General features: G+C 46.4%; 1 protein-coding gene across 3 annotated transcripts; it reads right to left on the bottom strand.

Annotated features, from left to right (window-relative positions):
• Positions 1-23,096: 23,096 nt before the first annotated feature.
• Positions 23,097-43,874, bottom strand: max (myc associated factor X). 3 transcript variants are annotated; one of them, XM_072485467.1, is made up of 5 exons: positions 43,648-43,874; positions 40,013-40,132; positions 27,927-28,050; positions 24,162-24,340; positions 23,097-23,595 (listed from the first exon to the last, which is right to left on the bottom strand). In XM_072485467.1, the coding sequence occupies exons 1-5, from the start codon at positions 43,681-43,683 to the stop codon at positions 23,590-23,592; spliced, it is 465 nt and encodes a 154-aa protein (XP_072341568.1). In that variant the 5' UTR covers positions 43,684-43,874; the 3' UTR covers positions 23,097-23,589. The 3 variants fall into 3 exon arrangements, with proteins under 3 accessions (XP_072341568.1, XP_072341567.1, XP_072341573.1); XM_072485466.1 differs by having other exon boundaries at positions 23,097-24,340; positions 43,648-43,870; XM_072485472.1 differs by having other exon boundaries at positions 23,097-24,340; positions 40,025-40,132; positions 43,648-43,868.
• Between the last annotated feature and the right edge of the window lie 28,215 nt (positions 43,875-72,089).

The raw sequence follows: 72,089 nt of genomic DNA, 5'->3' as shown, positions 1-72,089 counted from the left end.
GGCAACCGTTCCTCGACTACCTAGCGGAACGTTAGAGGGAAGATAGATGGTCAGCAGCAGCAACCCAGGGGCGGGGGTGGTAAATTGTTTGTGTTTTTGGAGGGGGAGAGGGGGTGGGGGGGGGGGGGGGGGGAGCATTACTTAGTGTTATTTGGTTAGTTTATTATTTTAGTTAAACAGTGTTATGTAGCAGTTATCATGTTACCATTTTTTGTTGATTTGTAAGGGAAAAAAATTGTGTTTGAAAACTTTAATAAAATATATATTTTTTTAAAGTCCTCACTAGCAACGGGCCCAGCAGGTCCACGTATTTCCTGTAAAATTCAACCAGGAACCCATCCGGCCCCGGGGCCTTCCCTGCCTGTATGCTCCCCAATCCTTTAACCAGCTCCTCCAGCCCAATCGGCGCCCCCAAACCAGCCACCTCCTCCTCCTCCACCCTCGGGAACCTCAGCTGATCCAGGAATCGTCGCATCCCCTCCTCCCCCGCTGGGGGCTCAGACCTGTACAGATCCCCATAGAAGTCCCTAAATACCTAGTTTATTCTCACCGCACTCCGCACCGTATTCCCCCCTCTATCCTTGACTCCACCAATCTCCCTCGCTGCCTCCCTCTTACGAAGCTGATGTGCCAGCATCCGACTCGCCTTCTCCCCATATTCAAACGTCGCCCCTAGCGCTTTCCTCCACTGTGCCCCTGCTTTCCCCGTGGTCGACAGGTCGAATTCTGTCTGGAGGTTCCGTCGCTCCCTCAGTAACCCCTCTCTGTCTACCCTTAAAATCTCCCCCACCAACCTCTCCCTCCCCTCGCTCTTCTCCCTGTGGGCCCTAATGGAGATTAGCTCTCCCCTGACCATCACCTTCAACTCCTCCCAGACTACCCCCACCTGCACCTCCCCATTGTCGTTGGCCTCCAAGTATCTTTCAATACACCCCCGCACCCGTCCGCACACCCCCTCATCCACCAACAGTCCAACATCGAGGCGCCACAGTGGCCGCTGGTCCCTCTCCTCTCCCAACTCCAGCTTTATCCAAGTTATCAGCCGGATCGGGGGGCTACTCTTCTTCCCTTCCCGCCCCTGCCGCTGACTAGCCATCTCCTTTCCGGGGCCAGTCACATGCCCGCACCTCCCGCACCCTCCAGTCCCCCAGGCGGCGGACCCCCGCCCCGACCACCTCTCCTATTTCCAGCTCCCCTTTGGCCAATGCAGCAGCAACCCACTCCTCCCCCCCCCCAGGACCTCATCTAGCCATTTTGCTCCCCCATGACACTTCCGTAAGTCAGCTGACTCCTGCTGACCCCGGCCTCTCCCGCCATTCCACTGATCCCCCAGTGTGAGAATCCCCCCTCCACTTGGCAGTCAGTGTGCGCTCCTCTCCACCCTTGGTTTTAAGCAAGCTTGACCTTCAGTGCGCGTGGTTCTTTTTCTGGATCGGTGTTCCTTATGTTTCTTTCTTTATATCTGAATTTGTACCAACTACGTTTTGCAATAAACTCAATCTAAACCTACCACCGGACTTCGATTCCTATTAGAAAATAAGAGATTCTACAACTTGGTGCTGCAAGCAGGTTTGCTGGAGGAGTAAAGAACCAAAGATCTAGACATCGGACCTGAATCTCCTGGAGGAAAGGACACCTTTTTTTCTAAAAAGTCCTCAGCTGTTGCTTAGACTTAGTAGCCCTCTTACATGACCATGAACCTCTCCGTTCTGGTCGTGGGCTCAAGCCCAAACAGACGTCTGAAATTCAGCGGTATAAAATCTATACCGACCTGGCTAAAAATGCCTCACGGCTTGAGACCCCCAATAAGAATCAGTATTATGGTAGAGTAATGAACAAACAGTTGCCCACCACAGTCAAAGATAGGCAGACCCTGCCGGAGGTCTCAGAAGACGGGATCCTTCACCAATTGAAAGAATATATAGAGCAGCAATTTGACTTCTCCAAAACCTGTACCAAGATTGAGCAAAAATATGGTGCTTCCATGAGACAATGGTCCTTGGAAGATATTAAAAGGGTCTGGGGAAAACCGACCTGTATGAAAGAACAGGAACAAACCAACTGGTCTCTAGTCGGCATGGGCCAGATCCGACAGCGAAACAAAATTATGAGTCACTCCAAACATGACCGCGTCCTGATCAATGCGAAGGACCAACTGAAAGTACTGCGCGAACATATCCAGACAAGGACATTGAGGCCATACATGGAGAGATAAGCAACAGCTTTGAGATCTTTTGATAAGATCACAAAAGGTTAAAGAATGTGTGGTATGACATTCGGGATACTACGTAAGTGTTCAGATGAGTGACGTGTGAAGTAACTAATAGGCAGGAAAGCAGTTCAAAATAGACCCTTTCAAGGGTTTGAAACTCCTTGCCAGGATGCATTGAAGAGCAGGTCCCAAGCATGTAACACTACTTGTCAAACTGCATGGCAGGAAATGGTCAATGGGACCAATAGAGTGGAACATCACCATTAAGAGATTTAAGCACTGACAAATATTCCATAGAGAAACTGACTTGAAGGTATTCCCGGTGAATGAGCTGGGACAGTGGGCTAATTTAGGGGGGATGCCATTTACCGTAGCGAGGGATAGGTTTAGGTATTTGGGGATTCAGGTAGCGAGGAACGGATGGGGCTCCATAAGTGGAACTTAACAAAGCTAGTGGAGGAGGTCAGGGGCGATCTTAGGAGGTGGGATACTCTGCACTTAACGTTGGCGGGGAGGGTCCAAGTGGTGAAAAATTATATTCTGCCGAGATAAACATCTTTCAGGCTCTCCCGATCTTTATACCAAAGGCCTTTTTTCAGAAAGTGGGCACGATCATCTCTGACTTTGTATGGGCGGGGAAGGTGCCGAGGTTGGGGAGAACCCGGTTACAGAGGCAGAGGCAGCGGGGGGGGGTTGGCGTTGCCGAAATTGCTTCATTATTATTGGGCAGCGAATGTGGACAATGTGCAGCGCTGGTGGGAAGGAGAAGGGGTAGAGTGGGTTAGGATGGAGGAGGAATCCTGTAAGGAGTCTAGTTTGAGGGCTATGGTGATGGCAGCGTTGTCAATGACTCCAAGTAGGTATTCAGGGAGCCCAGTGGTGCAGTCCACGGTGAAGATATTAAATCAGCTGAGGAGGCATTTTAGGATGGAAGGGATGCCGGTGCTAACGCCGCTGTGCGAGTATCATGGGTTTAAGCCGGGGCATAACTCCTCAACCCATATCATCAAAGATTGACTAGCTCCCGTATCCCTTAAAATGGTGACTTCTTTACCTACTCCTTCTGGTACACATGAGTAAACTTTACCCACACAAGTAAATTCTTTAAAGAGATCTGGCACCTTCTTATCAATCACCACTTGATCAGGCTGTACAATCTTTTGCACCTCCTTCGCTTCACTTGGGCTTTCCTTTACTATTTTAACAAACTCCACTGACTTAAGCGGTTTTATCACATCAGCCTTCCCAGTGCTTTTCTTCAACCACCAACATTGTGACCTTACATGGCCTAGTTTATTACAGTGAAAACATTTGAAACTTTTCATGTCTCTTCCACCCTCCAGGATTTCTTTTTTAATCTGAGGTACACTTTCCTTATTATCTCCCATCAGATCTCCTTTACCTCTACCACTTGAGTATTTATCTTTTCCCCAGTTTCTATCCCCCACAGGCTGAAACTGATGTTGTAAACCAAGCTTTGATTTATGAATTTTCAAACTCCTCCAAAAGTATAATTTCTTTGAGAGCTTCATAGGTTTGGTCTATTTTCAAAGCCCTTATCCACCTATCAAAATTACTCTGTTTGATGCTTTCAAACTCCATGTATGTTTGACCAGGTTCTTTCTTTAAATTTCTAAACCTTTGTCTGTAGGCTTCGGGCACTAGTTCATTTGCACCTAAGATGGATTTTTTCACCTCCTCATATGTCCCAGATACCTCCTCTGATAGTGATGCAAACAATTCCCTCACCGTACCTACCAGCTTTGTTTGAATCAGTAATACCCACATGTCCTATGGCCATTTCATTTGTTCAGCCACCTTCTCAAATGAAATGAAAAAGGCTTCTACCTCCTTCTCATCAAGCCTTGGCAATGCTTGGACATGTTTAAATAGATCCCCACCAAGCCTTCAACCATAACCCTCTTTCTCTTTATCCTCATCCCTATCCTCAAACTGGACGTTTCCCTTTACATCAGTCAATTTTAACTGACTGTCATGTTTCATGGCCATTTTCTGAAGTTCAAACTTGCTCTCTTTTTCCCTTTCCACTTTCGGTTTCTTTTTCCCTCATTTCGTATTCAAGCTGCTTTAATTAATTTTCATGTTCAAATTGTTTAATCTGTAACTGACTTTTTGCCAGTTCTAATGAGTCAGGCTATATCTCAGGCAATTTTAAATGTTCAGCTATCGCCGTGAGTACCTCTACTTTTTGTCTGCTGTCAGGTGACGCTAACTGCAATATTTTTTCCAAATCTAAAAGCCTTTTTTTAGTCTCTGGTCGTAAGGTATTGCTTGTGACCTTCTCCACCCCCAAAAACCTCCGAGCCACTGAAAGAGCCATTGTCCACAACACACTCCCTACTTAAACTGGAATACCACACCTGAAAAGCAAACACAAATATGCTCACCCCTCACTGTCTTTAAGTTCACTAAGCCAACCCAATCACGAAAGATAGACTTTTACCACACGAGCCCTCAATTCATTATGGGCCAGGGTTTAGAGAACACCAAAGTATATCATGGAGTTCACCTGACCCACAACTTTTAATAGATTTAGGTTATGGGGAGCACAAGGGCCCATTTTACAGGTGTGATGCAGAGAACTAAAAGTATTTTTAACCAAAAACAATGTTTATTCTATGAATCCAGTTAGCATTTTATAAACACACAGTAAACATCTTACCGACTACCAACACTGATAACCCCCCAAAAAGATATCATACTCTATTGGTAACTCTTAGTAACTTTCCAAACAACATCCATAAGTCAAAAAACCCTTTTTAACAAAGACAGGTTTGCATTCCTTACAGAAACAGGTATTACTTTGAAATCATCAAGTGACACTCTTTAGATTGCAGAGAGATCAATTCACATTTGCTTGGTTTGAATGTAGCTCTCCAACTGAAAGCGAAACTAAACAGAGCCAAAAAGAGCTTCTAGCTCAAAACAAAAGTAAACAGCAGAATCACATTCCAGCTCCACCCAAACAATGACATGACTGCAGCCATTTGATAAAAAACATTTCTTAAGGGGACATTCACATGACAAAAGGAATCTTCAAAGGCAACTACGAATGTGTTCCTCTGCTATTTTCCACTCACTTGATTGATTTGATTTATTGTCACATGTACCGGAGTGCAGTTAAAAGTATTTTTCTGCGGCCGAGGGAACTGTAGCCATCTGGGATGGCTACCTCCAGAATACAAAATGGACATTTGCAAAGATTACAGGGAAATATGAACAATGCTAAGAAAGCAGGCAGGCACAGAGCCGGTCTGCATATTGAAGAAACAACTCCCAGACGAGACCGAAACTGTAGGCCCATTAGCATATGGATGGCCCATCTCCGAGAACAAAGGGAGATACTTAAGTAACCGATCTGGCCCCAGATCTCGCGGCTCCAGTTCCCCAAGCCGAAAGCAGAAATCAAAGCAGGCCAACGGCCACCTTGGACACGCACAGCCATCAGGGCACCCACCCCTTTATTGGTCAGGATCAATGCGAATGATCAAGAAATGGCCCAATTGATTGGAGCCAAGTTCAAGGCCCGCCCAAAAGTGCGCGAAGCCCCTTCGGGTATAAGAAGAAGGCCCCAAGAGAGAATCGCTCTCTTGGACTTGGCTCTCACAGCGGAGAGACCAGCTACACCAGAAGCAAGTAAGTCCAAGGTCAACACTCGCTACCAGACGGACGGCGTTAGCTGTTCCCCTCTTGACCCCAGCAGCCTCAGAACCGAACAACGGCCATTATTCCTCTGACTGAGTGGGGGCCCGAAGCTAAGTATAGGCTTTAGCAGTAGTAATAGTTTAGTCTGTAGTATATCGTGCATGAGTAGATATTGCTGTGTGTGTAAATAAATAATATTGACTTTGAACTAACTTACTGGTGTACTGACTCTTTGATCAGTATTCGGGTTTGAACCTTGTGGCGGTATCGAAAGATACCTGGCGACTCTAGAGCAAACGTAATTAGAATTAAGGACAGCGACCATATTGACCGCCATATTCAGAGCCAACCAAAGAGAGCAACATTTACTGCCGACTCCGCCGGGACTCGACCTAGAAGTGGCCTCGTCACTCTGAGAGAAACCAATTTGAATTGGAATCCAATTGGAAACAGAAAAACCACAAGTGTAAGAACGATACTGATCAAACCTCCAAGATTCGGAAGTGTGTTAATGCATGCGTACTAACAGGGATATAAGGTAAACCTGAGAGATTTTGCTGCGTAAAACTGTCAGGAGTTTTGTAGGCTGGAAATTAGCATAAGCCTTACCCGTGTTTACATCACCACTTTATCACCCCCTGTTCCAAATTCGGTAGAAACCCCATAGATAGAGAAAAATGGCAATGAAGGCAACGGAACACCTTATGAACCCCCAAGAATTAGAGGTCGCAGCGACCAGTAGAGTAGGACAGTGTCCCATTTGGGACGAGATCAGAAAATATCTCAAAGGGAAAGGATGGCCCCTTTGGAGTGAATTCGCGCCAATGATGAAACAGGTCCCGGGAGTATAGGGTATACTTGGTGGGAGAACCTGACAGAGATCCATAATAAGTGCTTAGGGAAAGCTCGCAAGCCGATGGCAATCGTGTCCTGCTTGGCACAATTGTGAGGCACAGAGGAGGTCGTGAGGACGCTCCGAAGAGAGATTGAGGAGAGAGACAAGAGTAGTGAAGGAGATGTGAGTGGATATGAGGGAGAGAACAAGGAACGGAGAGAGCAGTTAGCGGCGAGGGACAAAGAGGTGGAGGATGCCAAGCGGGCACACCAGTCTTGTCTCGCCCATTTGAGCAGCTTTCAGTCCCAATGACAAAGCCTACCAGGACACGCAACGTGCGGTGTTGCTAAGACAGGAAACCAAACAGGTCGAGCAGTTGCAGAAACAGTGCAACGACTTAAAAGCAGCCCTACGAGCACTCCACACTTCCACTTCCACAACGGAACAAAGGCAGAGCTCGGTAGATCACGCAAAGTGCCGGAAGCAAATTGCAGAATTGCAATCTCTGCTTTCTGTTCAGAATGGGTTTCAGAGTACGTTTGGATCCCAGTTAGACCAGGAAAACGGCCCCGATTGGCAGGAGTTAAATGAGACTGGCCATAGATATGTACATGGGACATGTACACAGGAAAACCCCCAGAAACGAAAAGCATCCCAACCCCCGACTGCACAAGCAGAACACATCCCTATGAACCCTGTAACCACACATCGCAGGGCCGCAGCAGAAGGAAACTCAGATTTCCTATACACTACCCCGTTAACCATCACCCAATTAAGAGACGCGTGTGATAAAATTACACCGTTCCTACCCACATCGGACCCCCACCAGTTCTTTGCTAGAGTAAAACAGCAGGTGACCATGTACAGCCTGGATGAAAAGGAGCAAGTGAAGCTCACAGTTTTAAGCCTCGACCCTTCAGTCGTGGCAGCCCTTCCCGACCCACAGAATGTAGGAGGAGGCACACTCCAAGAAATGCACACAGCGATCCTAGATGCGATCGGCTGTAACAAAGGAGACCCCGTAGAAGGCCTAAACAAGTGTAGGCAAAAGAAGACAAGAGCACCCCACACCGTTTGCTGGACGCTTGTGGATACATTTTACTGCAGTGTTCAGAGAATTAGCCCGCGCCCATTTGTCCCTAGATAATATGGCCTAATATATCCTAGTTTCTCATGAAACAGAGGCAGGACAGAGAGCTTGCGCAAATTAGACGAGGCCCACAATGAGAAATGGGTTTTGAAGATTGTCCCGCACTTGGGAACAATACATCCAAGGCAAAACCGCATTTGTTAAAGCTGAGGAAGAACAGGCAGACATGCATCCAGTTAGGATGCACCAGAACCCCGCATGGGTAAATGAGGGCAGGAATAGCCCACAGCAACCCAAATCCCAGGAGTGTTACAATTGTGGACAATTAGGACACTGTGCACGAGAGTGCAATGCGCCCCAGAAGCAGCAAAGAAACCAACAGACAGGAACCCTAAATAAGAATAGGGCAAAGGCAATCCAGTGTTAGCGCCCGTTCTGAGAACGCAGATATGAACGGCACCGACGTGTTCGGGCTCCCCAACTTGGGTCTGCGACACCCTTTGGGAGAAGTCCGGTAGACCGGTAGTGGCAGGCACAGTCCGGGGACACCCCGTAGAATTCCTCTGGGACACAGGAGGGTCCCGCACCATGCTCAATTCCTCCACGATGTTTCAGCGACACACGTGGCCCACGACAGACACCACACTCAGTGGCTTTACAGGTCATTTACAGCAGGGACACATCACAGCCCCTGTAGCAATCCAGATAGGGAACATTAAAACTAAACACCCCGTAGTTCTGGTCGATCTACCCCAGACAGCCAAACACATCTTAGGAATTGACTTTATGAGCTCCCACAACCTCTCATTTGATCTGGTAAATAAATGTTTATGGAGAATGACAAAGGCAGCACGAGCCCCCGCCCGCTCACAGTTGGAGTATGAAAATAGGATCTGCGTAGTAGGAGACTTCTGGTTCGACCCTCGAGCCATTAGTCAGGACAAACATGTTAGGGAAGTCCTGCAGCAACACAAAGCAGCATTTGCACAGCACAAGCACAACTGTGGCAAGATCGCTGGCTTGGTGAATATTACAGGTCCCGACCCCAGACCCCAAAAGCAATACGGTTTTCCCCAAGAAGCAGAGGGAGAAATCTCAAAAGTTATACAGAGTTTGCTTGATCAAGGCATTCTCCGATCAGTAGCCGCCATGAATAACGCACCAATTTGGCCCGTCAGGAAACCCGATAGATCATGGCGACTGACCATTGATTACCGGGAACTGAACAAAGTAACCCCAGTAGCAGCCCCCACCGTAGCCACGAGTCCCGAGACCATGCTCAAACAGGGACTACAGTCAAAAGTTTTTTCGGTTTTGGGCATTAACAACGGCTTTTGGTCCATTCCATTGGATAAAGCGTGCCAATCTAAATTCGCATTCACATTCCAGGGACAGCAATATACGTGGACATGCCTTCCACAATACTTCCACAACTCCCCCTCCATTTTCCACAGATAGCTGGCAAATGGATTAGCAAAGTTTTCCCGACCCAATTGTCTGGTCCAATATGTGGATGATCTGCGACTACAGACGGACACAAAGGGGGAGCACATTTCGCTTCTCGCCAAATTATTAGGACTCCTACAACAAATTGGCTGTAAAGTAAACCCCAAGGCAGCCCAGATTTTATAGGAAAAGGTGATTTACTTAGGTACAGTAATCACACATGGCAAACGCGAGATCGAGCAGAAAAGAATTGACTTGATCGTCAAATTACCCCTGCCCCATAATGTCTCAGCCCTCCGGTCATTTCTAGGACTGGTTGGCTACTGAAGAAACCATATCGACAGTTTCGCCACAAAAGCAGCGCCCCTATCTGAACTTCTCAAGAAACAAGCACCTTGGGAATGGCTTCCACAGCACACGGATGCCGTGGATGCTTTAAAAAAAGAGCCCTCAGCACAGCATTACAGGTCCCAGATCCACTTTCCCCGTACGCAATTGAGGTTGCAACTACCGACTGAACCCTTTCGGCTGTGCTCCTCCAAGAACGACATGATCGATTAGACCCTGAGGCATCTGCCTCACGTGTATTAGATCCAGTCGAGCAAGGATTTTCTGCCTGCGAAAGGCACCTGCTCGCAGTTTTTTGGGCAGTACAATACTTCGCCTACATTACAGGACTCGACCCCATCACCATTCTCAGTGAACACACCCCAACACAGCTACCACTAGATGGTCGACTTAAGGATGGCACAGTCAGCCAAATCCGTGCAGCCCCATTGGACCCTTATTTTACAGGGACGGGACATAACAGTTAAGAGAACCAAGACCCACACTTTCCTAGCCGATAATTTACATTATGCAGATACCCCAAGAGTGTGAAATCATCACCACTAAACATAATACAGGACCCTTTATACCTAAGTCAGCTCCCAGGAAAGCAGGTACTACGACCCAGAGACCCCAGCCCACAGACACATGCGCACCCCTTAGAATCTATGTGGATGGCTCCTCCACAGTTTTAAATGGGAAAATAATCACCGGTTGTGGCATTTATGTAGAGGACGTGCAGGGACATGCCCTAGAAGAGATTTTGTTAAAATTGCCAGGACATCTAGGCTCGCAGGCAGCAGAACTGGCATCCATAGCTTACATTGTAGATCACCCCGACTCGTCTCCGACCCCAGCCGACATATATTCGGACAGTTTATATGTCTGCAACAGTTTAACAGAATTCCAACCCCTGTGGGAAACTAGAGGATTTGTTTCCGCAGATGGAAAGACCCTACCCTCAGCCCCATTACTCCAACATATTCTGAAAACGGCCAAAGATAGGAAATATGGAATCATCAAAGTTCGCAGTCATCATCGTTCTTCCCCCCTCCCCCTGCTAACGTTAAGGCAGACGCCCTAGCAAAGGCAGGTTCCAGACATGGTCACTTTTGGAACCCCTCCAAAAGCACCCCAGTACACCCGGTTCAGGTCTCACAGACCAACATTCAAGATTTGGCAAAGGCTCAAAAGGAAGATGAGAAGCTCAGGGAAGTTTTAAAAGGCAACTTCCCAGCCCCTTATGATAAGTTTAAAAACGCGATAACTACACCATGACGGTGTGATTCTAAAAGACGGCATTTATGTAGTCCCCAGCCAGGACAGGAATCAAATTATTTGTCAGTTCCATGACAATCATGGACACTAGGGCATTGAACCCACCCTAGCCCACCTCAGACCCCTCTGCTGGTGGCCTGATTTAAAAGCCAATGTTACACATTACATTGAGAATTGCTTAATCTGTGCCCAGAACAATCCGGACAGATATGCAAGAAAGGCCCAGCTTAGTCACACCCGCCCCGTTAATGGCCCCTGGACGAATTTGCAAATAGTCTATATAGGACCCGTACACCCCTGCAGAAATGGAATTTTAAGTATGTGTTGGTGGTCATCGACACCTTCACAAAATGGGTGGAAGCTTTTCCATCCAGAACAAACACTGCCAAAACGACAGCTAAAATCATAACACAGCATATCTTTGAAAGATGGGGCCTCCCACGCAGTATAGAGTCCGATCAATGCTCCAATTTTACAGGACGAGTGATGAAAAACGTCCTCACAATTTTTGGAATAAAGCAAAAGTTTCATATTGCATACCACCCCCAATCAAGCGGCATTGTAGAAAGGATGAACAGAACTCTAAAAGCCACCCTCAGGAAAATGGTGCAACAGCACAACAGCACCTGGGACACAGTTCTCCCATTTGCATTAATGTTCATTCGAAACACAGTATCCACGTCCACAGGATACACCCCCCACACCCTCGTGACCAGACGCCCCATGAAAGGCACAGAATATGTATTAGAACTGGATTTGGCCAGCCCCACAGTCACCGCCCTCGCTCTTGAGAAAGCAATACAACAGGTTATTGAGAACGTGAAGGCCACCCAGCTTGCAGCAGCCGTCAGGCTTGGCACACGGAAGAAACAAAGCAAAGCTTGCTTTGATAAAATGGTACACACCACCGAGTTTGCAGTAGGGCAGCAAGTGATGCTATCCCTATACAACCCCAGTTCATTCCTTTCCCCCAAATTTTCCGGACCCTACTCCAGCTCAAATAAAGTCAGCCCCTCTGTGTATAAGATCACCTATCCGAATGGCAAGTCTGCGTGGTTTTACAGAAACCAGCTTAAGGCTTATAGCTCACAGAACAACAATGCACACCACATCTCGCTTGCAGTAGCAGATGAGCACGCCCCGCCCATGAACGACGTATTCCTACCCTCCCCCAAACTGGCCAGCCCAGACACAACTTTGACTCCACCCCCAGAGGCACAACTCCACTTCTCCCTTCCTTCAACCAGCAGCGACAGCCCCAGCACACCTCGCTACGATTACACCCCAGCACCAGGCCCGACTCCCAGCGACTCCGAACATGATTCCAGCGACCCCTTCGACATAATGTACATTAAAGCCCCTGACCCAGACCGACCACCGGACGATTACTGATTAAACCCGAGCAGCTCCAACCTCGACACAAGATTCTGGCACCGAGACAATTCGTTCAGGTTCATCCGGAATGATGAGATGGACCCCAATTCGCCCCAAGCAGCTTTAGCGCACCTACTCCAGTCAAGAGTATGGCAGCCGGGAGAAGATGATGACATAGAGTCTGACTCCCACCAAACAAATCCCTTTGCGACTCTGTTCGCTTTAGATCAATGAGGTGTCCAGATGATGGTAAAAAGGAACCAATAGAGTTACAGTGTCCTTTCTGATGGAACCTGCACCATGTTTATTATGTTTGTTCAGTATTGTGAATGTTAAATGTTGTTTGTTCATTTAAAGTTTTTCATGGCCCCATGCCACATCTTGATGTAGCCAGAACTACCCTTCTTACACCCAATGGCTGTTAGAGGCACTAGTTTGTCGGCAGACATGTGATCGTAACTGCTCTTCTGCTTTGAGGGGAGAAGTTAACAAATGCTAACGACGACCACAAATTCTTACCGTTCTTGCCAGGCGCTCAGCAGTGGAGAAACGGCACTAATCCCCGCCCTGCCCGAGGACCCCCCTCTGGTCAGCTACGTTCGGGTAGAGCACATACGGCACTGGTCACCGTCCTACCCGGGGATTCCACCCATTCTTACCTGCCGCGGCCCAAATGCACCCCATTTGGCACCTTTAGTTCAAAACTCTTTTGTTTGTTTATGGCAACCCTTAGGTTGTTTCCAGGTGCTATTTACATCCTCAAACACTAGGATGGTGGATCACACAGGCTGCGAGACGGCTTGCTCTGTGTCAGTATTTTTCTTGTCCCCAAATATTTGGTTTAAAAAAAAAAATGAGGGAGTCACAGATGGTGACCAATTATAATGGGTGATTGGCAATAAAGGACCGACAGACGAGATCTTAAACAAGATAAAAACAGAAATTATGCCCGTGTCCATAGAACTCGGGAACCTCAGAAGAAAAGACGACCGAAAGAAGGAAAGGTGAAGACAACCATCATGCTCTACAATTGGATCTTAGCGGGATCCCTCCAATTGCACGCGAACGCGACCCCACTGACCCCTACCACACAGGCGGTGAATGTTTCCTACTTCTGCCATACACTAAACCCCGAGATAGTTACCGATACACCGACCTGGTGTGACAAGTTCATCACCTGGTATTCCCTGTCCTACGTTGTGGAAGCACTGTTACTACTGGCGATACTCTGCAGTGTCGTTCAGACCCTTGGACTCAGGAAATGGCGGAGGAAAGCCTCCCGCACCCCGGTATACACACTCAGGTCCCCTATTTTCGGACTTCAACAAACCCCCCAACCCCTTTAAGTGAATTAAAGTACATCCGTTTTTTTTGTGTGTTTGTTTCGTTTTAATAAAGAAATGTAAAACTCGGTGCTTGACCGCCAAGCCAGAGAGACCAGTGTTGCTGCTATTGTACAGTTTAAAATGTTGTAAATTATTTTGATTGATTGAGGTTAGTTTAGTTAAGGACAGTTAGAGGTTCCAATTTTTTTATTTTGTAATGCAAGCCTGAATGTCATAGCGCCCCTTAGAATTTTATACTGATGTTTGTACATAAAATAATTTAGGTAAAAGTTGCAATTCACAGGACAGAGCAGTGTAGAGCCTGTCAAGTGCTTATGGGTTCCCGACTTGGGAGGAGAACGAAGACAATGCGGTAATGTGATCCTTCATGCTTCGCGTTAGGGATCACAAGGAGGGTGTGTAGTATCTGGGATGGCCACCTCCAGAATACAAAATGGACATTTGCAAAGATTACATGGAAATATAGACAATGGTAAGAAAGCAGGCAGGCACAGAGCCTGTCTGTATATTGGAGAAACAGCTCCCAGACGAGACCGAAACTGTAGGCCAATTAGCATATGGATGGCCCTTGTCAAAGAACAAAGGAAGATACTTAAATAACTGATCTGGCCCCAGACCTCGCGGCGCCAGTTCCCTAAGCCGAAAGCAGAAAAAAAAGCAGGCCAACGGCCACCTCGGACACGCCCAGCCATCAGGGCACCCACCCCTTTATTGGTCAGGATCAATGTGAATGATCAAGAAATGGCCCAATTGATTGGGGCCAAGTTCAAGGCCCGCCCAAAAGCGCGCGAAGCCCCTTCGGGTATAAGATGACCCCAAGAAAGAATAGCTCTCTTGGACTTGGCTCTCACAGCGGAGAGACCCGTCCACCAGCTACACCAGAAGCAAGTAAGTCCAAGGTCAACGCTCGCTACCAGACAATACACAATACGTACAAAGTAGACGAAGAGAATAATCAACAGAGAACATTGACAATGGTACATCGACAAACAAGGATTGGTTACAGTGCGGAACAAGGGGCAAAACAAAGCAAATACATGAACAAGAGCAGCACAGGGCGTCATAGTGGTTCATTCTCTTTTAACGTTCAGAAGAATTAAAGGGGCTGGGGGGGGGGGGGGTAGATTATGGGAAAATATTGAATCTTCAGGGTGACACGTCAGCTTTTTAAAAGCCAAATCACTAATGTGACAATGTAACAATGTAAGTGCAGCCACCAGTAAGTAAGATGCAAGTGGCATAAAATGTTGACATAAAATGCTGGTATAAAATGCAGAGATGGCGCGCCAATCAGGAGTCACAACTCAGGATTACTAAGCCAAGGGGGACAAAGGGGGAAGATTGACCAAAAACATGCAGGTTTTAAGAAAGCTTGACATTCAGTGCATGTGGTTCTTTATTCTGGTTCTGTGTTCCTTTTGTATTTCTAAATTTGTACCAACTACGCTTTGCAATAAACTCAATCTAAACCGACCACTGGACTGCGACTCTTATTAGAAAATAAGAGATCCTACACATACCTTCAGTCCCTTCATCCATATCATTTATGTAATTGGAAAAGGCCCAGCACTGATACCTGTGGCACTAATCACATCCTGCCAACCAGAGAGACCCATTTATGCCAAATGTTTGCTGTTAGCCAGTCAATCTTTAATCAATGCTAATACGTTACCCCCTACACCATGAGCTTTTATTTTCCACAGTAACCTTTGATGTGGCACCTTATGGAAATCTAATCTACAGTACATCCACCGGTTCCCCTTAATCCACATCATGAGACTCTTTCAAAGAACTCCAATAGTTTAAACAATTTCCTATTTCACAAAACAAGTTGACCCTGCCCGATTGTCTTCCAAATGCCCAGCTATAACATCTTTAATAATGGCTTTTAACATTTCCCCCATGATGTTAGGCTAGCTGGCCTATAGTTTTCTGCATTCCGTTGCCCCACCTCCCAACACTTCTTTCAAGACTTTAGAGTGAAGTCCATCCAGACCAGGGGATTTGTCAGTTCAGACCTAACAATTGGCTCAATACCACGTCCCTGGTGATTATATATTTTCCAGAGTTCCTCCCTCCGTTCTATTTCCTGATTTACAGCTATTTCGGAGATGTTACTTGTGTCCTCTATAGTAACCGATGCAAAATACCTGTTTAATTCATCTGCCATAGCCCTGCTTTCCTTTATGAAGTCCTCTGATGCACTTTCTTGAGGATTAATGCTCACTTTGTTAACTCTTTTCTTAAATATCTAGAAACATTCTGTCCATCTTTACATTGCAAGCTAGCTTACTCTCGTACTCTGGTTTTTCCCTCCTCAATCTTTTGAATAAAATGAAATGAAATGAAAATCGCTTATTGTCACAAGTAGGCTTCAATGAAGTTACTGTGAAAAGCCCCGAGTCGGCACATTCCGCCACCTGTTCGGGAAGGCTGGTACGGGAATTGAACCGTGTTGCTGGCCTGCCTTGGTCGTCTTTAAAAGCCAGCGATTTAGCCCAGTGTGCTAAACCAGCCCCAGATTTGTCATACTTCAATGTCCTTTTTATGCTTTCCAATCTTCTGACCTGCCACTTGTCTGTGCAAATATATGCTTTTTCTTTAAGTTTGACACTGGCTTTATCTTTTTTAATTAACCATGGATGATGGGCCCTCTCCTTGGAATTTCTCTTTCCCATTGGATTGTCTGTTCTGTGTATTCTGAAAAACTCTTTAAATGTGTCACTGGACCTTTAATGAACTATCCTGTAAGCATTTACCAGTTCACTTTCGTTTGCTCCCCTTTCACATCTCATGATTTCCCTTAAAGTTTAAAATATTCTTGGACACACATCTCTCCCTCAAACTGAATGCAAAATTCAAGCAAATTATGATCGCTGCTATCTAGGGGTGCCTTCACTATGAGGTCATCAATCCTGTATCACTGCACAATCTAGGTCTAGAGAAGCCTGCCCTCTGGTTGGTTCCAGAACATGTAGTTCTAAGAAACTACCTTGATAACATTCTATGAACCCCTCTACGCTACCTTTGCACATTGGATTTTTAGTCTATATGTAAATTAAAATGCCCCTGATTAATGCCGTACTTCCTGACAAGCTCCAATTATCTCGTTTATACACTGACCTACTGTGCAGTTCGAACTGCTGCTCCATCCTGGTTCTTGGACTTTGGACTTGGGTTATTTCTCTCAAATATGCTAATACCAGTATTAATGAACAGTCACTCCTCATCCTTTTCTTAATTCCTTGTCCTTCCTAAATGTCACATACCCATCAATATTCAGGCCCCAATCTAGGTCATCCTGCAGCCATTCTCTACCAGCTATCAGATCGTACTTGCCAATATTGATTTGGCACTATAGTTCATCTGTTTTGTTTTGAATGCTACGTGCATTTAGATAGAGCCTTTTGTTTTGTCCTTTGATATTTGTAGCATCTAGCCTTACCTGCTGATTTACTCTTTGTGCCTTCCGGTCACAGCCTGTTTATCATTTTCCATATCAGTACTTTTCTCTTGCCTTGGTCGTACCCCTTGGTATGCCACATCATCCCAAATTTGATCCCTTGCCCACTCTATTTGATTTAAAACTCAACTTCCCTAGTTATGTGGCTTGCTCGATCAACCCAACAAAGTTCAGCTGCAGAATGTCCCAACAGTACAGATCCCATTTTAGCAGCACCCCATGAACCAGAACCCATGCCAGTCTTTGAGCCACACATTCATTTCTCGGATCATTTTTGCCCTATTCCAATTTGCACATGGCTCAGGTAATAATCTCTAATTATTACCTTTGAGGTTCCCCTTAATTTGGTGTCTATCTCCACATACTGTCTAAGCAGAACCCCCTTCCTCATCTTGTGTAGGTCATTTGTACCTACATGGACCACAACTACTGGACCCTCTCCCTCCCAGTGGAAGTTCCTCTCCAACTCTGGCACCAGGCAGGCACCACAGCTGTCTGGGTTCTTGCCCCTTGCTACAGAGAACAATGTCAATCCCACTCACTATACTGTTCCCTAGCACCACTACATTCTCATGTGCTTCCCCAACTGGAATGGTTTCCTGCACCACAGTGCCATGGTCAGTCAGTCATCCACCTTGCAGACCCCAATCTCATCCAAACAAGTTCAAACCTGTTGGATAATTGCAGACAATTAGTGCTGCCCTCTGGGTCCCCTATCTGCCTCAGCTGCAGTCACACCTCTCATCCCTGACCACTTTCCAAACCAAAAGATCCTATCCGCAAGGGTGTGACCACCTCCTGAAACAAACCGTCCAGATAACTTTCTTCCTCACTGATATGTCGCAGCGTATGCAGCTCAGCCTTAAGCTCAATGGTTCTGACCCAAAGTTCCTCAAACCGCAAACACCTACTGCAGACGTGCTTGCCTTGGATCACAAATGTATCCAGGAGTTCCCACATGCTGCAGCCTTGACACATCGCCCATCTTAAATTATTTACTTGTTTATGATGCTTTTCATATATTTTATTGACTTTACGACCAAGTTGTGTACTCTTTGAGACCTTAGGGATGGGGTAGAACTTACCCACTTACCAGGTTCTCACCAACTATCTCCTTTCCCTGCAGTAGAGCAAGAACCAATCCTAAAGGTGAAAAAGATAGAAAAAGCAAAGGGAGACAAACACCCACTTTCCCCCCTCCCCACTTACCAAACTTCAAGCTTGCACTCAGTTCCTTGCTGTACTCGGTTTGCTCATTTGATAGTGGTGTTCAACTTTCACAGCCAACTTTCCTGTACTGGCTGAGGTCATTCATTAAGGCCTGCTTTCTCAATCTTGCCCCTCGCCTGAGGTGTGGTGATCCTTAGGTTAAATCACCACCAGTCAGCTCTTCCCCCTCAAAGGGGAAAGCAGCCTTTGGTCTTCTGGGACTCTGGCGACTTTACACTATGTTCAACTTTCACAGCAGGAGACTTGAACATAAATGACCTCCACCCAGCACTTTTAAACCATAAAATAGGGAGTCAAATACAGAGAGAAATAATTCTTCTTTGCAGTAGTGCGGTCATCTAAAGTGTAATAAACATGTCAGAAGTATCACTTAACAAAAGTCTTTAAAAATTACAACAGGTGGCTTTGTCAAAGGTAGACAGCTTACTTTGAACATTAGGTGCCTGCTGAACGTGATAATGACCCCATCCGGGGAGAGAACACCAGAGGTGATCGTCTCCCGAGATGCATAAAAGGCCTTCGACAAGAGTCGAATGGAAATACCAGAGGTACTTGAGCGGCTTGGGCTTGGAACAGGATTCACCTCCTGGGTAAAACTCCTATACAGCGCTCCCATGGCGGGCGTACGGACTGATTTAGCACAGTGGGCTGAACAGCTGGCTTGTAATGCAGAACAAGGTCAGCATTGAACGCGGGTTCAATTCCTGTACCAGCCTCCCCTAACAGGCGCTGGAATGTGGCGACTCGGGGCTGTAGCCGGTTAAAATGGCTAACTCCCGATTAGAATAGCCAAACCCAGATTTAAAATGGCGAACGGAAGAGGCTGATGGGAAAATCAGCCAACAGGACTCACAGGCAAAACTGTGTATTCGCCTCTGGAGAGGCCAGACAGAATCGATACCTGCAGCCATCAACACAACAACACCACCAACCATCTGAATACTAATTAGCAATCCCCAGGAACAATATGCTACAAATTAGACACACAAAGCCAACCCAGGCTTTTCGGCGCCAGCAGGAGCCTACACAAAAGAGAGGTGAACGACCACCCCAAGACCGCCCATCGATCAGGGAATCGCTCCAGGGGGAGGAGAGAATGCTTCCCAAAGAAGGTCTTACAAAAAACAAAATCTAGGGGGGGGGGGGGGGGCTAGCCCCCCCAAATCTACAATTCTACCACTGGGCGGCGACGGCCGAGCGTGTATGGGGACGGATCAAGGAGCCAGAAGCCGAATGGATGCACGTGGAGGAGGCCTCCTGCAGGGGAACCTCTCTCCAGGCCCTCGCCACGGTGGCACTCCCATCCCCACCCAAAAAACACTACAGCAGCCCGGTGGTAATAGCCATCCTTCAGTCCTGGAACCAACTACGGCAGCAATTTGGCCTGACCAAAATGTCGGGTAAAGCTCCCATCTGCAACAACCATAGGTTCACACCAGCGCTGACTAACGCCACCTTCAAAAGGTGGGGACAGGACCGAGGGACACTGACAGTCAGAGACCTATACACGGACGGCAGGATCGCAACACTGGGCGAACTGACGAGAAATTCCAGCTATCCAGGAGGAACGAGCCATGGTACCTGCAACTAAAAAACTTCCTACGAAAGGAGACAAGGACATACCCACAACCACCACGTCAGACACTACTGGAAGAGTTACTGGACGCAAGCATACTAGATAAAGGAAACTGTAGCGACATGTATGACTGACTGGTAGAAGGGGCCAACACCGTACTGGACGCAACAAGAATGAAGTGAGAGGACGACCTTGGGATCAAAATAGGGTGGGGACTCTGGAGCGAAGCACTGCATAGGGTCAACTCCACCTCCATCTGTGCAAGGCTCAGCCTGACGCAATTAAAAGGGTACATAGAGCCCACTTAACAAGAACTCGTATGAGTAGGTTCTTCCCTGAGGTGGAGGATAGATGTGAACGGTGCCAAGGAGGCCCGGCCAACCACACCCACATGTTCTGGTCTTGCCCCAGACTTGTGGAGTACTGGACAGCCTTCATCGAGGCATTGTCCAAAGGTGGTGGGGGTGAGGGTGGAGCCATGCCCGAAAGTGGCGGTCTTGGGGTTTCAGACCAACCAGATCTATTCCTGGGGAGGAGGGCTGACGGCCTTGCCTTTGCCTCCCTGATCGCCCGCCGTAGAATCCTGTTTGGCTGGCGGTCAGCAGCACCACCCAAAGCTGCAGACTGGCTGTCCGACCTCTCGGAATCTCTCCAAATGAAGAAAATCAAATTCGCCATCCGAGCGTCAGACGACGGCTTCCACAGAACGTGGGAGCCATTCACCCAATTGTTCCGGGGCCCGTTTGTGGCAAACAAACAAGCAGAAGAATAGCCAGGTAGCCAAGAATCAGGGGAAAGTAGCCAAAGCATGAGCGGGAGAGATAGACCAGGAGAGGGGGGTGGTGGGGGGAGACAGCTAAATCTAAGAGGAAGGGTGAACCACGGGGGAGGGGGGGCTTGAGGGAAGAGACAGGTAACAATAGAGGAGAGCCAGGAAGGTGGAGGGGGAGACAGGGAAACGTTAACAAACTTGGCATCCACAGGAACAGAGAAAATGGGGAAGACGGAAGTGAGCACGAGGCGACAACGGCAGCGAAATCCGTCCGGGAGAAGGGACAACACCACAACAGATGCCTACTTGTGTGTGTAAATAATTTTGCCACGTGTACAGAGTTGCTGCTGTTGTGCGAGTGCATAATACCGTTTGTCGACTTTCTCGGGGAAAATTAAAATGTCAGCAGCAGCAATAATCCATGAGTGTTCCGTTGGGAGGGTGTGGGAAGAATGAGGCGTGTGGGGGAACGTCTAGTTAATTGCTATTGTATATTCTCTTTCTGCACTATGTTAATATTCGCTATTTTGCTGTGTCAGTATTATTATTGTTTATGAAAAATTTAGCAAAACTTTAATGAAAATATATATATATTTTAAAAATTACAAGGTCTAGATAAGATAGATATTGCAAGATTTTCCACTTATGCGGAGAACTAAACGGTCGAACTAAGGCTCATAATGTAGGATGATGGTCATTCTTCCATTTGCAAAGGCTAGTGAGAATGCAGCCTCCAAACCTTTGTGAGGTCAGATGACATTATCTGCAGTACTTCTTTTGATGGCTGAACAAGCAGATTCTGGAATGCTGTCAGAAGTATCACACATGACGTTGTCCCTTGCGGATGATCTCTACTGATGTAATTTTCAGATCTTGCGTCTGCTTTGGAGCCTCTGAAACCACATGTCGCAGTGGTGGTGAATTCCTGCCCACAGCTGGTGCCGTCATTTACAGATCATCAACTAGAGTTTCCTACTCGTCATGTCTCATTTGATAGCACTCTTGAATCAGAGCTTTGGGAGCCTTGCCCTCACCTGGCATGGGCTACCTCTGAATATAGCATATACCTGGGAATGTAGCCATCTTTCATTCTGTGCACATGCCCAGGTCAAAGCCTATGTTTGATAAGCAAAGACATATCTGGCACGCTTGTTCTAGAAAGGACTACTGCATTGGTAATGTTACTTTTTCCATGTGATACCAAATTTACATTGTAGACACTGGAGATGAAAGTTATTGAGCTTTGTTTCTTGGTATTAGTGAGTTGTCCAGACTTCACTGTCATACAGCGACATGCTGAGGGTACAGGTCTGGTAGATAAGCAACTTGAAGTCACTATTCTCTTGTACAGTTGAAATTTGTATAATTTAAGAGGGTAAAACTGAGTGAGGAATGTCAGCTTTGTAACATCTCGTCAGTACATCAGGTACAATGGGAAAAATTAAAGCTCTGACTGTACGTCAGTGTATATTCCTTCCACAAACCAAGAAGAAACTTCACATCAGTCTAACACAATTTGTTTTACTCTCCAAACTAATTTTGTGTACGATTTGTACAACCAGTGGAGAAGTGGAGAAGAGTTGAATTGCACCAGTGGGTTGTATTCATACTGAAATTAAGATCAACCCTCAAACAAGGACTACGTTAATTCCTCTATGAAGGGGGCGGCACAGTGGCAAGCACTGCTGCCTCATGGTGCTCAGGACTCTGGTTTGATACCGGCCCCAGGTCACTGTCCGTGTAGAGCTTGACATTCTCCCCATGTCTGTGTGGGTCTCACCCCCACAATCCAAAGATATGCAGGGTAGGTGGATTGGCCATGCTAAATTGCTCCTTAATTTGACAAAAAAAAAAATTCCTCCATGTAGAATCTTCCTATTTAGGTGGATTTAGGGTGCAAAGTCATCCTCTGCATAAGAAACTCTGTTCCAATTAAACAGATATCCTACTTTGTGTCAACCTGGGCTGCACTGGACTAAATCCACAAGTAGAATTAGATATATTCTAAGCCGTAGTTACAAGGACCAATCAAAATTAAATTACAATAGCACCATACACAATTAATTCTGATGGAGTAATCCATTGCTCAACATATTTCCATCAAATATATTGCATTTCTGTGGTCCTTTTGTTTAATCAGAGATACAAACAAAAATTGCGGAAGGACCCTCCTGTGACGCTGTTGTTTCAAAAAACTTAATTGACTAGGGTACCTCAGGATGAGCAGTGGCCAAGAAAGGTACTACATAAATTTAAGTTCTTATTCTTTTTAAAAATGTAACGCCACACTGTTCACCTCAAGGGCTGTGCTGCTGTTCTCAAAAGGCAAGTGATGCACTTCACATTTTAATTTAGATATTTTGAGATTCTCTCTCCTCACAGTAACGATACAGTAAGAAAATTTATTTGAATGCAAGTATGCTGAATTAAGCTACTAATGCCAGTATTTAAAAAAAAATAAAGACCATTAATTACCACAAATAACAAGGATAAAATAGTTTTTATTTATAGTCTCATAGTAAAGGTCAGCCTCAACTTGCAAGACAATTCTTGGCAGTATGTACAACATACCTGTAATTTCCATGGAATGGAATCAAATAACAACAAGAGACAAATCTACATAATGCTACAAGCTAGTTTAAGCTTAGACCAATAATTGAAAAGGCAAAGACAGACAAATGTACACACACCCCCGACACAGCCTGAATGGTGCTTGGCAGCCAGTTGATTGTTCAAACATCAATAATTAGCAGTAATGGAAATCAATTTAATTTTGTACATTGTATTATGCAGACCGAGGCTTAAATACAATTATTTTGGTTCCTGCTAAAACACAAACTTAACATACCCATTTTGGATGTATTGACAGATGTTATTTCAGTGCCGCTAAGCATAGCTTTAGGGCACTTAAGCTGTTCCATCATTTCGTAGGGTTACATAAAAGCAATTCAAGGCACAGAATATTTGATTCTTTTTAAATCTGTAAAACATTGAAGAAATATGAAAAGTAAAACTGGTCTGAAGTAAATAGTTTTGAAGTCCGTGACTTTTTAAATATCAAGTGACACCGAACTTCTGTTTCATAATTGAAATGAATAAAATAAGATCAACAGGGTCTCAAAATTAAAAATTGGTTGTACATGACCAACCATTTGTAATACACACCCATACAGATTAACAGTGCATCAAATAACTTGTGCCTTGCTTCTTTATTCTTTTAATAACATACATTTTCAAATCTAGACTTTCGATCCCCTGACCCCCCACTGGGTGCCACAGCTAGTAAATAAGTCTTAAGAACTGCTGCAAAGTTCCTGTTGCAGCAGACGGAGTCCTTAATAGTTTGACAGCTGCCATTTTATAATTTCACGAGGAAGAGCAGGGAGTCCTTCTACTGATGAAATGAGATGCTATCCTGCTAATAGCATCTATCGTTATAATCCTTAGAGCACAAAGGGGTCTGACAGAAGACATACTGAAAAGTAAAGCTATACACAAGAATCCCTAGTAAAAGCCAGCCAGTTTGTTGGAAGGGGTTCAGCTTGCCTCCATTCGCAGTTTCTTTCTGGTCTGGGGTTCTTCAGTTTCTGACTCTGAAGTTGAGTCAGAGCCTCCATCAAAGGCAGAAACCGCACTGCCCTTGGGATTGGTGTATAAGCTGCTGTCAGAGGATGAAAAGTTGGCCTGTAGCTGGGCGGCTGCCCGTGCCTTTTCCAGTGCACGTACTGTAAGAGAAAGGCAGTTCACTGATAAAACCAAAGCAACAAATCCATTTACTACACACTGTCACAGTGCAATCCTTTGCTCCAGCTGACTTCCACCTGCACTGATATAAAACTTATTTCAGTTCGCCATACTATTTGCTACTTTATAAAATTGGAGGTCAAACAAGTTAATTGTAGCTGGACACAACAGGAATGTTTTCTGTTCAGCAGACACCAAACTTGCAATCTCCTAACTAATGTGAACCATTAAAACCACCTCCCCTTGCTCTAATTTCAGCAACCTCAATCACTTGCATCTCACCCTCTTCCCACATTATGTACGGTTTAGCTTGCAGCTACAGTTTTATTGTGTTGATCCGCATCCATCTGGTAGCAAATATCTTTGTGCTCTATATCCAGTGTACCACGGACAGCCCAAGCTGAAAGTCAACCTCCGGTCTTGCAAGCTTGATCCCAATACATGAGAAAAAAAACACAACCTTGGGCAGAACCAAATTGAGAAGTCTGTCATCAAGTGATATTGATATTTGTGGAGAACAGAGTAAAGTGCCTTCCCAACAAGCGACTGCGATGCAAATCCAATGCCTCCATTCATCCTTCCAAAACTGACTACATATGCAGCATTTGCAATCAGTTATGCAAATAAAGTTTTGGCCAAACAATGTGCATGAAATGACAATCTAGATTGTAAACTGGTCTTTTTTCTTCTTTTCTCTTGTTGAACACTCATCTGTCGAAGCGACAGGAGAATGCATCTGTCACCATTTATATTCAGTATAGGCTCAGGGTGATCACACACGTTTATGTTTGACATTGCTCCAGTTTTGATAAACTCTTCAAGTAAACCACTACAGGTTTTTTTTCAGTACATTAAAACTGAGTTAATTTAATTGCTTAACTGTGTATGAACCATTTCCACTGTTCTATTGCTACCACCATGTGGTAAAGCAGTGACGTTATGCAGGATCCGTCTACAAGACAGCCATGCCTCCGACATAAGGGAAACTTAATGGAAGCTGAACCCAAATATTGGGGGGAAAAAAAAAAATCAATCTTTTCCAATGTCAATAACAGGAGAATTCAACAAACAAGATGGGACTAACCACAACCCATGTCTATGCAGCTACAGGGAATGGGCTGCAAGGAGAGAAAAAGGATGGACTGGGGAAAACACAACATAAGGGACTCAACTGTACATGGAATATATTTGATTCAAATAGTTTTCTGGTGTTGTAACATTGTTGTTTTAATGCCCCACCACCACCACCCCAGTACAGCAGCATGCCTTTGTGAGAGAACTGAGACACTGACTGATGGGAACATTTTAGTTTCAGGTGAAACTCTGATCCAATTGGTAAAATTTCAAGGTGTGAAAGTAAACATGCAAATCCAAAGCCTACAACACAAAATAAATGTCTAGATTTCAATAATTATTCATGGGAATGCAGCAATCAAGACAGCTGCTTAATTCACAACTTTCTTTCAGTTGTATTTTAAACAGTGCCAGGAAGAAATGCCAGGATTGGGAGACAGCCCAAAACATACCATTTCAATACTAGCTATTCAACTGATGATTGGAAGCGGTTGCTTGTACAAATTCAGCTTCTGATTTGCACACCAGATTTTAACAAAAAGTATAACTAAGTTTTAAGAAAGAGTTGCATTTCTATAGAACCTTTCACAAGCAGTATATTCCAAAGCACTTTATAGCCAATTAAGTACTTTTTAAGTGTAATCACTTTTGTAATGTAGGAAATGCAGCAATCAATTTGCAATCAGCAAACTCCCACAAACAACAATGTGATGACAACCAGATCATCTGTTCTGATGATGTTGATTGAGGGATACATATTAGTCAGGCCACCATGCATAATTCTCCATCTCTTCTTCAAAGTAGTACCATGTGAATTTTTACATCCACTTGAGATGGTAGAGGGGCCTTGGTTTAAGGTCTCATCTGAAAGATAGTATCACTGGCAGTGCTACACTGGAGTACCAGCTTGTATTTCAAGTCGTGGAGTGTGATTTCAACCTTACCTTTTAACTGAGAGGCAAGAGTCATCACAACTGAGCTACAGATGGCAATGACAGCGTAGAATATCCCACAAGGGAATGGACAACTGTGCCGATAATTTTGATACAACTCATAGATTCTGTTCATTCATTAACAGCAGATTGGATGTGCCACATTGTGTTTCTACAAATGTCAGATTCTGAGGGGCAGTGTGCAGTGGAAGCTTGAACCATTCATAGTTTTGAAGGTGGCAGACAAGGCAAAATGTTCAAAGTCTAACCTCAGATTTCAATTTTTAGAACCTCTCCCAGCATGAAACACAAGGCCAAAGCCAGAATTGGCAAAAAGAATGGCCCGATGGTCTGACTAGTTAGTTTTAATTACTGCTTTCTGGCATTTCTGCTGAGTTTCCAGCTGAAGCAGAAATCACATGACGCTAAGTACTGCTCCAGGGAATGCGTTTAAGGCAACTTATTTACTTGCTGCTTTGAAAATACTCTTCTACAGTCAACTATTAAACCAGACATAATACTTTAGGACAAACTAACACAAAGGAAAAAAGGTAGGTCAACAAAAGTATTAAGCAAAAAAAATCAGCCATGATCTCATTGAAAGGCAGACTGCATGCTCCTGATCTTATGTTTTATGTACCTCAAACGTCAATTCAGTGACGGCATCATAAAAATTAAAAAGTTATGGTAGGAGTGTTTTATATGGTACCAAAAGAGGCACGATTCTATTAGCTCAATAGGAAGTATCTGAATAACATACAAAATTACTGTAATTTCCTAATTTATCAACATATTTTCTCATTAAATATACACTATATCTACATCTCATTATAAACATTAGTCAGTCAACCTCTGCCAATCTAAAAGAAAATAGGAATTAAAATTAAATTAGGTCATCTTTTCCTTTTCAGCATTATTAAAAATGTGCAGTATTAAAAATGGAGTAAGTTTGAAACCTGCTCTTTCAAACAGTTTTTAAAAACACAATTATTTCATGCCAAACTCCAAGTTAGACTGCCACATGACAAGCATCAGCACAAATTTCAAATTTAGAACATGTTCAAAATAGCTGCAAGTGATTTTCTTTTCTATTACTGGGCTTTTCTAAGGATTCTCAAGACTATTGTATTCAAATGTTCATCAAATCCCAAATGCAGATTCACACATCCAAGCTCCCTAGAATATAGAAATCACAACTGATGCCATTGAACAGCACAGAGAAGGATTAATAAAAACCTTCATGCCCATGAAAAAAGCTGCTCTTATTATCATGCTCTGAAGTCTTTTGTTTTAATCTGATCAATTAAATTGTAACAATTTTATGTCGGGAATAGCATTTGATACGAAGATGAGTATCAACTGTACCATCTTAGCAAGTCAAAGTCTGTAGAACACTTCCTGCATTAAACAGATAATATGTTACTGGATAAACTGAACAGGTACATAGTACAAAGTGTTGTTAGAAATCTACACCCATGAGAATTTCCAGGCTGGAAATCAAAACATAGCAAATGGCTTTAAACAACCCATTTCAAAAAGGTGCAATGTAATAGAATCTTACCTTGCTGCTCAAGCAGAGTATTCTGTCGCTTTAGGTCATCAATGTCCTGCTGATGTGTGTGATTTTTCCGCCGCATGTACTGAATATACTCTGTGGCTTTATCTAAGATTTGGGCACGGGATGCCTATTGAAACAAGTTTCAGTAAAGATCAAGTTAAAGTTATTGAACTGCTCTGTGTGGCCAAATCTTCATTCTATCAAGGAAGCAAAATGTCAGAGAAGTTACTAGCTAACAAAACAAGGAACCCCACAAAATGTAGACTTTAAACCAATTTGAGCTTAAAAACTGTGAAATAAGTGGGCTTCCAATATCCAAGAGTTCATCTAGTGAGTAACTGGAGCAGAGACAATGAAGGGTGTATGTTCAATCAAAAACAGAAAATGCTGGACAGATCAGGCAGTATCTGAGGAGAGAACACAAAGTGAACACCGAGTCTGCATGACTATCAAAGCTAGAGAGAATCGGAAACAGGAGATTTATACTGTTGTGTGTGGGGACAAAAAGACAAGGGAGTGTAAACGGTGGTGATGAGGACTAAGAAAGGTGCTGATTCTGGCACATTAAAGGATCAGAATGTGTAAATTGCAGAACAGGAGCAAGCAGTTTGTCAAAGGAACCTTGGAACAGGGGACAAATGGCCCTGTTTTTTTTTTGGGGGGGGGGGGGGGGGGGGGAGGGAGCAGAAATAATAGTGAGGGAAAAACAGATTGATGGAAAGAAGGAAAACAAATTGATAATAAATAAAAACAGGGTGAAGGTGGAGGAGAGGTCACAGTCTGAATTCGATTAACTCAATGTTAAGTCTGAAGGCTGTAACCTGCCTAATCAGAAGAGGAGCTGTTCCTCCAGTTTGCATTGGGCGTCATTGGAACATTGCAGAAGGCCAACGACAGACATGTGAACATGAGTAGGACAGCGAGTTGAAATGGCTAGCAATAGGAAGGTCTGGGTCCTGTTTGCGAACAGCATTCTTGCAAAGCAGTCATCAATCTGTGTTTTTCTCCAATGTATGGACCACATTGGGAGCATCAAATGCAATACACCAGATTTAAGAATGTGCATGCACTGCCTCATCTGAAAAGTGTGTTTAGGCCCTTGGATGGGAAAGGAGAAGCATTGCACTTGCAACGATTGTATCGAAAGGTATCGAAAGGTGGTGTGGTGAGAAGCAAGGTGTTGGGGTGTTGGAGGTATCCCGGAGGGAACAGTCCCTGCAGAATGCTGTCCTTGGACACACTGCTTACCCCTATTCTGCTATTAACACATTCTGATCCCTTAATGTGCCACTATCAGTACCCTTCTTGGTCATTATCACCGCTATTTACTTCACCTTTGTCATTTTGTCCACACATCTTTGTCAATCTCCACCTATTGCTGGCCCTCTATCCAGCCCACTGTTGCAACCCCCCCCCTCCCAACAGTATAAATATCATTCTATTTCCAGTTCTCTCTAACTTTTACAATGTCACCAAGACTCAAAACGTTAGCTCCGTTCTCTCTACAGATACGGTCAGACCTGCTGAGATTGTCCAGCATTTTCTGATTTTCTTTCAGATTCCAGCCTCTGCAGTAATTTGCTTTGATCTTATTATTGATCTTTGATTACTATTACTATTAAATCTGGTATGGAGTGGGACTAAAGTTGGCAGCCAATACAGTTGGCATAATTGAGTTAAGAGAAAGATAGATTCAGATCGCTCAGTCCAGGCCCAACTGATGATAGAAGGCTTACACGATGAATACTTATTGAGGTACTGCAAAGTAGCTGGCATATAGACCTTTATCTCAAAGAGATTTTGACATCTCCTAAAGAAATACCTGAAGTACCTTAAATGAGACCGCATGCTGGTTTTATTCAGCTAAATGCATGTCATGCACCATAGATACATATTGGAATGTAGCCAAAAATTATCCGAAATGTTTTTTTTAAGAAAGGAGCTGGGAAATAATTTGTCATGCAGAAATCTAGCGATGCACACGATCTTGTCCCTATAAATAGTGGCCTAAAAGTCTTGCATAACTGTTAACAGAATAATAGAGCAGAAGAGGCCCTTCGGCCCATCAAGTCTGCACCGACGCATGAAAAACACCTGGCCACCTACTCCCATTTGCCAGCACTATTCTTATGCTAATCTGGAATAAGAAATCCGGATATATTCTTCCTCAAGGAAGGTTGCTTATTATAACATATCCATGTCCTGTACAACTAACTACACTGCTGGTAGCAAATTACTGTGGTTGTCTGGGTTACCAAGACAAGAGTGTATTATATCGCTGTCCTTCAGCGTTGCTCTGGTGGTATGGAAATTACTTTTAATGAATACAATACTGAAGATCATAGTTAGGAACATCAAAAAAATGACTAAATAGAGGGAGAGGTTTTCACAAACATCCATATTTAAACTTTTATCTACTCCACAAGTACTTAAAAAATTTCTTAATTTCTTAAAAAATCATATGCTGTCAAATTCCTGTAGCAGCAAATTATATTTGCTCTCCCCTATCAAATGTAGGATAACATTGTATTAATACGCCAACAAAATGGATAGCAGTCAAGCAAGCATCACAAAATAAATGCACTAATCAATCAAAACAGGTCGCCAACAAGATGGTCTGTATTCAAAAGTAACTTGGAAAACAAAGAATCATGCTTGTTACTGTTCAACGGTGTTTTTTTGTTACAAAAAGGCAAAATAAAATCAAGTTTACCAACAAGGCAAACATATTGTAATAATCTGCACTTCCCCAAACTTGGGTATCCGACTTTCAACCCTCACCACAAGTTGAAAAATGCATTTCCACGGTTGGCCTTTACAAACAAGAAAAAAAATCAGTTTTGAATTCTGAAAAAAAAAAACTTGTTTGCTGCTAAACCACATAACAGCAAAGATTATTCCATTGGGAAAAAAAGTTATAAAACAAATCGTCCTAAACATGATTAATTTACTTTTACTTTGAAAGGTGTATATATTACTGATAAATTAAACAGGGTGGGGGAATAATCAAATTTAATAAAATATCCTTATTTTAAGCTTTGGGTCAGCCATAGATATGCCACCTGGTACAATGATGCAGGTGACTCTGGAAGCAATTTTTGCAGGTTTCTTGCAGGAGTATGCCTGCTATTTATGCAAAATGCACCAGCAAATTAGTTAAAAATATTAACTGCATCTTAGCAATTGAGACACGATTTGCCGAGCAGAATTCTCAATGGATCACATGATATTATTCCTATATTTAACAAAAATAAAATATTGCTCTTTTATGCTAATCAGGATTTTGTTATTGGTTATAGCACATTATTACAACCCAGGGATCCATCAGAATTCTCCAGCCGCCTGAATGGGATATTTTGATTGACGTACCCTCACATGCACTTCTCCAACTCTGTCAAAGGCAGCCTAAAATGTGTGGTGAAATGAAGTTGATGTGAATCAAGTTGATTTTGTAGAACAAATTATATCATTTCACCAATCTCAATTCTCTCCTTGAGAAATGAGGGTTGGGGAAGAATAAGTCTTGCCCTTTGCCCTTTTTGTGGGGGACTAGTTTTTGGTATTTTCTTTCTTTCAGATAATTTTCAACTGCAAAAACCGACCGCCTGCATTTTAGCTCCAAGTTCCAGCCTACGCCTCTCCATCCCTTTACTCTTGTTACACAGAAACTATGTGATCTGTATCTTAACTCATCTACCTGCCTTAGCTTGTAACCCTCAAAACCCCTTAGTAGCTGGGTAGCTCTCCAGCCAATGTTCATCTCTCAACCGCCACTAATAAAACAAAAACTAGCATTGTAAAAAACAGGTTTAATTGCTAGGTTTTTTATATATAATGTAAACTTTCTCTGTACATTTTTTTTACTTATTCACATTGAAATAGATCAGAACAAGGGTGGGTCATTTAGCCAATTGAGTCTGTTCTGCCATTCAATTAGATCATGACTGTTCTGTCTCTTAACTCTGTTCATGTTTTGTTTCCATATTCCTCAATACCAAAATATTAATCATTCATAGTTTAACATTTCAAATGACCTAGTCTCAAAAACAACTTGTATTTATATAGCTCCTTGAACACAGCAAACATCTCAAGGCACTTGACGAACATTTGACACACCGAGCCATCTAAGGAGATATTAAGACAGATGCCAAAAACTTGGTCAAAGAGGTCGTCTTTAAAGAGTGTTTTAAATGAGGTGAGGTGGAGGACACGAGGGACTGAATTAAGGAGCAACTGAAGGCATGCTCACAAATGATGAAGTTATTAAAGCCAGGGATGCTTAAGGTCAGAGTAGTGCAGATATTGGGAAGACTGTAGGGCTGGAGAAGATTACAGAGATAGGGAAGGTCATAGATTGGAAAACAAGGGTGAGAATTTAAAATCAAAGTGTTGCTTAATCAAGACTCACTGCCAGTGACTCCAGGATTGATGGGTGCAGCAGGACTTGACAGGCATTAGGGCAGAGGCAGCATTGTTTTAGATGTCCTTAAGTTTACAAACTCAAACGTGAGAGGGCAGCCACGGGTGTGTTGGAAGAAACAGTTTTAGAGGTAACAAAAGTACAGATGAGGATTTCAGCAGATGAGCGGACACACCTCACGCTCAGGCAATGCTGTGAAGGTGGAAGTAAACAATCTTAGTAACTGCACGGACGGTTTGTTGGTAGCTCAGAATCAAATATGGCACACAAGGTTGTGAACATTCTGGTTCAGACACATGCATTTACCAGAGGGATGGAGTTGAACGATAAACGCACTAGTGATAATTTATCAAAATTCACTAGACTCTGGGGTGGTCCCAGAGGATTGGAAAGTAGCAAACGTGACACCACTGTTTAAAAAAGGAGGTCGGCAGAAAGCGGGTAATTATAGGCCGGTAAGCTTAACTTCGGTTGTAGGGAAAATGCTGGAATCTATCATTAAGGAGGAAATAGCGGGGCACCTGGAGGGAAATTGTCCCATTGGGCAGACGCAGCATGGGTTCACAAAGGGTAGGTCGTGTCTGACTAATTTTGTAGAATATTTTGAGGACGTTACCAGTGCAGTAGATAACGGGGAGCCAACGGATGTGGTTTATCTGGATTTCCAGAAAGCTTTTGACAAGGTGCCACACAAAAGGTTGCTGCATAAACTAAAGATGCATGGCATTGAGGGTAAAGTGGTAGCATGGGTAGAGGATTGGTTAACTAACAGAAAGCAGAGAGTGGGGATAAATGGGTGTTTCTCTGGTTGGCAACCTGTAACTAGTGGGGTCCCTCAAGGATCAGTGTTGGGCCCGCAGTTGTTCACAATTTACATAGACGATTTAGAGTTGGGGACCAAGTGCAATGTGTCAAAGTTTGCAGACGACACTATGATGAGTGGTAAAGCAAAAAGGGCAGAGGATACCGGAAGTCTGCAGAAGGATTTGGATAGGTTAGGTGAATGGGCTAGGGTCTGGCAGATGGAATTCAATGTTGCCAAGTGTGAGGCTATCCATTTTGGGGGGGAATAACAGCAGAATGGATTATTTAAACGGTAAGATGTTAAAACATGCTGCTGTGCAGAGGGACCTGGGTGTGCTGGTGCACGAGTCGCAAAAAGTTGGTGTGCAGGTGCAACAGGTGATTAAGAAGGCTAATCGAGTTTTGTCTTTCATTGCTAGAGGGATGGAGTTCAAGACTAGTGAGGTTATGCTGCAATTGTATAGGGTGTTGGTGAGGCCGCATCTGGAGTAGTGTGTTCAGTTTTGGTCTCCTGACCTGAGAAAGGACATATTGGCACTGGAGGGAGTGCAGAGGAGATTCACTAGGTTGATCCCAGAGTTGAGGGGATTAGATTATGACGAGAGGTTGAGTAGACTGGGACTGTACTCATTGGAGTTTAGAAGGATGCGGGGGGATCTTATTGAGAATATAAAATTATGAAGGGAATAGATAGGATAGATGCGGGCAGGTTGTTTCCACTGGTCGGGGAAAGTAGAACTAGGGGGCATAGCCTCAAAATAAGGGGAGGTAGATTTAGGACGGAGTGTAGGAGGAGCTTCTTCACCCAAAGGGTTGTGAATCTCTGGAATTCCTTGCCCAGTGAAGCAGTTGAGGCTCCTTCTTTAAACGTTTTTAAGAAAAAGATAGATGCCTTTCTAAAGAATAAAGGGATTCGGGGATATGGTGTACGGGCCGGAGAGTGGAGCAGAGTCCACAAAGATCAGCCATGATCTCATTAAATGGCGGAGCAGGCTCGAGGGGCCAGATGGCCTACTCCTGTTCCTAGTTCTTATGTTCTTATATCTGAGGGATGGAGTTGAATGATGAGGGAACAGAGTGGAGGAGATCAAAGACAACTGGTTTCAGTATTCCCAATATTCAGTTGGAGAGAATATTTGCTCCTACTGTACTTTTTGGGAATATTCCACCAACCTTTGAACAAGTGATTGACACCATCCCTAAACTGCCCAATTCTTAATTTTAAAGGTTATGCTCTTTATTCTGGACTTCTCTCAGGAGGAAGTAGTTTCTCTCCACCCATCCTTTTTGATCATTTTAAACATCTCAATTAAATGATCCCGTCATCATCTATATGGGAAGAGGGGCCTGGTGTATGCAATCCTAAATTAATTAATCCTTTTAACTGCAGTGTTATTGTGATGAATCTATGCTGCACTCCCTGCTCGGAGTGGAATACAGTCTTTCCAGATTACTCTACACTGCTGTAACATGACTTTAAACCACTTGTATTCTGGTCCCCTTGAGATAATGGCTAACATTGTGTTAGCATTTTTTTTTTTTGGATCAATGCTCCATGTGATTTTTGTACTTGGACCCCTAAATCTCTCTGCACCTGTGGTTCCTAGCTTCTAACCATTTAGAAAATACTGTCATCTTGGTCTAAATTTGATTACCTTGCACATCCTAATTTCTCCATCTCACACAATGTTGTTCCCTCACTTAAGCCAACAATGCAGCTTTGCAATGTTCTGCTCTCATCTACGTCAATAACTTCCATTCATATAGCATCTTCAATGTAGCAAAATGTCCAAAGCAGCTTCAAATTTACAATTCTACAGTATTTACTGTGCCACCTAACCTGGATTTATGGTTGATTCGTTCATCCATTTATAAATGTAGTGAAAAGCCAATGTCCCATTGCAGACCCCTAGGGACACCACAAATCACATCCTGCCAATTTGTGTTGTCATTTCCCCAGCTCTCTAACTCCTCCCCCATAACCACTTCCCTTCTCATATCAACAGGTTAGCTTGGATTTCAAGCATTTTGAAACTGTGAGACAGCAATGGGGGAGATGGGCAAGATACTGACTGCCTACAAAAGCAAAATACTGCATTTGTTGCAATTTTGAAATTAAGAAAATGCTGGAAATACTTGCATGTTAGGCAGCATCAGTGTGAAGAGAGAGATAACACCTCAGGTCCATAACCTCGACAAACAGTATCTTATCTTTTGACTCTGCACTCTGGAGCCTTCTGGGCTCAGCATTGGAGTTGAACAGTTCTGGATCCAATATTTAATGTCTTTTTTTCTGCCGGTTCGTTTTCTTTTACTAGTTTCTTACTTTATTCCTTTACTTTGCATTTGGATGTCCATTATGCAGCCATGCACACCACACCTGCACACATCTATAGTTTCTTTATCTGACCTATTACCATTGGGTTTTGCTTCACATCTCTCTCCACCTCCACCCTTTTGTTCTTCCCTTTTCCTCTTGCTCAAAACCCATTACATTTCTACCTTTGCAGTTCAGGCAGCATCGGTAGAGCGAAAGAGTTGAGGTTTCAGGTTGAGCCTGCTGAGCATTTCCTGTTTTATTGTTGATTTTTAAATTTGCTGGCCAGCCTCTAAATAAAATACTGGGAGACTCTCTTTCCTTCTCTCCCCTCCCCAACCACCTTGTTGCTGCCCTCAAAATGAATGTGGGCCAATTACACTCCATTGAAGCATCTTGATGTCCTTCACTGCAATAAAGGCATTATATACATGTGGGTTATGACTGTGAAGGGATAATTGACCCTTACGGTATCAATCATGATTTCACAAACTGGCCTCAGTGCCTTTAATAAAAGCTGTAGACACTGAAGCATTGTAAGAAAAAGCTGAGTGAACTGTGTATTGACAATTTAAACATAACCTGAACAACCTCAACTACCAAAACCCTTTCCCTGAAGAGATATTATACAAAAGCATTGTTAAGATGCATAGAATTGAGATATGGAGCATTAAAATTAAGTATACCTCCCTAAAGGTGCCACTGGACATTCATAGAGGAGTTCCATTTTGAATACAAGTTACACAAATGCCACTTGTCATTCCACGTCTCTTAGCTTGATTTTTCCCATTGATCCAGACAAAATATCCTGAATACTCTATCCCCACCCCTCCAACACACAAGGAGATCTAGCTTTCTAAATATATCAATGGCTGTAGAATTGAGATTTCAATTAACATGAGAAGCCTCATACACCAATTGTAAGTAAGGGTCTCCAGTTATTGAATAATGTTAGCTCTGTACATCAAGTGCAATATACTTTCATCCCATTTAATTCTCTTTTCCTTGAAAATCAAGAATATTTTGCCTTCTCAGCAATGACGACAATATCCTGGTTACTGCAGGATAATAAGTTAGTTCAAATATTATTATTCTTTTAAAGAACTTTGTGCATTACAGTAATTTATGACAGATCGTCAAACAAAAGTCAAATGATTGTTTTGAAAGCATAAGATACTAAATCCTCTCAGGCATGTCATAATTACAACAGTTCTTCGAATTTAATTACAGCATTGTAATGAACTTCAAATTATGTGTACGCATGCATTTGTTTTAGAAAGAAAGACAGTCATTGGCTTAGAGCCTGAAGTATACTCATAATTATAGATGATCTGCCAATTACCTCAGTGATTTATGACCGGCTACTATTACCTAGTCTTTGTCTATTTAGAGAATGGTTTTAAAGTAACAGGTCATTTAGCAGCTAAATAAACACAACCATGCTGCAAGCTCCAGCTAGCCACAAACAACGGTTGGTCGGCGAGCAGTGTTGGAAATGTTATAATTGTCTAAAAAAGGTCCAATTGCTCCAATTCTTAAAAGAAAAAAATGTGTTCAGTTTTCCAAATGAATTCTTGTGGTCTTCAACTCATCACCTACAAAAGTATTAGCCATGCTGATTCGGATGGGAGAATCGGGGCCACTGCACAACGGAAAGGGTGGGGCGATTATGGATTAGCTTCCTGGAATGGGGGAAATACTCCTGTTCTTTCTTGTGCAGCGGTGCTGTAAAGACAACACAGCTGGTCAGATCAAATCCTTCTCATCTCCTTGACCTGTTTCCCAAAGCTCAGACAACATGTCCAACAATAAAAACCCTGCGAAAATAGCACATTGCTGCCTTGAGATATAATAATTGGCCCATGACTACAGAAAACATCGTACCATCACTACTGAACAGTAGGTCCCTTCTTTGCCACATTAAGTTTTGAATCACTAACAAATGCCAGATATCTGTGAAAAAGCATTCAAAGAACAGATCAAACACTTGTTCCTTGTCCACATGTGCTTATCTTAATTTTCTGAAGCAAAGCACTGGGAAGTCTAGTTTAACCTTCAATTGATACCGTACAACTATATCTAGTGCCCGAGTAACCTGTTAATGCACCTGAGCCTTTGCCTCAGACCAATTCCTACATATGAAGGTAATTGTATTACAATAATAATAATGATAATCTTTTTAGTGTTACAAGTAGGCTTACATTAACACTGCAATGAAGTTACTGTGAAAATCCCCCAGTCGCCACTCACTACGGCACCTGTTTGGGTGCACTGAGGGAGAATTCAGAATGTCCAATTCAATTGACAAGTACATCTTTTGGGACTTGTGGGAGGAAACCAGAGCACCCAGAGGAAACCCACGCGGAGATGGGGAGAGCGTGCAGACTCAGCCACAGTGATACAAGCCGAGAATTGAACCTGGGACCCTGGCGCTGTGAAGCAGCAGTGCTAATCACTGTGCCACCGTGTCGTTCTTGAAATAAATTCAATTTGAACTGCATTAAGATTAAACCAACTTAATGCAGCAAGCCACTATGTTTATCCCAGTCCATATTGATAATAGTTGAAAGTAACTTAAATTTTCAGGTCAAAATCCTGCAACATCCTTCTAAACAGCAGTGTGAGCATTCTTACACCACATGGACTGCAGTACTTTAAGAAAGAAACTCAGCATCACCTTCAAGAGCAATTAGGAATGGGCAATAAATGCTGGCCTAGCCAGCAAGACTCACACCTCATGAACAAATACATTTTTCAGAGAATCTCTCCAGTGCAGGAGGTGGCCATTCAGCCCATCGAGTTTTCACTGACCACCCGAAAGAGCACCCTACCTAGATCAACTCCCCCACCCTAACCCCACAATCCCACCGAAGCTCCCAACATTTCTGGACACAAGAGGGGAAAATTAGCATGGCCAATTCACCTAACCTACACAGCACTGGACTGTGGGAGGCAACCGGAGTACCCGGAGGAAATCCACACAGACACGGGGTGTACATGCAAACTCCACACAATCACCCAAGGCCGGAATTGAACCTGGGTGCCTGGTGCTGAGAGGCAGCAGTGCTAACCACTGTGCCACCCCGTACTTTTAAAAAGTGCTTTTTTTTTTTTAAAGTACACAGCTACTTTTTAAAAAGCAGTTTGTGATTTAAAGTGCTTCATTGATGCAATTTAAAAATAATTAGGAATAGAAAATGGCATCAGACCCAACAAATCCATCCCTCCTCCATCCCAACCTACTAGTATGTCTTCTTTTGATAATGTCCATTAACAAAGTCAGACAGCCCTTCAGGGCCCAGTGCAACCATATCGATGTAGTTTCAACCTTGAAGAAATTGGGAAAGCCAAACAGAATTCACAAGTTACAAAGAAATGCCTTGTGAAAGACTGGATGCAGAAACTGAACTGGATAGGTCAGAGGCAGGGAATTATGAAGCGAGTAACTCATCTCCTGATTCCACAAAGCTTTTCCTCCATGTACAAGTCACAGGTCAGGAATGAGATGGAATACCCTCCACTTACCTGGATGAGTGCAGCTCCATCAACACTCAAGAAGCTCGACACCCTCCAGGACAAAGCAGCCCGCTTGATTGGTGCCCCATTCACGAGCTTCAACATCCATTCCCTTCACAACTGGTGCATAATGGCTGCAATGTGTGCCATCTACAAGATGCACTGCAGCAATTCACCAAGGTTCCTTCACCAGCACCTGCCAAACCCACGACCTCTACCACCTAGAAGGGCAAGTGCCATAGATGCATGGGAACACAATCATCTGCAAGTTTCCCTCCAAGCCATCCGGACTTGGGAACTATATTGTCGTTGCCTTGGTTGCTGGATCAAAATCCTGGAAGTTCCTTCTTAACACTGCGGGTGTACCTACATCACATGGACTGCAGCGGTTCAAGGAGGCAGCTCACCACCGTCTTCTCAAGGGCAGTTCGGGATGGGCAATAAAAATGCTGGCCTTGCCAGTGTTACACAGTATCCTGTGAACAAATTTTTAAAAAATCCCTGGCTTCAATCTTTGGTGAAGCCCATGACCACATCTGCATCGACCATGGCAGATGTGGACACTAAGCATAAATGGAAAATTTAAAGTGCTGCGTTCAAGCAGTCACCCAGAAAAGACCATGCGACATACGACGAAGCAATGCCCGACCTTCAAATACTGAAGGAGGCACAGTATTGCTGTTTCTAGATCAGTCGTAAGGCAGAAAGAGAGAGATCATCACACAAATGTTCAGAACATTTACAAAAATAATCACTTTTAAAAAAAAGTTAAGGTGGCAGATACAAGCTCATCAACATACATTCTTAGCTTAGCATCCAACAGATATCTATATTGAAGCAATTCTTAAGAAAACATTTGAAATATCGGTGATAGAAGAATGGGTGGGTACAAGAAGCCAAAAGGACAACTTTCTCTCCCAATTCGACAATTCTGAATAAACATGCCAACATCCCCCCCCCCCCCCCCCAAAAATCATTATTTTACTTATCAAAACACAAATGAATGAAGGTAAAAAAGCTGCGGAACTTAACTAGAACACAGACCTTTTCACCCTGGAGCGATGGTACGGAGTCACGTAAACTATGAAAGCTGTCTTTGATGTGATCCCTGCGTTTGCGCTCCAAGGCATTGTGGTGTGCTCGTTTATCTGCCTGAAAAAACAGAATTACACTATTATCTTGATGAATTACTTTTCTAAAAAGAAAAAAAACAAAATTCATATGCATTTATTGTATCAATGATAATTAACATTGCAAAGTTACTTCTGGTCAAATAAGTTAAATAATATAACTTTTGAATAAAAGGTCAAGAGTGCCTGAAGACCAAGGGAGTCCGATTATTTTCCCCCAGTTCACACCCACCACCTCCAATAACATACAAAGGATCCTACTGCATTACTTCTTATTGAGTTCCGATTTCTATTACTAAAAAGTCACAAAATGCGAGGCAATGATCCAGTTTATTTGCTCTTCAGCTTAGATCATAGAATTTGTCGTGCAAGAGGCCATTCGGCCCTTCAAGTCTGCACCGGCCCATGGAACAATCACCCTACCCAAGTCCACACCCCCACCTATCCCCGTAACCCCATCTAACCTTTTTGGACACCAAGGACAATTTGGCATGGCCAATCCACCTAACGTGCACATCTTTGGACTATGGGAGGAAACCGGAGCACCAGGAGGAAACCCACGCAGACACAGGGAGAACATGCAGACTCCACACAGACAGTGACCCAAGCCAGGAACCGAACCTGGGATCCTGAAGCTGTGAACTGACAGTGCTAACCACTGTGCTACTGTGCCACCCACTCGATGTAACTGAAGCACATGTTTAAATGTTAAATGATTAAGGATTTAAAACACAACGTTTGCTTATATGGAAATTAGAAATCAGTTGATTTCAAGTGATATTCATTTCAACAGTCCAAGTTCTTTCATGAATTAACTTGTTCTTTCATGTTATTTCTCCTCCTCTTTGAAAAACAATGAGGGAAGAAAAAAACATGTATCCTGACTGCTCAAGAATCAAATTGCCACGACCAGAGGTTCCAGCAATTTACATTCTTCACATTTCCAGCTGTAGATTTTATCAAAAGCAATGAAGGCCACAGATTTCTGAAAGCTCTGGATTTATAAAACTAACTTTACTCAAGCTGGTGATCAATACACTTAAGAAGACACAAGCTTTGGCAACTGCGATACTGATAGATAGTGTCAGTTTCTGTAGTGAAACTGGAGCCAATACTGCTGCAGTAGAAGTAACCGCCATTATTTAAGAGAAGCTTTTCTTCCCTCTCTATCTCAAACAAGATATTTTAAAAACATTTCTGTGGTGGAGGGAAAAGGCCAAAGATACGGGCAGCACTGTGGCCTAGTGGTTACCACAGCTGCCTCACGGCGCTGAGGTCCCAGGTTCGATCCCGGCTCTGTGTCACTGTCCGTGTGGAGTTTGCACATTCTTCCCGTGTCTGCGTGGGTTTTGCCCCCACAACCCAAAAATGTGCAGAGTAGCTGGATTGGCCATGCTAAATTGCCCCTTAATTGGAAAAAATAATTGGGCAATCTAAATTTATATTAAAAAAAGGCCAAAGATACTGAAGAGCAAATTAGCATACTAGCTATGCAGCTGAGGTTCACACACCCATGGCAATCAAATCATCTGCTTCCTCATTCAAGCAGCTGACATTTAAAAATTACATTTATCAATAATAAACAAAGATAATGAGGGAGGCACGACAAAACTACAAAGGCACACAATATTCAGTAACTAAATATATTGTATTTGCAAGATTAAGCAGTGGACAGGAATGGCAAATATCCTGTAGTTCAATAAATGCATTTATTTTACTGCGACAACCCGATTGTATTATAATTTATTTCTAGTCAATTTTTACTTTCATTTTGGTTAATAGTTTATGGAATGGTATGGCAAGCGACAGGCAAATAAACGCTTTAAATACAGGAAGTGTACACTGAGCACACAAAATTAGTTGAACGCACACCCTTCAGGAAAAGAGCCTATAGCCATGTTGTAGGACAACATACTATTCTGACTTTCTCTTTGTGTTTAACTTACAAGGGAGATAAGTGTTACTGATTGGGGCAAGACATTCTTAAGGCTTAAGAATGGACATCAATGCATGAGGTGGAGGATCTGAACATCAATCAAGTGCTAGGACTTCAATGATGCATTTGGCACCTTGGCAATTAAAACACAACGCAGTAAAGCTGAGTTATGTGAACTTGACATATATACTACTCTATACATCACAAAAAAAAACATGACATTTCCGTATGATCTCAAGTTCCATATGATCTCAAGTTTACATCAGCAACTAATTATAGTTAAAAATTTAAGAGGACACATCGTCCAGTAAGCATCTTTTTAAACATAAGCTGCTTTGAAAACACATCATTCTACCTGACAATTATTATAGTCACACTTCCTGGAATCCATTTTGAGTTATGCACACCATTAACAAAAGACTCATACATCTATTTTAACTATTTACATTTGTTTTTGACTTTTAAAAAAGGTTCCAGGAGAGGAATAAGAACCGTTTCCAGCAGCTGGTCATCCAAAGCAACTGCATTAAACACATTTACAGAACTGCAAAAGAGGAAGGGAGGGAATAAAGAGCATCACAACAAATTTGTTAGTGTTGCCACGAGTGCACGTTCTCCATGCGTTGAGCCCCCTTTCAGGTGAAAAGTGGGGGACAGAATGTGGGTAAAGAGGAAAAAGAGAGTTAAAAACAAAGAACAACAAAATCCCAGAGAACATTTGGCTTCACTACAAGAGGCTTGTGGGCAAAATTGCATTTAAACACATTCCAGGAGGGAAGGGGAAAGGAGAGAGAATCCCCTAACTTAAAAAAAGGGTGAGAGATAGATGAAGATATTTTTCCTAAGACAGGGAGAGTTATATTGCTAAATTTAAAAGGTGCTCTGCTCTATAGGCTGTTGGGCCTTTGTAACGTCTTAACAACCTAGTCGATGTCACTCACTAACTACTGAGGCCTGGGCTGGGATGTTTGCCCAGAGTCCAGGCTGTAGGGATTGATATTTTTATATTTAAAAAAAAACACGGGCGGGGGCGATTAACAAAGTCTAAATGTATTGGTATATACTTTTTTAAAAATTAAGGCTGCCTGAAGAAGGCAGCAAAATAAGCCACATCCCCAGGATTTAAAAACAATCCAAGGATAGGCTTCATTTCACACCCTCCCCAACCAGAAAAGACAAAAGTAAAACCGCTGCAGGTTTATGGGGGGGGGTATCAAATGTAATGCGTAATTAAGAGGTAGAGTTATATTTTTAATAAACAAGGCGACGATGACGGGGTCGAGGTTAATCCTCCCCTGACGTACCGCTGCCTGAAAGCTCGGCTGTTCTTCCTGAAAAACAGACAAGTGCACAAAATGATCACAGGGCCGGAGAGTTGGCGCTTTTCAACAAAAAAAAAATCGAGAGAAGAGGAGGAGGGAAATCCGAAGCGACAAGAAAAAGGGGAAAGGAATGTTTTTCCACAATCGGGAAAGGGGCAAGGAGGAAGAAAGTCCCAAGACGTTAATTCTGTTTCCATTCGTTCATTTCCGACACATTAACATTTTTGGAAAACATTTTATTTTAAATCAGTCCTTCTTTAGAAAGGGGGCCAGACTTACGTCGCTTTCGACCTCGATATCATCGTTATCGCTCATGCTTTTCTGTCGAAAAGCCCCCAAAATAACAAACGCAGCGACGGCTTAACGACGGGGTTTAAACTTCCACACAAATTGTGTTCGATGTCGAGAGGTCAACGAGAAAAACAAAACAAAAACACACACACACAAGCGATGGAGGGGGGGGGGGGGGGGGGGTGAGGGGCGCAGAGAACCCAACAGGAAAATCGCTCGTGACTCCGAAACCAGCTCCGCCCGACAGGCCGCGGCTTACCTGCTCCTCCTCTTCACCCCCACCCCCCAACACTGCGCATGGCCGAAGCGGGCGCAGCCGGGAATTGCAGTTCCCTTCTCCCTTGACGCCCATTCTGGGCTCCCGGCACCTAGACTACATTTCCCATCATTCATCACCCCCCCCCCTTCACAGCCGGGGAGAGGGGGAAATGCCCTTTGCCTTTTCAAGTTGCTCCTGAGCCCTTAGAGCGCAGGTCACTGTGGGAGTTGTAGTCCCCACCAAACACACGCACTGGCCTCCTCTTCCCGCCATTCATAGCGGGAGGGCGAGAGCAACATGGCGGTGAGGAGCCCAGAGTGCTGGCAATAGCAAACAGGAAAGCTTTCTTTGCATCAGAGTGAAGGCGGAACCATTAGCACGGCAAGACATCTCGCAGAAATCAGCGTGGATCCCGATGGTTCTTTACATTTCAACGTTTTCCGAAGAACAACAGTTTCTGTGTATATGTCGCCTTTAATGTAATGAAATATCCTAAAACCAGGGTGATCAACTTCTGGGAAATAAAATAAGGGATATTTTTTGGGTGGGGGAAGAGGTAGTGGTGGAAGATTATTGCCGGGGGGGGGGGGGGGTAATGGTGGGGAATTATTGCTGGTGATGGGGGTGGGGTGGGTAGTGATGGGGAATTATTGCTGGGGGCGGTAATAATTGCTGGTGATTTGGGGAAGTGGTGTGGGATTATTGCTGGTGACGGGCTCGTGGTGAATTATTGCTGGTGAATGAGTTGGGGGGGAGGTGGTAGTGGGGATTATTGCTGGTGACGGGGGCGGGGGAGTAGTGGGGACGATTGCTGGTGACTGAGGGCGGTAGTGTGGTGGATTATCGCTGGTGGTTGGGGGGGGTAGTGGGGGGGTTATTGCTGGTGACTGGGGGGCAGTGGTGGGGGACTATTGCTGGGGGCGGGAATTATTGCTGGTGATTTGTGGAGGAGGGGAGTGATGTGGGGTTATTGCTGGTGACAGGCAATGATGGGTTATTGCTGATGACGGGGGGTAGTGGGGAATTATTGCTGGTGACTGGGGGGGTAGTGGGGATTATTGCTGGTGACTGGGGGTGGTAGTGTGGCAGATCATGGCTGATAATTTGGGGGTAATGAGGAGTTATTGCTGGTAACTGGGGGGCAGTGGTCGGTGATTATTGCTGGTAACTGGGGGGTGGGATTATTGCTGGTGACGGTGTCATTGTGGGGATTATCTCTGGTGATTTAGGATAGTGTTGGGGGATTAGTGCTGGTGGCTGAGGGGGCAGGTAGTGGTGGGGGATTATTTCTGGTGATTTGGGGGATTATTGCTGGTGACGGGCGTGGGTAGTGGTGGGGGATTATTGCTGGTGATTTGGGGGTGCAGTGGGGGATTATTGCTGGTGACGGGCAGGTAGTGGTGGGGGACTATTGCTGGTGAATGGGGGTCTTGTAGCGGTGGGGGATTATTGCTGGTGGAATGGGGTGGAGTGGTGGGGGATTATTGCTGAAGACTGGGGGGGATTATTGCTGGTGACTGGGGGGGGGCAGTGGTGGTTGCATTATTGCTGGGGACTGGGGGTGCAGTGGTGGGGGATTATTGCTGGTGATTGGGGGGGGCAGTGGTGGGGTATTATTGCTGGTGACTGAGGGTGGGGCAGTGGTGGGGGATTATTACTGGTGACGGGGGGGGGGGCAGTGGTGGATTATTGTGGGTGACTGGGGGAGCAGTGATGGGATTATTGCTGGTGACTGGGGGGGATTATTGCTGGTGACTGGGGGGAGTCTGGTGGTGGCACTATAGCTGGGGACTGTTGAGCAGTGGTGGAGGAGTATTGCTGGTTACTGGGGGGGGCAGTGGTGGGAGATTATTGCTGGTGATTGGGGGGCAGTGGTGGGGGATTATTGCTGGTGACTGAGGGGGGCAGTGGTGGGGATTATTACTGGTGACTGGGGGGGGCAGTGGTGGGGGATTATTGCTGGTGACTGGGGGGAGCAGTGGTGTGGGATTATTGCTGGTGGCGGAGCAGTGATGGGGGATTATTGCTGGAGAGTGGGGGGATTATTGCTGGTGACTGGGGCAGTGGTGGGGGATTATAGTTGGTGACTGGGGAGCAGTGGTGTGGGATTATTGCTGGTGACAGGGGCAGTGATGGGGGATTATTGCTGGTGACGAGGCAGTGGTGGGGGATTATTGTTGGTGACTGGCGGGCAGTGGTGAGGATTATTGTTGGTGACTGGAGGGGCAGTGGTGGGGGATTATTGCTGGTGACTGGGGGAGCAGTGGTGTGGGATTATTGCTGGTGAGAGGGGTAGTGATAGGGGATTATTGCTGGAGATGGGATTATTGCTGGTGACGGGGGCAGTGGTGGGGGATTATTGTTGGTGACTGGCGGGCAGTGGTGAGGATTATTGCTGGTGACTGGAGGGGCAGTGGTGGGGGATTATTGCTGGTGACTGGGGAGGCAGTGGTGGGGAATTATTGCTGGTGACTGGGGGAGATTATTGGTTGGGGATTATTGCTGGTGATAAGGGGGTAGCGGTCGGGGATTATTGCTGGTGACGGAGGGGTAATGGTGGAGGACAACTTCTGGTGACTGGGGGCGGGGCTAGTGCTCGGGAATTATTGCTGGTCAGTGGTGGGAGATTATTGTTGGTGACTGCGGGGAAGGATGGGGGAAGTGGTGGGGTCTAATTGCTGGTGACTGGGATGGGGTAGTGGAGATTATTGCTGGTGACATCCAGCGGTTAGTGGTGGGCGATTATTGCTGGTCACTGGAGGTGGGTTGGTGGTTGGCAATTATTGCTGATGATTGGGTGAGTTAGTGGTGGCCGATTATTGCTGGTGACGGGGGGGGGCGGTGGCGGTGGAGCGGTGGATTATTGCTGGTTACTGGGGGACAGTGGTGGGGTATTGCTGGTTATTTGGGGGGGAAGTGGTGGGGGATTATTGCTGGTGACTGGGGAGGCAGTGGTGGGGGATTATTGCTGGTTGGTGACGGGGGCAGTGGTGGGGCATTATTGTGGGTGACTTGAGGGGCGACAGTGGTGGGGCATTATTGCTGGTAACTGGGGGGGGCAGTGGTGGGGGATTATTGCTGGTGACTAGAGGCAGTGGTAGGGAATTATTGCTGGTGACGGGGGGGATTATTGCTGGTGACTGGGGGGAGCATTGGTGGGGGATTATTGCTGGAGACTGGGGGGGTTACTGCTGGTGATGGGGGCGGGGGCCAGTGGTGGTTGGATTGCTGGTGACTGGAGGAGCAGTGATGGGGATTATTGCTGGTGACGGGGGCAGTGTTGGGGATTATTGCTGGTGACTGGGAGGGCAGTGGTGGGGGATTATTGCTGGTGACTGGAGAGCGGGTGGTGGGGGATTTTTGCTGGTGACTGGCAAGCGGGTAGTGGCGGGGGATTATTGCTGGTGACAGGGGAGGTTAGTGGTGGAGAATATTGCTGGTGACTGAGGGAGATTATTCCTAGTGATGGGGGGGGGGAATTATTGCTGCTGACTGGGAAGGGTAATAGGGGACTATTGCTGGTGAATGGGGGGGCTCGTAGTGGTGGGGGATTATTGCTGGTGACGAGTGGGGATTATTGCTGGTGATGGGGGGTTAGCGGTGGGGGATTAATGCTGGTGACGGGGGTGGGGGTGAATGGTGGGGGGCTATTGCTGGTGAATGAAAGGAGCTCGTAGTGGTGGGGGATTATTGCTGGTGACTGAGTGCGGTTATTGGTTGGGGATCATTGCTGGTGATTGGAGGGTAGCGGTCGGGGATTATTGCTGGTGATGGCGGGGTAATGCTGGGGGATTATTGCTGGTGACTGGGGCCGGGGCTAGTGCTGGGGGATTACTGCTGGTCAGTGGTGGGCGATTATTGTTGGTGACTGCGGGAAGGGTGGGGGGAGGGGATAGTGGTGGGGGCAAATTGCTGGTGACTGGGAAGAGGTAGTGGGGATTATTGCTGGGGATTTCCGGGGATTAGTGGTGGGGGATTATTGCCGGAGGTGGGGTTGGTGGTGGGCGATTATTGCTGATGATTGGGTGAGTTAGTGGTGGGATTATTGCTGGTGACTTCCGGGGGTTAATGGTGGGGGATATTGCTGGTGACTGGAGGTGGGGTTGGTGGTGGGGGATATTGCTGGTGACTGGGTGGGGGTGGTGGTGATGGGGGATTATTGGTGGTGAGTGTGGGGGGTGGTAGTCGTGGGTTATTATTGCTGTGGGTGGGGTTGGCGGTGGGGGATTATTGCTGGTGATTAGGGTTGTCAGTGGGGGATTATTGCTGGTGACTGCGGGTGGTAGTGATGGGGATTCTTGCTGGTGACTGGTGTGCTGCTAGTGGTGGGGAATTATTGCTGGTGATTGAGGGGGTAGTGATGGAGAATTATTGCTGATGACTCTGGGGTGGGGTACCGGTGGGGATTATTGCTTGAGATGGGGGGAGGGAGAGATTTGGCTTGTGGAGACGAGTGGCTTGTTAAATTTTTGAGTGAAGGGGTTGGGACCAGGGTGACAAATTATCCCTTATTTTACAGGGCTCTGCTTTCTCAGCCCCACACATCACAACAGCCCCCACTCTCAAATTTGGCAGTGCCTGCCTGTTGAGACCCCCAGAATTGAGTTTACCTTAATTCTCAAAGCAGTTGGGTGGTTGGGATGTTTTGAGACCCTAATATAGTAAGAGGGAGGGAGGGTGGGGTCTTAAAATCAACTAAAATTTACAATTCACCTTGTTGAGTCACAGCTTCATCTCTGACGGTCTCACTCACTTGCAGTCCCACTCAATTCACTCCGATTCATCCGGGAGACTCCCAGGATCAGTCTCCCACTGGTTTTCTGAGAATCAAGGATATGAGACAAACTCAAAATTAGGAACAAAAAAATAAGTGACAGTTGGTCACCCTGAAGACGCTTCACAGGAACACTATAAAACAAAACATGATGCCAAGCCACATGAGATATTCGGTCAGATGACCAAAATCTTGCTAATAAGAAGTATGTTTTAACAAGCGTCTTATGGAGGAAGGCGTGATGTAGGGAGGCAATTCCCAGAGTTGGGACGAAGCATCTGAAGGCACAGCCGCAACTGGTGGAGGAATTATAATTGGGAATTCGCAAGAGGCAGGAATTTGTGGGGCGCAGATGTCTTCGAGGGTTGTGGGGCTCGAGCAGATTAGAGATAGGGGTGAGGCCATGGAGGGATTTGAAAAACAATTTTAAAATCAAGATGTTGCTTGACGAGGAGCCGATGTAGGTTAGTGAGCACAGGGTTATTAGGGAAACAGGACTGACTGCACGCTAAGACAAGGGCAACAAAGCTTTAGGCGGCTTCAGGTTTACGACGGGCCAGCATTGCCTGTTCCTCGTTTCAAGGATGATGTCTACTCTGGGTCAATGGGTCTTTGTTCAAGGTAAAGGGAGTGTCTTTGAAGCAGTTTCTTTATTCCCCCTGGAAAGTTGGTCATTTGACAGTTTAGAATCCTGGATCGTTGGTGGAAGTGGTTTTCGACCAGCTGACGAAGTGTCCATCCATCAAAGTTGATTTTGCAGTTTTGCCTGAATAGTTTTGGATCTGGCTTCAAGACGGACACTAACATTTGTTCAAAGGTCCTCCCATTAAATCTGGAGGTTATGGCAGTGGCATTACTGATGGACTTTCTCGTGGGTTATGTGTCACTGATATGCAGACCAGGTCTCCCTGCAGTACAGGAACGTGATGAGGACAACTGCTCTATACACTAAGACTTGTGCTTGTTGTCAAACACTCACTGCTGTAGCTTATAGAAGGCTGAACTATTGGTCTCTCACTACAAAGAGTAAAATGTGGGAGACCAGCCGGCAGTGTACCTAATTAATTCTCTTTTCGTGTAAAATATGGTGTGGAGATGCTGGCGTTGGACTGGGGTGGTTACAGTAAGAAGTCTTACAACACCAGGTTAAAGTCCAACAGGTTTGTTTTGAATCACTAGTTTTCGGAGCGCAGCTCCTTCCTCACCTTACCATGTAAAATATGCCAGTCGGCTCAATGCTTTGGCACAACAACCTTTCAAGAATATCAAATATGTTGCAAATACTAAGGGATTTGTTTCAATAAATTATTGTGTACAGTGCAATGGCTGAATGCTTGGTCACAGCATCGCAAGGCACCCTGTCGCCCTGGACCCTACAACATAATCTCAGCTGGACAATAACTGTTGGATCTCCTGACTACAAAAACTACCTGATAGAAAATAATTGTTTGCCTTAGTGAGTGAGCTGCTGGCCATTGCTTTGAGGACGTCTACCAGGTGGAGCAGGATAGAGCGTGGTGGGTGGAGCACAGAGTGACCTTGCATGCGAGTGATGTGTTACTATATGTCACGGATCCACTCTCCAATGTGGGGAGATAAAAGAGTTGCTCAAGAAGTTTGGCTCCTTTTTGGCAACAAGCTGAATCTGGGAAAGTCATATTTTCGGGTGAACTCCCTCGGGAAGGGGAGCTGATCTGGGGAGGCTGGCCAGGACTAGCTTCCGATATCTTTGATCCAGGTGGCCCATAATTGGGCCACGCTCCATAAACATAACCTTTCTAGTCTGGTGGAGGGGGTGGGGGTCGATTTGAAAAGGTGGGATGCCCCCCTCTGAAGGGTATAGACGGTGAAGATGAATATTCTCACAAGGTTTTTGTTTTTGTTCCAGGTCTGGGAACCTGAATTGTAGCTCTAATATACAGGAGGTTGAGAGTAGTGAGGTCAGGAGTAAGGTTTCAAAGTTGCAGGAGTGTACCGGCAGGCAGGAAAGTGGGTTAAAGTGTGTGTACTTTAATGCCAGGAGCATCCGAAATAAGGTGGGTGAACTTGCGGCGTGGATTGGTACCTGGGACTTCGATGTTGTGGCCATTTCGGAGACATGGATGGAGCAGGGACAGGAATCGTTACATGTGCCGGGGTTTAGATATTTCAGTAAGCTCAGAGAAGGTTGTATAAGAGGGAGAGGGGTGGCATTGTTAGTCAAGGACAGTATTACGGTGGCAGAAAGGACGTTCGATATGGACTCGTCAACTGATGTGGTATGGGCTGAGGTCAGAAACAGGAAAGGAGAGGTTACCCTGCTGGGAGTTTTCTGTAGGCCTCCGAAAAGTTCTAGAGATGTAGAAGAAAGGATTGCAAAGATGATTCTGGATAGGAGTGAAAGTAACTGGGTAGTTGTTATGGGGGACTTTAACTTTCCAAATATTGACTGTAAACGCTATAGTTCGAGCATGTTAGATGGGTCCTTTTTTGTCCAATGTGTGCAGGAGGGTTTCCTGACACTATGTAGATAGGCCAACGGGAGCGAGGCCATATTGGATTTGGTACTGGGAAATGAACCTGGATTTGGTACTGGGAAATTAACCTGGACAGATGTTAGATTTGGAGGTAGGTGAGCACTTTGGTGATAGTGACTACAATTCGATTACGTTTACTTTAGCGATAGAAAAGGATAGGTATATACCGCAGGGCAAAAGTTATAGCTGGGGGAAAGGCAATTATGATGCGATAAGGCAAGACTTAGGATGCATAGGATGGGGAGGGAAACTGCAGGGGATGGGCACAATCGAAATGTGGAGCTGGTTCAAGGAACAGCTACTGCGTGTCCTTGATAAGTATGTCCTTGTCAGGCAGGGTGGAAGTGGTCGAGCGAGGGAACCATGGTTTACTAAAGTAGTTGAATCACTTGTTAAGAGGAAGAAGGAGGCTTATGTAAAGATGAGACATGAAGGTTCAGTTAAGGCACTCGAGAGTTACAAGTTAGCTAGGAAGGACCTAAAGAGAGAGCTAAGAAAAGCCAGGAGGGGACATGAGAAGTCTTTGGCAGATAGGATCAAGGATAACCCTAAAGCTTTCTATAGATATGTCAGGAATAAAAGAATGACTAGGGTAAGAGTAGGGCCAGTCAAGGACAGTAGTGGGAAGTTGTGTGTGGAGTCCGAGGAGATAGGAGAGGTGCTAAATGAATATTTTTTGTCAGTATTCACACAGGAAAAAGACTGTTGTCGAGGAGAATACTGAGATACAGGCTACTAGACTGGAAGGGCTTGAGGTTCTTAAGGAGGAGGTGTTAGCAATTCTGGAAAGTGTGAAAATAGATAAGTCCCCTGGGCCGGCTGGGATTTATCCTACTATTCTCTGGGAAGCTAGGGAGGAGATTGCTGAGCCTTTGGCTTTGATTTTTATGTCATCATTGTCTACAGGAATAGTGCCAGAAGACTGGAGGATAGCAAATGTCCCCTTGTTCAAGAAGGGGAGTAGAGACAACCCCGGTACCTATAGACCAGTGAGCCTTGCTTCTGTTGTGGGCAAAGTCTTGGAAAGGTTGATAAGAGATAGGATGTACAATCATCTGGAAAGGAATAATTTAATTAGAGATAGTCAACATGGTTTTGTGAAGGGTAGGTCGTGCCTCACAAACCTTATTGAGTTCTTGAGAAGGTGACCAAACAGGTGGATGAGGGTAAAGCAGTTGATGTGGTGTATATGGATTTCAGTAATGCGTTTGATAAGGTTCCCCACGGTAGGCTATTGCAGAAAATACAGAGGCATGGGATTCAGGGTGATTTAGCAGTTTGGATCAGAAATTGGTTAGCTGGAAGAAGACAAAGAGTGGTGGTTGATGGGAAATGTTCAGCCTGGAGTCCAGTTACTAGTGGTGTACCACAAGGATCTGTTTTGGGGCCACTGCTGTTTGTCATTTTTATAAATGACCTGGAGGATGGCGTAGAAGGATGGGTGAGTAAATCTGCAGATGACACTAAAGTCGGTGGAGTTGTGGACACTGCGGAAGGATTTAACACGTTACAGAGGGACATAGATAAGCTGCAGAGCTGGGCTGAGAGGTGGCAAATGGAGTTTAATACAGAAAAATGTGAGGTAATTCATTTTGGAAGGAATAACAGGAAGACAGTACTAGGCAAATGGTAAGCTTCTTGGTAGTGTGGATGAGCAGAGAGATCTTGGTGTCCATGTACATAGATCCCTGAAAGTTGCCACCCAGGTTGAGAGGGTTGTTAAGAAGGCATACGGTGTGTTAGCTTTTATTGGTAGAGGGATTGAGTTTCGGAGCCATGAGATCATGTTGCAGCTGTACAAAACTCTGGTGCGGCCGCATTTGGAGTATTGCATGCAGTTCTGGTCGCCGCATTATAGGAAGGATGTGGAAGCATTGAAAAGGGTGCAGAGGAGATTTACCAGGATGTTGCCTGGTCTGGAGGGAAGATCTTATGAGGGAAGGCTGAGGGACTTGATGTTATTTTCTTTAGAAAGAAGAAGGTTAAGAGGTGACTTAATTGAGGCATACAAGATGATCAGAGGATTAGATAGGGTGGACAGTGAGAGCTTTTTTCCTCGGATGGTGATGTCGAGCACGAGAGAACATAGCTTTAAATTGAGGGGTGATAGATATAGGACAGATGTCAGAGGTAGGTTCTTTACTCAGAGAGTAGTAAGGGCGTGGAATGCCCTGCCTGCAACAGTAGTGGACTCGCCAACACTAATGGCATTTAAATGGTCATTGGATAGACATATGGACGATAAGGGAATAGTGTAGATGGGCTTTAGAGTGGTTTCAAAGGTCGGCGCAACATCGAGGGGCGAAGGGCCTGTACTGCGCTGTAATGTTCTGTGTTCTCCTAGTCTGTATTTCCAAGGCTTTCTTTTGCAGGGTTAACAAACTGATATCTATGTTTGTTTGGCTGATAAGACTTCTCAAGTTCGTAGGGTGTTTTTGCAAAGGGTTAGGCAAGTGGGGGAGGGGGATTGGCATTACCCGATCTGTTCTACTACTTGGTGGCAAATATTGATACGGTGCGGGGATCGTTCAAGGATCTGGACTTTACATTGGGGTGGATGGAGAAGGTGTGCTTATGGTCATGTCTGAGGACCCTGGTTCCTGCGCCACTCCCGGTTTCCCCTGCTAGATTCTCTTCGAGCCCGATAGCGATAACCACTTTGAGAATTTGGAATCAGTTTAGGCAGTATTTTAAACTGGCTCCAATTTGCAGGAGCCATAGATTTGTGCCATCTGGCTTACATTAATTGTTTAGAGCATGGGAGAGAGCAGGATTGGAGCGGTTTAAAGACATGTTTCTGGAAGGTATGTTCTGAATAGAGAATGTGTTCAGGTGTGTGATTTTTTATTCAAGGAACTTCCTTAATTTCCCCTGGTATCGACTTTGGTTATTGACAGGGTCCTTTCCTTGGCCAAGTTGGGTGGGTGGGGGGGGGGATATTTCAGATATCTGTGGGCTTCAGATGTCTGTGGACCAATATTAATGGCAGAAAAGGCATCATTGGAAGAAGTAAAGAGGAAGTGGGAAGGTGAGCTGGGTTTGGTCTTTTGGAGGGGGGTGGGGGGGGGGGGAGTGTGGAGCAAGGCTCTTCACAGGGTCAATTTCACATTCTCGTGCACGGTTAAGTCGAATCCAGTTCAAGATGGGGCACAGGGGAGCACCTGACTAGGGCACGTATGAGTGGATTCTTCTCGGGGGGGGGGAGGAGGGGGGAGGACAGGTGTAAGCAGTGCTCTTGGGGGCCGGCAAATCGCACGCACATGTTTTGGTCTCGCCCCAAGCTCATTAGTCTCTGGGTCTCCTTTTTTGATACAATGTCAGGGATTTGGGGCATTTGGCTGGACCCGTGCCCATTGGGGGTCGGGTCATTTTTGGAATATCGGACTTGCTGGTGCTGCAGACCGGGACGAGGGCAGATGTCCTAGCCTTTGCCTCACTAATAGCATGGAGGTGAGATTTGCTTGGGTGGAAATCCCCACAGCTTGGTTGGGTGACCTGATGGAATTTTTGCACCTTAAGAAGATGAACTATACCATGAGGGGGGTCTGTGGAAGGGTTCTTCTCGAGGTGGCAGTCTTTCATCTTTTTCAGGGAACTGGTTACCGCCAGCTGTTTGGGGGGGGGGTTCTGTATTTTGTTTAAGATTTGGCTTTTTTTCATGAGTAGAGAGGGGGACTGGGTGGTTACTGTTTGTATTATAATGACTTTTTTGTAAATAAAACGAGAGATGTTGAGTTAATTTGTTGTTGGCTGTGTGAGGAAGAGTGGCACAGCGGTTAGTACTGCTGCCTCACAGTGCCAGGGATAAGGGTTCAATTCCAGCCTCGGGTGAATGGCTGTGTGGAGTTTGCACTTTCTCCCTGTATCTGTGTGGGTTTCCTCTGGGTGCTCTGGTTCCTCCCACATCCAAAGATGTGTGGATTTACCGTGCTTTAGTGTCCAATAATGTGCAGGGTATGGGGGTAGGGCCCAGGTAGGGTGCTCCTTCAGAGGGTCAATGCAGACTCGATGAGCCAAATGGCATCATGCTGCAATGCAAGAATTCTATCATTTCAGATCTAGTAACTGCTCTGGGCTAGGAGAAAGTGCAGTTTGAACCATCCAGTCAAGTCAGAAAAGCCCTGGGCTGCAAAAAGCAGTGTTGCTTTTGAAGGTTTCTTGGATTTCCACAGCAGAGTGGAAATGAATTTGCGAGGTTATTAAAACAACAGCAGTTTTGCCTTGGGCGATATCACTGGATTTTTATAATTAAACATCTATCGGGAAGTAAGTGTTGCCTGGAAGATGCTTGCTTGTGAGTCTGACCATGTAGAGGATCTTTTTTTTGGGGGGGGAGAGGAGGGGAGGGAGTGTTTTGTAAGACTAATTTTAACTGTGTAACTGTAATCTTGAATGCTTAAATTTCTTCGTGTTCATAAACTTTTTACTTTAAAAGAGTCCTGAGTGTTACAGGACTTTTTGCTGCTGAGGTCAGTACTTCTCAGTTTCAGATTAGAAAAACGTGGTGTGGCGTGGCCCATAAGCCAAGTTCCCTTCCGGGATTTGATTTGCTCAGCAGTCAATATCTGCTGTGGTTATAACAGCTGGCAAAACTTCCGGGTGCAGCAATGACCAGCTAAGTCGCACGTTTCGGCAGCTCCCGGTGGAAAGGACTTTTGGGCTCTTAATAGGAGCCCCAACGGCAATTTTAACGGCTAAAAACACTGTGCGGTAAACCAGAAGGGAATCCCCCCTGGACACGGATGGAAAAAGGAGAGGAAAGTGGCCGGATTGCGGTGGATCCTCTAGAGCAGCGGCCAGGAAGGCAGGCACAAAGCAAGATGCCGTTGGAAGAAGGCAGTTTAATATGGGGCCCTGACCAACAAGAGTTCCTGCGGCGTTGCATGGAAGAACTTAAAAAGGAGATGAAGAAGGAGCTGTTGGCCCCGATATTACAGGCGATTGAAGGGTTAAAGGAGGAGCAAAAGACCCAGGAGCAGGAGCTTTGGGTCGTGAAGGCAAAGGCTGCTGAGAATGAGGACGACATACAGGGCCTGGTGGTGAAGACGGAGATGCACGAGGCACAACACAAAAGGTGTGTGGAAAGGCTGGAGGTGCTGGAGAATAATGCGAGGAGGAAGAATTTAAGGATTCTTGGTCTTCCCGAAGGTGCAGAAGGGGCGGATGTCGGGGCATATGTGAGCACGATGCTGCACTCGTTAATGGGATCGGAGGCCCCGACGGGCCCGTTGGAGATGGAGGGAACCTATCGAGTTATGGCGCGAAGACCGAGGGCTGGAGAAATTCCTCGAGCCATAGTGGTGAGATTTCTCCGATATAAGGACAGAGAGATGGTCCTCAGATGGGCAAAGAAAACTTGGAGCAGTAGGTGGGAGAACGCGGTGATCCGCGTATATCAAGATTGGAGTGCGGAGGTGGCGAGAAGGAGGGCAAGCTTGAATCGGGCCAAGGCGGTGCTGCACAAAAGGAAGGTTAAATTTGGAATGCTGCAGCCGGCAAGACTGTGGGTCACACATCAAGGGAAACACCACTACTTTGAAACGGCAGAAGAGGCGTGGACATTTATTGTCGAGGAAAAACTGGAATAAGCGGGCTAGAAAAAGAACGTTTGGGACAAAGTGGTGGGGCGAATATGTGGGGTGACGAGGGGGAAAGGGGGGAAGAGATGATTTCCCAAGTTGTTAATCCTGCGACCCTGTAACTTTTCTCTCTTCCCCATGTCGTGGGGGAGGGAGGATGAGGAGCTGGGGGCGCCGGCCATTGGGGGCGGGGCCAAATGGGAAGCGCGGGCTTTGTTCCCGCGCTATGGTAATCATGGCGGGAACAGGGAAGCAGGAAGGAGGGGGCCTCGCACAGTGGGAGCCGAGGTCACGGGGGGAAGCCGAGGTCGGCCAGAGTTTTGCTGACTTCTGGGAGCAACATGGGGGGTGCAATTACACTAGTGAGGGATCTAGCGGGGAGGGTGGGGGGTTAACTGGGTTGCTGCTGCTGGGGAGAAGGGGGAGCTGGTATGGGGTGGGGTGGTCGGCGCGGGAGGGCGCCGTTGGGGGGAGATACGGCTACGTGGGAACCGGGTGAGGAGCTGGATTGAAAAAGGAGATGGCTAGTCGACAAGGGGGGGGGGGGGGGGGTAAAGAGCCCCCCAACCCGGCTGATCACGTGGAATGTGAGAGGGCTGAACGGGCCGATAAAGAGGGCACGGGTACTCGCACACCTAAAGAAACTTAAGGCAGATGTGGTTATGCTGCAGGAGACGCATCTGAAACTGATAGACCAGGTCAGACTACGCAAAGGATGGGTGGGGCAGGTGTTTCATTCGGGGCTAGACGCAAAAAACGGGGGTGGCTATACTAGTGGGGAAGCGGGTAATGTTTGAGGCAAAGACCATAGTGGCGGATAGTGGGGGCAGATACGTGATGGTGAGTGGCAAATTGCAAGGGGAGGCGGTGGCCTTAGTGAACGCATATGCCCCGAACTGGGATGATGCCAACTTTATGAGGCATATGATAGGACGTATCCCGGACCTAGAGGTGGGGAAGTTGGTAATGGGTGGAGATTTTAATACGGTGCTGGACCCAGGGCTGGACAGATCGAGGTCCAGGACCGGAAGGAGGCCGGCTGCAGCTAAGGTGCTTAAGGACTTTATGGAGCAGATGGGAGGAGTAGACCCCTGGAGATTTAGTAGACCTAGGAGTAAGGAGTTTTCGTTTTTCTCCTATGTCCACAAAGTTTATTCACGGATAGACTTTTTTGTTTTGGGAAGGGCACTGATCCCGAAGGTGACGGGGACGGAGTACACGGCTATAGCTATTTCGGATCACGCTCCACATTGGGTGGACCTGGAGATAGGGGAGGAAAAAGAACAGCGTCCACCCTGGAGAATGGACATGGGATTATTGGCAGATGAGGGGGTGTGTTTAAGGGTGAAGGGGTGTATTGAAAGGTACTTGGAACTCAATGATAATGGGGAGGTTCAGGTGGGAGTGGTCTGGGAGGCGCTGAAGGCAGTGGTTAGAGGGGAGCTGATATCTATTAGGGCACATAAAGGAAAGCAGGAGGGTAGGGAAAGGGAGCGGTTGTTGAAAGAACTTCTGAGGGTGGACAGACAATATGCGGAGGCACCGGAGGAGGGACTGTACTGGGAAAGGCAAAGGCTACATGTAGAATTTGACTTGTTGACTACGGGTAATGCAGAGGCACAATGGAGGAAGGCACAGGGTGTACAGTACGAATATGGGGAGAAGGCGAGCAGGTTGCTGGCCCACCAACTGAGGAAAAGGGGAGCAGCGTGGGAGATAGGGGGGGGTGAGAAATGAGGAGGGAGAGATGGAGCGGGGAGCGGAGAGAGTGAATGGAGTGTTCAAGGCATTTTATGAATGATTATATGAAGCTCAGCCCCCGGAGGGGAAGGAGAGAATGATGTGCTTTCTGGATCAGCTGGAATTTCCTAAGGTGGAGGAGCAGGAGAGGGCAGGACTGGGAGCACAGATTGAGACGGAGGAAGTAGTGAAAGGGATTGGGAGCATGCAGGCGGGGAAGGCCCCGGGACCAGACGGATTCCCAGTTGAATTCTATAGGAAATATATGGACTTGCTGGTCCCGCTACTGATGAGAACCTTTAATGAGGTGAGGGAAAGGGGGCAGCTGCCCCCGACTATGTCAGAGGCAACGATATCGCTCCTCCTAACGAAGGAAAAAGACCCGCATTAGGCCTATTTCCCTCCTGAATGTGGATGCTAATATTCTGGCCAAGGTAATGGCAACGAGGATAGAGGATTGTGTCCCGGGGGTGGTTCATGAGGACCAAACTGGGTTTGTGAAGGGGAGACAGCTGAATACAAATATACGGAGGCTGCTAGGGGTAATGATGATGCCCCCACCAGAGGGGGAAGCGGAGATAGTGGTGGCGATGGAGGCCGAGAAAGCATTTGATAGAGTGGAGTGGGATTATTTGTGGGAGGTGCTGAGGAGATTTGGCTTTGGAGATGGGTATATCAGATGGGTACAGTTGCTGTATAGGGCCCCGATGGCAAGCGTGGTCACGAATGGACGGGGGTCTGTTTATTTTCGGCTCCATAGAGGGACGAGGCAGGGATGTCCTCTGTCCCCGTTATTGTTTGCACTGGCGATTGAGCCCCTGGCCATGGCATTAAGGGGTTCCAGGAAGTGGAGGGGAGTACTCAGGGGAGGAGAAGAACACCGGGTATCTCTGTATGCGGATGATTTGTTGCTATATGTGGCGGACCCGGCGGAGGGGATGCCAGAGATAATGCGGATACTTGGGGAGTTTGGGGATTTTTCAGGGTATAAATTGAACATGGGGAAAAGTGAGTTGTTTGTGGTGCATCCAGGGGAGCAAAGCAGAGAAACAGAGGATTTACCGTTGAGGAAGGTAACAAGGGACTTTCGGTACCTGGGGATCCAGATAGCCAAGAATTGGGGTACATTATATCGGCTTAATTTAATGCAGTTGGTGGAACAGATGGAGGAGGACTTTAAGAGATGGGACATGGTATCCCTGTCACTGGCAGGGGGGGTGCAGGCGGTTAAAATGGTGGTCCCCCCGAGATTCCTTTATGTGTTTCAGTGCCTCCCGGTGGTGGTCACGAAGGCTTTTTTCAAAAGAATCGAGAAGAGTATTATGAGTTTTGTGTGGGCCGGGAAGACCCCGAGAGTGAGGAGGGAATTTTTGCAGCGTAGTAGGGACGGGGGGGGGGGGGGGGGGGGCTGGCACTACCGAGCCTAAGTGAGTACTACTGGGCCGCCAATATTTCAATGGTGTGTAAGTGGATGGGAGAAGAGGAGGGAGCGGCGTGGAAGAGATTGGAGAGGGCGTCCTGCAGTGGGACTAGCCTGCAAGCTATGGTGACGGCACCATTGCCGTTCTCACCGAAGAAATACACCACAAGCCCGCTGGTAGTGGCTACATTGAAAATTTGGGGGCAGTGGAGACGGCATAGGGGAAAGACGGGAGCCTCGGTGCGGTCCCCGATAAGAAATAACCATAGGTTTGTTCCGGGGAGAATGGATGGGGGATTTGGAGCATGGCAAAGAGCAGGGGTAGCACAATTGAAAGATCTGTTCGTAGGTGGGACGTTTGCGAGTCTGGGAGCGCTGACGGAAAAATATGGGTTGCCCCAAGGGAATGCATTTCAGTATAGGCAACTGAGGGCTTTTGCGAGGCAACAGGTGAGGGAATTCCCGCAGCTCCCGACGCAGGAGGTGCAGGATAGAGTGATCTCAGAGACATGGGTGGGGGATGGTAAGGTGTCGGACATATATAGGGAAATGAGGGACGAGGGGGAGAGCATGGTAGATGAGCTGAAAGGGAAATGGGAAGAAGAGCTGGGGGAGGAGATTGAGGAGGGGCTGTGGGCTGATGCCCTACGTAGGGTAAACTCATCGTCCTCGTGTGCCAGGCTAAGCCTGATACAATTTAAGGTGTTACACAGGGCGCATATGACTGGAGCACGGCTCAGTAAATTTTTCGGGGTAGAGGATAGGTGTGCCAGATGCTCGAGAAGCCCAGCGAATCACACCCACATGTTCTGGTCATGCCCGGCACTACAGGGGTTTTGGGTGGGGGTGGCAAAGGTGCTTTCGAAGGTGGTGGGGGTCCAGGTCGAACCAAGCTGGGGGTTGGCTATATTTGGGGTTGCAGAAGAGCCGGGAGTGCAGGAGGCGAGAGAGGCTGATGTTCTGGCCTTTGCGTCCCTAGTAGCCCGGTGCAGGATATTGTTAATGTGGATGGAAGCCAAACCCCCGGGTGTGGAGACCTGGATAAACGACATGGCAGGGTTTATAAAGTTAGAACGGATTAAGTTCGTACTAAGGGGTTCGGCTCAAGGGTTCACCAGGCGGTGGCAACCGTTCGTCGACTACCTCACAGAAAGATAGAGGGAATGGAAAAGAAGAAGACAACAGCAGCAACCCAGGGGGGAGGGGGAGGGAGGGGGGGGGGGGGGGGGGGAGGAATCGGACGGACTCTCAGGGATGTTATTGTATATGTATAGGCACTTGTTTTAGGTAATGTATATTGGACTGTTGGATTGTATCTTTGGAGAGTATTTATTTTTGACCAGGCAGTTGCCATCTAGTTTGGTTTTTGTTTCTGTTCATATATTATTTATTTATTTGTTTAAAACTGGCCACTGTTATTTATATTGCTTTATTGTTGTTTTAAAGAAACACTACGTACTGTTATGTTTGGTCAAAAAATCTTGAATAAAATATATTTTTTTAAAAAATAACAGCTGGCAATACACTTGTGGTCATGGACAGCCTTGACCTTCAAGTTACAGCAATTAATACAGCAGACAACAATACCTGGTTCGGCTTGAAGGAACATTGATGTCAGATTTCATAGAATGTACAGTGCAGAATGAGGCCATTCAGCCAATCGAGTCTGCACCGGCTCCTGGAAAGAGCACCCTACTTAAACCCCACGCCTCCACCCTGTCCCCTTTATTCCCTTTATCTCCGTAACCCAGTAACCCCACCTAATCTTTTTGGAATTAAGTGCAATTTAGAATGGCCAATCTACCTAATCTGCACATTTTTGGACTGGGAGGAAACCGGAGCACCCAGAGGAAACCCACGCACACACGGGGAGAACGTGCAGACTCCACACAGACAGTGACCCCCAAACCGGGAATCGAACCTGGGACCCTGGAACTGTGAAGCAACTGTGCTAACCACTATACTACCGTGCTGCCCCGTTGCTGATCTGGATTCTCTTCTCTGCCTTTCTGTGTGGAAGTTCTGTACTCTTTTTTTTTTTTCTATCTTGCCTCATCTTCATGTCATAAGCCCATAAGACAGGAGCAGAATTAGGCCACTCGGTCCATCGAGTGGTCCGCCATTCAATCATGGCTGATATTTTTCTCATCCCCATTCTCCTGCCTTCTCCCCATAACCCCATATCCCCTGATTGATCAAGAACCTATCTATCTCTGTCTTAAAGACACTCGGTGATTTGGCCTCCACAGCCTTCTGCGGCAAAGAGTTCCACAGATTCACCACCCTCTGGCTGAAGAAACCCCTCATCTTTATCTTAAAGGATCGTCCCTTTAGTCTGAGATTGTGTCCTCTGCTTCTAATTTTTCCTACAAGTGGAAATATCTTCTCCACGTCCATTCTGTCCAGGCCTCGTGCTACCCTGTAAGTTTCAATAAGATCCACCCCTCATCCTTCTAAACTCCAATGAGTACAGACTCAGAGTCCTCAACCGTTCCTCATACGACAAGTTCTTCATTCCAGGAATTATTCTTGTGAACCTCCTCCGTACCCTTTCCAAGGCCAGCACATCCTTCCTTAGATCCGGAGCCCAAAACTGCTCACAATACTCCAAATGGGGTCTGATCAGAGCCTTATATATCCTCAGAAGTACATCCCTGGTCTTGTATTCTAGCCCTCTCGACATGAATGTTAACATTGCATTTGCCTTCCTAACTGCTGACTGAACCTGCACGTTAACTTAAGGGAATTGTGAACAAGGACTCCCAAGTCGCTTTGTGCTTCTGATTTCCTAAGCATCTCCCCATTTAGAAAATAGTCTATGCCTCCATTTCTCCTTCCAAAGTGCATACCCTCACACTTTTCCACATTGTGTTCCACCTGCCACTTCTTTGCCCACTCTCCTAGCTTGTCCAAGTCCTTCTGCAGCCCACCTACTTCCTTAATACTACCTATCCCTCTACAGATCTTTGTATCATCTGCAAACTTAGCAAAAGTGCCTTCAGTTCCTTCTTCCAGATCATTAATGTATATTGTGAAAAGTTGTGGTCTCAGCATAGACACCCGAGGCACACCACTAGTCACCGGCTGGCATCCTGAAAAAGACCCCTTTATCCGCACTCTGCCTTCTTCCAGTCAGCCAATCCTCTATCCATACCTAGAACTTAACCTTAACACCATGGGCTCTTCTTTAACAGTCTCCTATGCGGCACCTTGTCAAAATAAATCACGCCCACTGGGTTTCCTTTGTCTAACGTCCTTGTTACTTCCTCAAAGAACTCTAACAGATTTGTCAGACGCAACCTCCCATTGACGAAGCTGTGCTGACTCAGTCCTATTTTATCATGCACTCCATGTACTCCGTGATCTCATCTTTAATGATGGACTCTAAAACCTTACCAAAGAAAGTAAAAAAACTGTCCTATAATTTCCCGTCTTCTGCCTCACTCCCTTCTTAACCAGCGGTGTTACATTAGCCACTTTCCAGTCCTTTGGGACCTTTCCTGCCTCCATGATTCCTGAAAGATCACCTGCAATGCCTCCACAGTCTCCTCAGCTACCTCTTTTAGAACCCTGGGTGTTGTCCATCCAGTCCAGGTGACTTATCGACCTTCAGACCTTTCAGTTTCCCCAGAACCTTCTCCTTAGTGATGATCACTGCACTCCCCCCTGTGCCCTGATTCTCCTGGAGTTCTGGCATCCCACTGATGTCTTCCACCATGAAGACTGATGTGAAGTAACTATTCAGTTCATCTGCCATTTCTTTGTTTCCTATTATTATTTTTCCAGCCACATTTTCCAGTGGTCCAATGTCTATTTTTGCCTCTCTCTTACCTTTTCTATCTTCCTTTATATTACTAGCTAGCTTGCACTCATATTTTATCTTCTCGCCCCTTATTGCTTTTTTAGTTGTCCCCTTGCTTGCTTTTATAGGTTTCCAATCCTCTGGCTTCCCATTAATTCTCGCCACTTTGTATGCTTTTTTTTTTGCTTTTATGCTGTCCTTGACTTCCCTCATCAGCCATGGATGCCTTGTCCTCCCCTCAGCATGTTTCCTCCTCCTTGGGATGAATTTCTGTTGTGCCTCCTGAATAACCCCCCAAAATCTCCTGCCATTGGTTTTCCACTGTCTTCCCTGCTCGGCTCCTTTTCCAATCAACTCTGGCCAGCTCCCCCCTCATGTCTTTGTAGTTACCCTTATTTAATTGTAACACCGTTACACCTGATTGCAGCTTCTCCCTCTCAAACTCCAGGGTAAATTCTATCATATTGTGGTCACTGCTCCTGAGGGGTTCCTTCACCTTAAGCTCCCTAACGTCTGCCTCATTGCACATCACCAAATCCAGAAATCCCTGTTCCCTAGTAGGCTCTGTCACAAGCTGCTCCAAAAAAACATCTTTTAGACATTCCACAAATTCCTTTTCTTGGGATCCACTGCCAACCTGATTTTCCCAGTCCACCTGCATATTGAAGTCCCCCATGATTATTGTAATATTGCCTTTTTTACATGCCTTTTCTATCTCCTAATTTATTTTCTGCCCCACATCCTGACTACTGCTAGGGGGCCTGTACATAACTCCCATCAGGGTCTTTTTACCTTTGCGATTCCTCAACTCTACCCACAGAGATTCTATGCCTTCTGATCCTATATCGCTCCTTGCTAAAAATTTAACTTCATTCCTTACAAACAATGCAACCCCGCCCCCATGACCGAAATGTCACTATTTCAGATAACCATATTCAACGATGGAGTATCCACAACCCACAATAATGGAGAAATCCAAAGATTCAGAACACGCTGAATGGAGAAATTTTTCCTCACCCCAGTCCTAAATGTTCGGCCTCTTATCTTGAGAGGAATGGTAGGATTGGGCTCGACACTGTTGCCTCCAAGGAGAATAGCATACCTACATTCATTTGTGATATTACACATTTGGTTAAGAAAGAAGAGGCCACTCAGCTTTGTGGAACCACTAAGTAGTCAGTCCCTTTAGGTGAAGGGAGTTGACGAGAGTTTGTAAAAAAAAAAATAACTTACAATAATAATAATCTTTATTGTCACAAGTGGGCTTACATTAACACTGCAATGAAGTTACCATGAAAAGTCCCTAGGCGCCTGTTCGGGTACACTGGGGGAATTCAGAATGTCCAAATTACCTAACAGCATGTCTTTCGGGAGGAAACTGGAGCACCCGGAGGAAACCCACGCAGACACGGGGAGAACGTGCAGACACCGCACAGACAATGACCCAAGTTGGGAATCGAACCTGGGACCCTGGAGCTGTGAAGCAACAGTGCTACCCACTGTGCTACCATGCCAAAGTTTCTGTAGTGTGCTGAAGGATAAATCCTGTAAAATACCAACTGATTAAAACTGTAGTCCAAATTTTAAATGTCGAATCAGGTAAACTAATTTCTGTTTTAAGATTATTTGAGGTTTTATATTTACATTCTCATCAGTTTTATTAGATGTAAGACTAGCCAAAGTAGTGTTACTGTACCCAGACCAGACACCAATTTATATTTGAAAACCGGATGAGACCCCAACAATTATTCAATTTGTAAACTGTGAGGGAAGGATACTTTGCTCCAGAAATGATTCCACTAACACTTGGGTATCTTTTATATTAAAACAAACTTTATTATTAACACAGGAACATTAACATTCATGGAAAAACATGGGAGGCGATTCTCCGAGCCCCGCGCCGGGCCGCAGAATCGGAGCAACAGCGGCACGATGTCCTGACGCTGGCGCGCGAATCTCCGAGGTGCGGAGAATCGGCGCCATTTGCGTCGGTGCGTTTGGCGCGGCGTTGGCTGCGGGCCGCTGGAATCGGCGGGACCACCGATTCTCCGGCCCGGATGGGCCAAGCGGCCGCTTCGACATGACAGAGTCCCGCTGGCGCCGTTCACCCCTGGTTGCTGTCGGCGGGAACTCTGCGGGAATGCTCGTGGGGGGCAACCTGGGTGGGGGGGGGGCTCCTTCACCGGGGTGGGCCTCCGAAGGGGTGTGGCCCGCGATCGGGGCCCACCGACCGGCAGGCCGGCCTCTCTTTTGGTGGGCCTCCTTTACTCCGCCGGCAATGTTATTATTGTGCGGGGCGGCCTGGGGGAGGACGGCCACTGCGCATGCGCTAGTTGGCACCTGCCCAACTGCGCATGCGCGGGACCCAAGGTGCCGTGTCTTTTACACGGCGCCGGGTCTCCGACGCCGCACCGAGGCCCCGCCCCCACAAATCGCACCGCGCCACGCCCCTGCCAGCCCCATGGAGGCCCCAGAATAGGGGTCTGGGAACAGGTGCCGACGCTGGAGTAAAACACTCCGGTTTTTACTCCGGCATCGGCACTTAGACTCCCGTTGGGGGAATCCTGCCCATGGTTTCAATTCAATGTGTGGCACACTGGTTAACACAGCTGTCTTACAGCGCCAGGGACCCAGGTTCAATTTCAGCCTTGGGAGGCTGGAGTTTGCAATCCCCCCCCCCCCCCCCCCATGTCTGCGTGGTTTCCTCCGGGTGCTCTGGTTTCCTCCCAGTGACCAAACGATGTGTAGGTTAGGTAGGGTTACGGGGATAGGGGAGTGGACCTAGGTAGGGTGTTCTTTCAGAGGGTTGGTGCAGACTCAATGGGCCAAATGGCCTCTTTCACTGTAGGAATTCTCTGGTTCTAATTAACAGTTAAACAGTTCTTACAAACTTTCCAATCTACTTCTAAAATCTCAATGAGCGAAATCCACACACCAGGTCAAAATTTGTTTCAAATAAATATAACACTTTTATTTTTAAAATAAAGTTAACACCTAGTGACTTATAGAATTATGCACAAAGTCTTTGAAGAATAGAAGGGAATCTGAGAAACACACCTCCTGTCCTCAGAAACTAGAGCAGAACTCTAAAAATGAAAGTAACAACACCAGACAGGGCAGGGCTAAAAACGAAACTAAAAACAGACCCAGCCTCCCCATGAGTAACATCACATCCTGCCTAGTTGTTAACCCCTAATCACAGCTTTAGCTGACATATAATTTTGATACCTTCGCCTAAGTTATTTTAATCACATTTCTGCAACAATACATAATATGTATGAACATTTCCTACATTCATCATACTAGGGATCTTCAAAAAGAAATGATGGGGGGAGGGGAGGGGGAACCTTTACAGATGTACAAGATATTAAGTGGTATAGGTATATCTGAAGCACTGGCCACCCTCTGGTCATGTGTGCTCTGTGTAGAACCTTGAATTGTATCAGGCTAAGCCTGGCACACGAGGAAGAGGAATTTAGCCTACTTAGGGCATCAGCCCACAGCCCCTCCTCAATCTCCTCCACGAGCTCTTCTTCCCATTTTCCTTTCAGCTCTTCTACCAGCGCCTCCCCCTCTCTCTCATCTCCTGATATATTTCGGACACTTTGCCCTCCCCGACCCATACCCCCGAAATCACTCATCCTGGTTCCCCTGTGTCAGGAGCAGTGGAAATTCCCTCACCTGTTGCCTCGTAAACGCCCTCACTTGCATATATCTAAAGATATTCCCCGGGGGCAACTCATACTTTTCCTCCAGCGCTCCCAGGCTCGCAAACTCCTGTTTGTCAATAAACAAGTCTCTCAATCTCCTAATTCCTGCCCGATGCCAGCTCTGGAACCCTCCGTCCATCCTTCCTGGGACAAACCTATGGTTAATCCTGATCGGGGACCACACCGAGGCACCCGTCACCCCCCTATGTCACCTCCATTGTCCCCAGATCCTTAAGGTTGCCACCACCACTGGGTTTGTGGTATACCTTTTGGGGGAAAGCGGTAGCGGTGCTGTCACCAGCGCCTTTAGGCTCGTTCCTTTACAGGACGCCATCTCCAGCCTCTTCCACGCCGCCCCCTCTCCCTCCCTCATCCACTTACAGACCATCGCCACATTGGCAGCCCAGTAATAGTCGTCCAGATTCGGTAACGCCAGTCCCCCTCTGTCCCTGCTGCGCTGCAGGAACCCCCTCCTTACCCTCGGGGTCTTCCCTGCCCACACAAAACTCATAACACTCCTATCTATTTTCTTAAAAAAGGTCTTAGTGATCAAAATGGGGAGACAGTGTGTGGTGATACACCACTGTACTTCCCTAGCATTGTACATAGTTATATAATAGTTGTGTGTAACGTGGCCCTGTAATCCTGTGCATTGTACTGTGTATTGTACTGTAGCTCTGTAGAGGTTCGGTCACCTGTATGTAACCTGACCTGGCCACGGAGAGCTCCGCCTCGGCCACTCCCCCGGGAGTTAGGTATAAGACCCAGCTTCTGAGACCTGACCCATTTTGTCTGGGGTCGTCTGTGTCGGGTAAGCTTCCTATGTAGTGTATTAAAGCCTTGGTTAAAGTCTCACATGTCTTTGTGGTTCTTGACGCTTAGTGCATCACAGTGAAACACAAAAAGAAACCTTGGGAGGACCATCATCTTTACCGCCTGCACTCTGTCTGCCAGTGAGAGCGGCAGCATATCCCACCTCTTGAAATCCTCCTCCATCTGCTCCACCAGCCGCGTCAGATCTTGCTCTTGGCTACCTGAATCCCCAAATATCAGAAGCTCCTTTCCACTCTCCTTAACGGCAGGGCGTCTATCCCTCTTCCCTGATCCCCGGGGTGTACTACGAAAAGCTCACTCTTCCCCATATTAAGCCTATATCCCGAAAAATCTCCAAACTCCCTCAATATCTGCATAACCTCTGTCATCCCCTCCACAGGATCCGCCACATACAGCAGTAGGTCATCTGCATAGAGTGACACTCGATGTTCCTCTCCCCCTCTAACCACCCCCCTCCATTTCCTAGAGTCTCTCAACGCTATGGCCAGTGGTTCAATTGCCAGCGCGAACAGTAATGGGGACAGGGGGCACCCCTGCCTTGTTCCCCTATGTAGCCGAAAATACTCCGATCTCTGCCGATTTGTGACTTCACTTGCCACTGGGGCCCCATAGAGGAGTTTGACCCCACTCTACCCTATCGAATGCCTTCTCTGCATCCATCGCTACCACTATCTCTGCCTCCCCCTCCGCTGGGGGCATCATTATTACCCCCAACAGCCGTCGCACGTTGACATTCAATTGGCTCCCCTTTACAAACCCTGTCTGGTCTTCATGCACCACCCCCGGGACACAATCCTCGATCCTCGTCGCTAGCACTTTTGTCAGCAACTTGGCGTCTAAGTTCAGGAGCGAGATAGGCCTATATGACCCGCATTGCAGCGGATCTTTATCACGCTTCAGGATTAGTGATATCGTCGTCTCTGACATTGTCGGGGGTAGAGTCACCCCTTCTCTGGCCTCGGTAAAGGTTCTCGCCAACAGCGGGGCCAACAGGTCCACATATTTCCTGTAAAATTCCACCGGGAACCCGTCTGGTCCCGGGGCCTTCCCTGCCTGCATGTTCCCCAGCCCTTTAGTCACCTCATCCACTCCAATCGGCGCCCCCAGACCTGCCACCCCCTGCTCCTCCACCCTCGGGAACCTTAGTTGGTCCAGAAACTGTTGCATCCCCTCTTTTCCCTCTGGGGGTTGGGACCTATATAGCCTCTCGTAAAAGGTCTTAAACACCTCATTTACCTTCCCTGCTCTCCACTCCGTAGTTCCCGTTTCATCCCTAACTCCCCCTATTTCCCTCGCCGCTGTCTTCTTACGAAGCTGGTGGGCCAGCAGCCGGCTCGCCTTTTCCCCATATTCGTATCTCATCCCCTGTGCCTTCCTCCACTGTGCCTCTGTCTTCCCTGTGGTCAGCAGGTCAAACTCCGTCTGAAGTCTTCGCCTCTCTCTATATAGTCCTTCGTCCGGGGCCTCCGCATATCTTTTATCCACACTCAAAACCCCCCCCCACTAATCTCTCCCTTTCTTTGCCCTCTTTTTTCTCTTTGTAAGCCCTAAAGGAGATCAACTCTCCCCTAACCACCGCCTTCAGCGCTTCCCATACTACCCCCACCTGGATCTCACCGTCATCATTGGCCTCCAGGTACCTCTCAATACATCCCTGCACCCTTCCACAGACCCCCTCGTCCGCCAATAGTCCCACATCCAGTCGCCAGAGTGGGCGCTGTTCCCTCTCCTCTCCTAGTTCCAGATCCACCCAGTGCGGGGCATGGTCTGAAACGGCTATGGCCGAATACTCCGTTCCTGCCACCCTCGAAATCAGTGCCCTGCTCAAAACAAAGAAACCTATCCAGGAATATACCTTATGGACATGGGAGAAAAAGGAGAACTCTTTGGTCAATGGCCTGGCAAATCTCCACGGATCCACTCCCCCCATTTGCTCCATAAACCCCCTGAGCACCTTGGCCGCTGCCGGCCTTCTTCCGGTCCTGGATCTAGATCGATCTAACCCTGGATCCAGCACAGTATTGAAATCCCCCCCCATTACCAGGCTTCCCACCTCCAGGTCCGGGATACGTCCCAGCATCCGCTTCATAAATACCGCGTTGTCCCAGTTCGGGGCATATGCATTTACCAGCACGACCTACTTTCCCTGCAATCTACCACTCACCATCACATATCTGCCCCCGTTATCCACCACTATATTCCTAGCCTCGAACGACATCCGTTTCCCCACCAATATTGCCATCCCTCTATTTTTTGCGTCCAACCCTGAGTGGAACACCTGTCCCACCCATCCTTTCCTTAACCTAACCTGATCCGCCACCTCCAGATGCGTCTCCTGAAGCATGACCACGTCTGCCTTCAGTCCTTTTAAGTGCGCGAACACTTGGGCCCTCTTAATCGGCCCATTTAGGCCTCTCACATTCCACGTGATCAGCCGGATTGGGCCCCCACCCCTCCCCCGACTAGCCATCCCCTATTCTAGGCCAGTCCCTCGTCCAGGTCCCGCGCACCCACCCGTCCCCCAGGCGGCGCACTCCCGTCCCGACCACCTCTTCCCTTGCCAGCTCCCTCTCGCTCCCAGCAGCAGCAACCCAGTTGACCCCCCACCCCCCCCGCTAGATCCCCATCTAGCATGGTTACTCCCCCATGATGCTTCCGAAAGTCAGCTGACTCCAACTGACCCCGGCTTCCCCGCTCTCTCCTTGACCGCCCCCCCCCCCCCCCCCCCCCCCCCCCGTGTGTGGAACTCTCATACTCTCATCCTCCTTGCGCCTATCTTCCCGCCATCATCTCCCTAGCGTGGGAAAAACCCCGCGCTTTCCTGGATCGGCCCCGCCCCCCATGGCGCAGCTCCCCCATTCCCCCCCCCAGTCCCTTTTTCCACCAGCGCCCACATTTCTTAGTGTCCCCCCATCAAGAAGAGAAAAAACCCCGTCTATCGTCCCGATACTGTGAACCTCCCATTCCCCAATTTACATTTCTATACATCAACATCGTCGTCTCCCGCACAGCATCAGTCCCTCAGTTCTGGTCCAATTTCTCTTCTTGGATGAAGGTCCATGCCTCATACGACGTTTCAAAGTAGTAATGTTTGCCTTGGTGCGTGACCCACAATCGCGCCGGCTGCAGCATCCCAAACTTTATTTTCTTCTTGTGAAGCACCGCCTTGGCCCGATTAAATCTCACCCTCCTTCTCGCCACCTCCGCGCTCCAGTCCTGATACACTCGTATCACCGCATTCTCCCACCTGCTACTCCGTACCTTCTTGGCCCAGCTCAAAACCGCCTCTCTGTCGGTGAAGCAGTGAAATCTCACCACTATCGCCCTTGGTGGTTCTCCGGCCTTTGGTCTCCTCACAAGGACCCGGTGAGCCCCTTCCACCTCCAAGGGGCCCGAGGGGGCCTCAGCTCCCATTAGCGAATGGAGCATCGCGCTCACATAAGCCCCAACGTCAGCTCCCTCCACTCCCTCGGGGAGACCCAGAATCCGGAGGTTCTTTCTCCTCGAGCTGTTCTCCAGGACTTCGAGCCTTTCGATACACCTCTTATGTAGCGCCTCGTGCGTCTCCATTTTTACAGCTAGGCCCAGAATCTCATCCTCGTTCTCAGATGTCTTCGCCTTCACCCCACGGAGCTCTATCGCCTGGGCCTTTTGCGTTTCTTTTAGCCCTTCGATTGCCAATAACATCGGCGCCAGCACCTCCTTCTTTAATTCCTCCACACACCGTCGGAGGAATTCCTGCTGGTCCGGGCCCCATGTCGTCTGGACTCCATCCGTCGCCATCTTGCTTCTTCCT

The sequence above is a fragment of the Scyliorhinus torazame genome, chromosome 2 (genome assembly GCF_047496885.1).
Source record: "Scyliorhinus torazame isolate Kashiwa2021f chromosome 2, sScyTor2.1, whole genome shotgun sequence".
NCBI classification, from domain to species: Eukaryota; Metazoa; Chordata; class Chondrichthyes; order Carcharhiniformes; family Scyliorhinidae; genus Scyliorhinus; species Scyliorhinus torazame.
Note: the sequence above shows the minus strand (reverse complement) of the source record. Positions and strands in the feature narration are given on the sequence as shown.

Excerpts from the sequence above, each read along its gene's own strand:
- max (XM_072485466.1), bottom strand. The coding sequence starts at position 43,683 with ATGAGCGATAACGATGATATCGAGGTCGAAAGCGAC. Across the intron at positions 28,051-40,012 it reads GTGAAAAGGTCTGTGTTCTA|GCATCCCGTGCCCAAATCTT; the intron begins GTTAAGTTCCGC and ends TTGTTTCAATAG. Across the intron at positions 24,341-27,926 it reads TACTCTGCTTGAGCAGCAAG|TACGTGCACTGGAAAAGGCA; the intron begins GTAAGATTCTAT and ends TTTCTCTTACAG.